Source organism: Platalea leucorodia, assembly GCF_965183815.1.
Source record: "Platalea leucorodia genome assembly, chromosome: 6".
NCBI classification, from domain to species: domain Eukaryota; kingdom Metazoa; phylum Chordata; class Aves; order Pelecaniformes; family Threskiornithidae; genus Platalea; species Platalea leucorodia.
The window spans coordinates 7906537-7978625 of NC_138828.1; the positions used below are offsets into that span (position 1 = coordinate 7906537).

A 72089-nucleotide genomic window follows, 5' to 3' on the forward strand; every position below is an offset into this window, starting at 1 on the left:
GGGAAGGGAAGGCAGCGTGTTCCCCATCTGAAGTCTGTTACTCGGAATTATTTCTAGTATTTGAAAAATGATTTGACTAATATTTAGATAGTATTAGTCATCCATTTCCATCAATTATTGAAAAGGACTCAGCACAAATAATGTTTCATTTTTCAAGCTGCTCTGCTGCTTGAAATAAAAATGGCTGTAGAGAAATGCCGAGATTTTTGAGAGAGATCTAAAAACAATGGAGTCCTCCTGAAAAAAACAATCAATGGAATTTGTTCAGTTCCTTTAGAAACCCAGCCTCCGCCTTCAGAGCTTTCTCAACAGTCTATATTTTTCCCAATCGCTAGCAAAACAAGGGTAAAGGCTTTCCCAAGGGAAATCTGCTTAAGCCTGTTGCAATGTCTGCGAGGAGTATGGGTGCTGGAGGAGAGCGATACAGGGAGGAACTGTGCTGTCAACAACAGGAAGCTGGTGAAAAACGAGCGGTGCCCCTGGGGAGGTGAATGCAGAGCAGATGGCTCTAATTGTGAGTCACACTGTGACAACTGACAAGAGAAATTCTGCACTCTTGACACTTTAAAGATACCAAAAATACCAGAGAGCACATTCCACGGCTTCTTGAAGACTTCCATATCGAGGGAGCTGGGGGGGGAGAGCTCCAACTCCTCCTGTTTCCATCACTAAACAGCCCATAAAATTTGCCGTTGATAAGCTTCCAAGCAGCCAAGCATTCTAATACTTAGATAAGTCACTAATGTTAATAAAACCACTGAAGAAATAAGAAGGAAGAGGTGCAAAGGGGATTCATGTGCAGGGCAGCACCAGTTGCTTTAGATACTGATCCTTTCAATTAAGGGCGGTTCTGGATAAGAAAGGGGAAAGTAACATCCTTGTTTATAAGCACTGATAGATTTTGAAATCTCTCTCCTTTTTTTTTTTTTTTTTTTTTCTTCATCCAGAATGACTGCAAGCATTTTGTTGATGTATTTCAATTATTGCCCGGATACAGGGTTGCAGATTTATATTGTGCTTCTTTAGTGGAGTTACAAAAAGTCAAGACCAGAAACCATTCATAGTTGGTTGCCAATTTTTTATTTTGGGATGAATGCCTGGCTTGGGTAGGTCTGCAGATGTCAACAGAGCTACCCCAGAAATAAGTTTTATTTGCTGCATTTGCTTGCTTGATGCGACTGCTTTAGTACCAGTAGTTTAGGACCGTACTCGGGTAGTTTGTCCCTTGAGCATAGCCTGGTTGTTTCACGTGTACCCTAATAACATAAAACATCTCCTTTACTTGGAACTCTGTGACCATGACTATCCGGCTGAGGCATTATTGTTACTCTTCTGGTACCGTGCAAAAATTTTCCCTGGATATTTGGGAAGGGGAGCAGGGGGGGAATTTCATAGCGTTGGAAATGTTTTTGGGAGTGTCTCATTCTGACTGGATTCAGATATCTGATATTTTGGCATTCTCCACTGCTTTTCAAATTGTTGTTATTTGTGAAAGCTGCTAACAATGGAAAAGTGCATCTAGTCGCTTGGGAAGGCAGCTACGCTGCCCAACTGTTCCTCCTACAGCTGTTAAGCTGCTGCTCAAAGGTGCAATTTGAACGTTGTTACTTGAATAAGGGCTCACGCACCGAGGTGCTGGGTTTGCTCAGGCAGGTCACACAGTTCAGCACTTTTAAGTTCAGTTTAGTATTTCTGACTTGGAGCTTTTTTTTTATTATGATTTTGCTTTATGTTATATCAGTTAGCTGGACTCTGCAATTTTTTCGGTGGGGTAAGTCTGCTATATAGAGATACCTAAGGTGAACTGAAGTTACGTAGGGTACCAGCAGTAGTATAGCCTTAGTGTGGTGCTCTGCTAGGGTTGGCTAATTTGCTCCATTAAGTGTCGCCGTAAATTGCACTACCTGTGGTAGTCACGGCATTTCGCATTGCATCATCTGGAAATCCCGCTAAGTAGCCTTCCCCTGCTGCTGTGTTACACTCCTGAGGTTACGCCCGTGGCTACTGCTTTTGTCCGGTTCTTTTCTGTCACCAGTGCAGCTTGAGATGAGAAGAATTTAAATCCTTGGGCATTTTAGAACAAGAACTTCCCTTGGTAACTGCTGTCCCAGAATGGCATTTGACTTCTTTGCTAGCAGATATTTTATATAAGGTCAGCTGTTATTGCCATTTTTAAGATGTTATTACCTCTGTGAAAAGCCCAGGATTTACCACTAATTGGAAGAAATCTACCAAAATACTTGTGTCGTCATGCTTTAGAATTTGTAAATTGTGTAACTCCCATGTACATTAGGCCACATTTTCTAAAATCGTGAACCTTTTTTGTATCTGACCCACAGGGAGCTATGCAGATACACGCATCCTGTGAGTCTCCTAAGGCACGCGAAGCCCTGCCATCGTTCTGTGGCCTCGCCGCTGCCAGAGAAGCCCACTGTAATGCAAAGCCGACAGCAGGACTCAGGAAGCCCCCTACTTCCACGTTCGGTATGAACTTCAAAGTTTGTCTTTTGTGGTGTTATTTTTTCCTGCTGATGGCAGTGGAGGGGAAGAGGAGCAAGTACCATGCGATCTTTGGTTCTTGAATCCTTGGCAGGGGTTTTGAGACCACAACTCTTCACTCCTTAGAAATGCTTTCGCTTGGAGAAGTTGTACGATGCGGTGGAATTTCTTTCTTCTTTATATCTGTGTTGGCTAAAGAAAGACAGAGGAGCTTGAAAAGGCTCGCCCTCCTCAAGGAACGCTATCTGATTCGTAAGCATTCCTAGAGGTTAAGGCTGGTGACTATCAAGAAAGCAAATACTTCACGCAAGGGTAAGTCCTCTAATTGTGTTTGTGTTGAATAGCTGCCAGATCCCCATGTCAGGATGTCTGCAGTCACGGCTCTGATCTCACCATTCCTTCCTCGGCTGTTGCACAATTGTGTTGCATGTTTGTGGTAGGGGAGAAAGTTGGAGAGCTGGGCTATGAAACCATCTCAGGGAAGGAAGCCATGTTTTATTTTAGTTGCTTGGTTTGGATAAAAGCCTGTAGGAGGTTGAATAACATAAAAAAAAACCCATAATGCGGTCCATTCATGGAAACCAAACCTGGTCTTCTATAGAGATATGTGAAATATGAGGTTTAATAGCCAGCGTGGAAAAGGAAATGTCAATGAAAACGTGTTTGCTGGTGTAGTAGAAATCCTAATATCCATATGTGATAGCTCATTACTTGTTCTACCCGGACTCTCACCTGTAGTTGCAGGGCCTGTTGGGCTTAGGCTTGTAGATGCAATGAGGGAACTTTTGGAAAAGCTGGTTGTGAATCTGCTCCTCCGATGGATCACTTCATCACTTTTGTGGCAGACAAGTGAGACAAAACAGTGACAAATAACAGGCTGTGAAAGAGGGAAGAAACCCAAAGATAGTGCAGGCCATGAGCTTAGCAGCGGAGAGGGAAGGAAAGAGTACCGTAACTCCTTCCAGCCACAGCAGCGGAGTTCTGGGGACCCAGCACATGTAAGGGTTGAAAGCCACTCTGGTTACACAAACATTCGATTCCTGAAAGAAGACAGCAGTTGCCTTAGCCACAGAAATGTTGGTTAAAAGCAATATCCTGATTAGTCTCAGTACCATAAATCTTTCCTAGATGATCATGTTGTGCATTACTCCTGTTCGGTTAGAACAAAGCAAATTTCACAGATGTCTAATTTTACTACTGAAAAATAGTAAGAGGTTGGGTTAATCTATGACCATCGTGTCGTCTCACATAATAAAATCCGGTGAGCTGGTAGCGGTGCTCCGGGAGGACGTCAGCTCCGCTTCCTAAACCAGGAAGCGGAGATTTATCCAGAGCAATACGGAGCTTGTACAAATAATGCTGGGGAAATCAGAAGTTAATCTGAATACCAGCTCACTCAGTCTAATCAGTATGATTAGCTCCCTGCCAACTGCTCCATTACCTGAAACGGGGGTCAACTGATAATCATCAGTCAGTCCTCTCATTAAAAAAAAAAACACCAACAAAAAAAACCCCAAAATAAACCCCCTTCATCTCAGAATCTCAAATTCCATCGTTCCCGATAAGCACTAACCAGTTCCTCATCTCTCATTTGCCGTTCATATCCTGAGCTACATAGATTTGCTGTTAGAGATAAGGATATGAAAAAGTAAAGTGATATTAATATGCATGTTGCAACCTGTTAGCCTCTCTCAGGCTGCCGCGCCTTACGTTGTAAATAGAGGTGGTCAGTGGGCCTGCACGGGGACTGGGGATCTGGCCCCGTGCCGTTTGTTTAACAGCATCAGCCCAGGCGAGCGTGTTCAGGGAAAGCAGCACGAGTCGTCCGAACGGAGAAGCAGATGATTAAAAAAAAAAAAAGAGGGAGAAGGCCCCGCTCTGTGGCTGGGGGCTAGAAAATCTGCCGCTGAAGGTGGGCGAAGGGAAAGGGAGCAGTAACCCCAGGCTTCTGAAAGATGCCACCCAACTGACATCAAGCCGTACAGGTTACATTTGGATTTCATACCGTGCTCACCACTGCTGGATATTTGTCAAAGTCGTAGCCGGGGCAGTATCCTTCTGCCCTGCCCTTTTAGCGTGGGCGAGATTTTGCTGTCCTAGAAAGCAGGTAACACCCATCAATAGTGGCATTAAACCAGCAGTCAGTAAAAGCTGGTTCTTGAATCAGTGTTCTGGTGTTTGAGTCAAACCTTTATCTTCAGGGATTTATGCGGTGTTTTCCTAAATGTTTGGGAAGGTGCGGGAATTGACTTTTTTGCTTTTCTCAGTAACCGAGAGAAAGAAGGGTTGAGTCAGCTGCACTATAATGCGGAATTCTTCTACAGGCTTTTTTTCTTCATGTGTTTTAGATTTACAGATAAACTAATCAAAACTAATCAAAAGCAAAACAGAACACAACCAATATAAAATCCCCAAACATGCTTTTAAAGGTCACTGACACGACTATATTTAGTTTTAATATCTTCTTAATTTCATTGTGTAGTAAATAAGCGGAGATTATTTCCTCAAACAAACCAAGGTTTTCGTAGCTTGTTTTCTTGACTTCAGATTTAGCTAAAAATATTATGAACTGTAATCATCTGAGAACAAGATGTCTTTTTTACACTCAAATTGTGATTCACTATCACCTTACCTGTTGAGGAAAAAAATAAAGCCTATTTGAATGAGCCACAGGTAAATTAAACTTAATTCAACTCTATGATTGAGGGTAGAGGTCTTCTGGAGAAGAGCTGCCTGTAGCAGCTTATATACGCTTATATATATGGAAAGTCTACACCCAAATTAGAAGTAATTCAAAATTATTTCAGTGAAACATTTTCCTTTTAGGAAACAATATTGTCATTTTTGTCAAAGTGAAAGATAAGGAGAAACCTATAAAATTGATTAATTTATATCATTATTTGTGGAAAACAGATTTATGGTTTCATGTTATGTTTCTTGTGAGTTATCACTCATTTTTTCTTTCCAAGCCCACACTCACCTTCCACTATTTACTTCCAATTTCAAAAGGGGAAGTAATGGGATAAGGGTTTTTTGATTTTTTTTTTTTTCATTTGAAATGCTTAGACAGTAATGGAATAAAATAGTCTATGCATCCTTAAAAAGTCAGACACTTGCTATTGAAGGGGAAATAATGCCTCCTCCCCCCCCAAAAGAAAAGAAGAGAAAGAAAAAGAGAAGAGGTGCCGTTAATGGGCCAGACTAAAGTACCATGGGAGATGTTGAAAGCCGCAGATGAATTTAGCTGCACCACTTCCGAGGAATAGAAATGAGTGGTGTTTATTTTGGTCTGCTGAAGTTTGAAATTATCCTCGTCAGTACAGGCCGTGGGAGGCAGTCCGCTTGAAATAGCTGTAGACGTTTGAGATTAAGATGTCACCACCACCTAACGTGACAGGGGTAAATGCCACGCACGCGCTCCGTCTCCACAGACAAACGGCACACCGGAGAACGCGACCGAGCATTGCCAGCGGGAAGAGGGAACAGCCTTGCCTTACACCCCCACTTTTTATTTCGTTACTTTTATTTCAAAGTTGTCTTTGAGGAGTTTATAAAAATGTAACACGGTGTCTTGATGTACGAAATCATTACGTTATTAATTAAAAGTCTTTTAATCACCCATACCCCTACTCCAAATATATGCGTGCATTGATACGCATGCATTGGTTCTATTAAAAACGACTTTCAGGAAGCTTTGGAATTACACAAAAATTAGACAGTATTGTACAACTAAAAACCCATCTAGCTTATTAATGGGTGACTCTTGCTTGTCTCTGGGCCTAATTCACACATTGTGCTGATCAAAACACACCCCAAATCAGTTTAGTTGCATGATACCTATAATCTCATTCTAAAACCTTAGTTCTTTGTAAGGTCACTGTGGAAAGACAGTGAAAACTCTTTATTGAAGTGATTGTGGCTTATTCTAATCTACATCATAAGGGAGCTTTTTCCCCTCATACATTCTACCCTTAGTAGAGCATCATCTTCCTTTATATTCAATATTTAAAATTGTTTTGGGAAAGTGCCTGCGTAGTCAGAAATGCAAACTGCTTCTCTTGTTCTTATTTTTATTTTCCATGAAGTACCTCTCATGTATTCTTCCTGGGCAGTGACCCACTGCGTGTAAATTCAAAGCAATAACCGCGATATTTCTTTTGTTCCGATGACTCACTTTAGTTAGGAACAAACTCTGTGGTGTTAGTTGTTACTTCTAAGATATGCTGCATTCCAACATAATAATGGATTTTAGTTTGAAATTACAGAAAACCAGAATGATCGAAAATAACCCATAGGTGATTGAATGAGCTACACGTAGAGTCATCCTCAGGTCTGGATTCATCTGTCTGTCTTTTCTACAGCTCAGTTTGGGGGGTTTTCTTCTTCTTCTTTTTTTTTTTTAAGACAGTGCTTAATGCTTGAACAAATCCCTTTTTCTTCCCCTCGGTAATGTGGTTAACTGTCTGGAATGTGAGCCACTGGAAATTCTTCCCCACAGAAGAATCTCCATTAAGCTTTCAAGCAGAGTTACTTCATCCCCACAGCTGCATGGATAGAAGACTTTCTAGTGCCTAAATACTTACTGTATATGTCATCCTTAAATGTAATTATTTTTTTTTCCCAGCCAGAGCTTTAGGAGCAGGTGCTAGCCTTTTGCTTCCTTTCTGCTTCCTCTGTGGGGAACGGGCTGGAAAGAGCCAACTAATTAGAAAATTCTACAGGGAAATTAATTCCGCAAACAGCTGAGGAATGGCATTTCAGTATAATGCTCACTTTGTCTGTCAGCAGAGCCCTGGTAGGCTTGGCAAGTGGCAGCGCTCCCAGATGTTACGCATGTTGTGATGAGACCAGAACTGCATCATACGTTGCCCGTTTACTGAAAGACGTGGTGCTCTGGAAGGGTAAGTACACTAAACCTAACCTCTAGGACACGCTATGCTGCTGTCACAAGGCAACAGCATGGTATTTTTACGTATGCTTGAAGTGTAGCAATGAACCAAATCGTTTTTAGCGAGCTTAGTTCCAAATGTTGCCTTTGCTTTCATGTAGGGCCGAGACACGGGGGAGGAGGCTGAAGAGAGGCACGCTAAACTACTCAGTGTGAAAGGGCTGGCTTGGCAAAGTTAGGCTTGCGTATTGTACGCATCTAAAATACGTGGTCTGTAACGTGTCTGAGCAAAACGCTTCTTTAAACAGTTGGCCGGTGACGTGCACAGGAGAACAGGCGGATCTGCATCCACAGGCTTCCCTGTTCGGAGACGCTGGTGACGGAAAGCTGCAAAGAACCAGCCGGTTCATGCTGTAGGTGCCTTTTTCTCCCTCGGTGGGTCTTGTGTTCTCAGCTCTTCTCTCTGCTCTTTATCTCTGCCATGAGTATCTGAATGCTTTTCCTTCCCGTGTCTCCTATGAGCTCATTTGTCACATCTAAGAATATAAATAGTACATTCATGTAACTCCCATGGAGATAGGTCACTTTTCTGAGGCTGAAGATTTTCCAATGCGGTTGCCTTTCTCTCATATTTGCTCTACTCTAACAGGACTCCTGGCTTTCCCCCCCCCCCCCCCATTTCCCTTGCCCTGTACTCCCCAAATTCAGTAATATTTTATATTCTCTCTCTGTCAAAAGCCTCATCACCCCTCCTGTTCTGGCCAGTCCGCTCTCTCCAGCGTAATTACATTACTTAACACACGGCACAGTGGTGGACTCAAGGACCGCTTTTAATGGTGAGCAACCTACGTCCTGGTACCAGCCCAGCGTTACCGCGGACAGCGCGCCTGCCACTGCAGAGATACTTGGTTATGAACGTTTTTAATAAAAAAAAAAAAAAAAAAAAAAAGTCTTTGCTCTGCTCACGCTGAAGCGTGATCACCTTCCAGCACTAAACTAACTCAAGGGCTTTGACTTCGAGAGAGTAGTTTCCACAGATGAGGCTCCCGCTTGCAGATGAAAATAACAGCTTTCCATTCGGCCTTCAAGAAAAATCAAGCCACTTTGTATACTTTCTAAATTTACTTCACCCGATAGCAATTAGTTTTCCTAATGAGATGCAATTGCTTCTGAAACCACTGAAATTAAATCACAGCTAAATATGAACACCTTCCTCTTATCTAATTAATAATTAAAAAATAAACTCTTCCCATGTTTTGATTAATTCTGTAGTTGCATACATTGCCAAACTGGAAAGGCTCAAAGGCGTCCATCTCCAGAAGAGCGGTGCGTGGGCTCTCGAATGTAGGCAGCTTGAGCTTCGAGCTTCAAGTCTCTGAGCGGGAGAGGCCCCAGCGTCCCCATACAGGAGATCTGTTCTGCAGTTGCGTTTTCTGAATTAATTGACTTTTTAATTTTGAAGCCCTAAGCGCAGCACTACTTGGCAGTTTACCAAAGCGCATTGTGATAGAGCTGATGCATCTATTACCGAAATCGGTCAAGTGGCCCGTGTTTAACACAACGGCCTCTTTGCATTTAAAACAAGAATACAATGAAATTATTAAATATTATTAACACATATTCTTCCCAGAATGACATCTTTTATTATGGAGTGCTTACTAATTACAGGAACACTCTCAGCGGAGAGTTTTAAAGTGCTTGTCAGATGGGAAATAAAATGGAAAAAGTGCGCTATTTATTGCAGGTAAGTGTCCAGCTAGATTGCCTTTATGCACGACCTAGATAAAAGTTCTTAGCAATTTAATTTTCTATTTATTGTCATCCAGATGTTCAAAACACTGACCCAGCTGGCATGGACATTTAATTTTTTTTCAACTTACGATAATGGATTAAATCATAAAAAAGAGCCACATTACATCCGTGGAGATTCACTAGGATATGTGCACTAAATGGGATTTTATATGGGATCTTTTTCTTTTTCCAAAGTTCAACGAGTCAAGATTGTATCTGTACGTGCTCAGGAGCCAGAAAGCGTAAGTGAGGGAGAAATGCATCTGTCTGGGGAAGCTGTTGCACGCTTGCACGGTTTGCTTGGTGGTATAGCTGATGGATCTTCAGGGGCCCTCCTGTAGAGGACGGCAGTCGGGGTGGCACGGATCAGGATGCTCTCGTGCGAGGCGACGGCCATCAGGTCGGCCACGCCGAAGCGGGAGGCAGACACGTCCTCGCTTTGGGGGCACGGGGGGGCGCGGGGATGGGCGGAGGAGAGGGAGGTCAGGGGAACTGGGCACCGAACGTCAAAAAACCTTACAATTAATGAAAATGTTTCGCTATGTTCTAAATACAACGCGCGTTTCCTTTGGGGCGAAGCTTTGGTTTGTCTGTTCAAGAGAACTGCATTTCCCTTTTGGTTGCAAGAGACCGGCCCTTTTAAAAAACTAAATTCCGTTTCAAAACGGTACTGCTGGTTTAAGAAACCAAAACTTTCATTTATGTATTTATTTCCACTTCAAAGCAAAGCAGCTCGCCTACCCCCGTTTCGGGAACAAAGCTACTCACTGAACTTGGTCTGACTTTGCAAAGGGTTCACCGTGTCCCAGACTCCATTTTTCAATTAATTTTCCAATCATCAAGAAATTTCATTCATCTCTCATTAGAAGGTTTTGTTTTGTGAGATTTTTTTTTTGTATGCGTTTGCCACAGATATTGCAAGAGTTAATAAATAAAACCAATTTGATTTATGACTTGTTTTGCAAGGACAAGTTTATGAATCGCAATGCTGTATATGTTTTTAATTAAATCCTTTCTTTCCTCCAAGGATGTCACTATCCAAAACAATCGGAGAACTTTGTTTGGAAAGTTTGCTCACACCTTGTATTATTATGGGTACTCTTGAGACAAACTTGCACCTGGGGTAGGTATTTATAATAACGATTTCCAGAGTTCAGAATGGAAACTTTTAAACTTTCATGCTGTGCCTACGTTTTAATACACGCCTGGCTTAGTACCGCATTGCAGTATTAACATAAATTCTGTATTTTGCGTAATAGACACATCTCTGCAAAATGTAAGCCTTTTCTTGATACGTTTTTGCAACAGCTGCAGATAACATTCCCTGTTGAATTTCTAGATTGTTCAGTAAGGTCAACATTCACAAATCTTTTTATCTACTGCACTTTAAAAATTTTCCTCTAGCTGCTCTAAAAATGTGTTATTCATTTCTCTGAGGTCCCATCCATTTGTTACTTGTAGGCATGGCCTAGAGAGGAAGGAAGGATAAGGAGACCGTGGGAGTGAATCAGTATTTTATTGTCGGGACACCCTGGTGCGATTCCGGAGAGCCAGTTTGACTACAGCCTTCTGACCGCAGTGCTGTCCATCGCGGTGGCTGGAAAAGGCAAGGCCGCATCTTTGCTGCTTGTCTGCGAGGAAACGGGTAGGTATTTATGCCAGCTTTATTCTCTGACCAAAGGCTGTGACAATTTGAAGCTGCGCCAGCTTTCCCACAGACCAGGCACGTGGGGGGCAGACCCGTGTACAGGCAAGACGTGCTAACCTTCTTCTCATGGCGTCTCTCCTCTTCTTCCTCGTGCAGAAGCAACGCCTGCCGCAGACATCGCGTCCTGGCAGCACAGGGACGGGTGGCTCTAGGCCTCCGAAATTTTATGGGCCTGCTGATCTGAGCTACTGAGGAGACTTCTGCAAACGCACCTTCAGATGAGACACGCACAAATCGCACCCCTTCAGAACCTCACCCCTCTGTTTAAAACGGCGTGAAAGGACCCGTGTCAGCGGCACAAGGAAACTACGTGGAAGTCGAAGAGCAAGGCCACCCTCTTCCGAGCCAGGTAAGCGGAGCTTAGCAAACGCCTCACCCTCAGCTCACGGGACGTGTCTGGTCAATGCGCATTTGTTAGCCTTCAGAGCTCGCTCTGGATACAAGATCTGGTACTCGTAGCTATTAGAGATACATCTCTGAATGTCAACACAAGCAGATACCTTAATTATCAGTTAGACACCATTTAAGTTATGCAAATGTTCTTTATCTAAACAGAAGACAGAAAAGCAAGAGCGTTTTACAGAAGGTTTTTTTTTACCTTGCTTTCAAATTTTTCTCAATTTTAATTGGTCATCTAATCATTCCATCGTATTTATCAACAATATCCAGAAAGACAAGAACTTAATTGTGCCCAGGATTAATCTAAGGACGGTATTTAAACACCCGCACGCACATCATGGCCAGAAAACCGTTCCACTGAACTCATCCGAGGGCCTGCTGTTAGGACGGCCAAGGGAGCCAGGTCAGGGCCCTCATGGCTCAAAGAAATAAAGTCATGGCATGTGGGTAAAAACCAGACATTTCCAGAAGGGCCCAGGATTTTTATTACTCTTGACTCCCACAGAAGCAAAGTTGGGCCGGTACTGACTGGTGCTGAAATCCCACCCTTAGTAGCACCCTTAAATGTCAGCCTGCCCACCTGCCTTCCAAATGTTGGACAAACCCCTGAGACCTCTGCCCCTCAGCCCCACTGAGACCAGAAGAGAAGAGGTTAGTTGGTCGTTTTTTGTTTGGGTCTTCTTTTTTCGGTAGGCCATCTAGAAAAAAAAAAAAAAAAGAGTGGAAATGAGATGAACATAAAATGATTTTTGACACATTTGGCAAATGGTAAGTGTTTTCAGAAGTTTGCTCACAAGAACTATTGTGTAAGCATGCACTTGCTCAGTTTGAGTAAGAGGGTTTCTTGCCAGAAGGGGGGGGGAGATCACCAGTTGGCAATATTCATCCTTTCCACTCATATTTTCTTTGCCTATGACTCCCAAAGTGTTTGGTGGAAATGGCAATGTTGCTTGTATTCTTACAAGTAAAGCACAGGAGATTAAAGTGAAGATATGAAAACATGACTGGTTGAAAAGTTACGTTCCTGGAAAAGAGAGACACAGACGAGCTGACAGAGAAACCTGATGCTCAGAAGTACGCTAAGAACCTTTAGTTGCTCCGCATTTATGAAAATCAAAACACTTATTTAGGAGCCTAAGTTACGCACTAAGCGACTGCACCAAACATTCGCAACGTGCTAGGAAAAGAGCAGGAATAAGAACACAAAATATTCATAGTTATTTGTCCTAGCTACTAGACCATATATTATATCCCTTGTCTTTAATTTTGGAAAAAAAACTCGTATAGCCTGAATTTATCCCCCCCCCCCCAAAAACAGAAACATAATCTGAGCAGCGACTTTTATGCTGGATTGTTTTTTAACTGGGTTGTTGCCGTGGAATTAGAAAAAGCTGCAAGTCTCACAGGTTGCTTTACGTAGTCCATGTTTCAGTGACTGACCAAGTACTTACCACTCTGTTCCATTCATCAGATTATGCCACCCAGAGTCACGCAGGACCTGTCCGAAGCTGCCATGTCCTTTCATTGCTACAAACTCTGGTTTGGAATGGAATGAAGTCAAATACAGGAAGGGAATTACTACGGAAACGGTAAGAATTTCAGACCTCCGCTATCATCAGATGCAACAAAACATCTCCTCCTTTTATTGGAAGGCATGTCATTACCGATCGGGCAAAAATTGCCAAGGAATAGTCCAAGAAGGTATTTGTCTTCTGAAAGCTAGTTCTGCCAGGCATAAGCAGAGTATCACACTGTGGTATCTTTTCTTACATGAAGAGAAGTAAAAAGGGTAAAATTTTGGAGCTGTCTGTTTCAAGGGACCCTACTTAATGCCTTTACGGTCTCAAAAGCTTCTTTATTGAAAGAAAGATAAACTCCAAAGAACGTTGGTAAACTAGTTTTTTCATTTAAGTGGATAAGATTATGATGGATACACCTGATTACATTATCAGAATCTAGGCATTTTAAGATAAACTCAAGTTCCAGAAAAATTCAAGCTATTCACAAGTCAAAATAATTTTCAAACACATGATGTGAAAGACAAATAGATTACACATGTGATGCTCATGCAAAGCATTTGCCAAGTTAGCTGCAGACATGGAAGTGTGGCACTGACTGCATGTGTTTAACCTTCACACGGTAACAGTGCTGCTTTCAGCTGGAAATGATGAAGTCATGCATAAAACATCTGCATATCTAAAACATTCATAAACTAGACTGTAATGAAGCCATTTTCAAAATTTTATTGTCATTTTTATTCTAAGTTAAGGTGATACATTGTACACAAGAATATCAAAATAACGGTATTCTTCTGCTAGCGTGACAGAACAAACTCACGCAAGTAAAAATATAGAATATTTACTGCACAAAAAGAAGAAAATGTGTTGGGCATGGATAATAGTTATTCAGAAAATGTTAGCATGGGGAAAACTAAGAAATGTTAAGCATCGGCTATTCTTGACTGCGATTTCAGTGGAAGCCACCTTTTTTCTGAATACTGCTGCTTGTTATTTGTACCTGCATATTCATACCTTAACATTACCTCAAAGAATGCGAAGTCAAAACTAATTAACTACTATTTAACCAGTTAATATTTGAAGGGAGCAGCTTTGCATGGTAGAAGTACAGGGCTAAATCTGCAAAGAATACAATGCTGGCTCGCGCAACACCTGACTTGAAGGCATCCTGCCAGCTGGCAGGAATTTTTGCTCCCAGATTAGGCGCATCTCTTCCTTAATGAATGGAGGGGAGGAGCGAAGTCAGCTCAGAGCAATGTCACTGGAGAGCAGCAAGCCGAACTCTTCCAGAGAAGAACAGCACGGTGCCAGCTGTATCCCTTCGGGTAAGGCACTGAGCTCTACTTGGGTTTCTCTACTCTGAATCTGGTCTTTGAATTAAACACCTCCAAACTGGCCAAAGGAAATCCCATCCCAGTATTTAAAGCATTCACCTGAGTGGGGACCAGTTTTCAAAAATCTCTTCTGCTTTAGCTTGAAAACTTATTTCTCTGCCTTCCAGGTTCTTTTTGCTGACTTTTTTTACTGAAGATATATTGCATACTTTGAGGGATGGGGAGGAGAATGCAGCTGATCAATGAACTGGATTGATAGTTAGATATTAGATAGAGGAGAGAGTGGTATTCATGTTCCTGGTGCAACAAACCTTTACTTTATTTGTGCAGAGAAGTGCTCCAGCAGCAGGCTGGTACCTGATAAACTGCCAGGATTACTGAGGGACAGCTGCGTCAATCAAGTAAATCAGCGCCATCAGTACTGAAACAGAGTCAGAGAGAGAGAGACCGACTATCAAGCCAGAGACCTATGAATATCAGCTTTCTTCATGTATGCCACAAAGAAACCATCTCAGAATACAGGACGAAAATAACAGTAAGTACTTCTGCCTTTTCAGAACTTTTTTTGTTAAATTCAGAAACATCATGGAAGATGCCATTGTCTGATGAGAAAAACTTTATTAAGAGGAATAAAAGGAAAAAGGTAAAACCAGCAAAATCCTTTACTCTGCGTACTTAAGAGAAGCATAGAGAAAGCCGCATGGGCAAAATGGCAGAGAGATCAGATTGTTGTGTCTCCCTCTGCAGTGAGCTGAGCTGTAACCGCCTGGCCGAGGGAGGACGCACACCACCTGAGGAGGCAGCGCTCTCCTGCTAGTTCATGACAGCGTAAGTAGTTTAATGTTTGTGGGAACGGAGGGGAACGGAGGCGCACCCTGGTTACGACCGGCTATGGATGTCTGTGGAACACTGCCCTGGAAGAATCTGCAATGACATTTCCAGCAGGAAACCCAAATGGTAAGCAGATCTATTTTCTTCCAGACCCAAACTACTGGACTCTGCAGTTTTAGGTTCAGATTGGCAGAAAATCTTCACTTTATCCAGTTTTAACATTTTTAAGACAAGTGTCACAAACCAATGACTTTTCAGCCCTGCTGACAAAGGCTGGAAGCCACTGGGAAGGTGGTGCAGATCTGTGTGTCCCTGAAGGCACGCAGACTGCTCATTAAATCTGCGTGGCCATCTTACTTATGCGTTGAACTTAAAAAATCAGACCACCACAAAAAAGAAACCCAAAAGCAAGTAGCACGCCTGCTCAGGGGGTGTTTTAAGGGAGTTATTTCAACTTCATCTTTCTCCCACATACCCTCTATGGGAGGAAATATTTATGGAGGAAACAAGCTGACAAAGATCACAAAGATCCTGCCGCACAGATTTCCTGTGTTATTCTATAGAGGAAGAGGCAAAAGTTTTTCCTCAAATTCCTTTCCTCATGTAAATAGGGGGAAGAGTATTGTCTTTTGTTAACATTTTGTTTTGCTCATTTGCCGGTATCTTCAAAACATGGTCTATGAATATGCAATTTATTAATCGTGACTTTGTTGTGTTCTGTAACAAAAATGATCCTTTGGGACCATAATTGTAATATGTGCTGAAACGTATCGTTTGCTCAGTGGCCTTATCTGTAATTCAGAGAGTCTTTGTGTGCTTTGGAAGACCATTTGGCAAACTCTGTGCAAGGAAGTAATTGAGTTATCTGGCTGCATTAAGGATGAAATCAATTTAAGGTGAATTAGGACGTCTAGAAAAGTGATATGAAAAAAAACAAGCTAAGAAGTTCTTGGCTTTGGAAGAAGTAATTAGCCAGTACTGCAAGAGCCTTGGTGAACGTGCAATCGGATATCCTTTAGTGGATCTAGAGGAGCAAAGTATTGTCCCCAGCTTTCCATTCCTACCTCGCAGCTGGTTGTTACTTTCTCAACAGCTTAGATGTGGTACGTACCCCTAGCAAGTGCTTCTAGACCGTTTCAGTGACAAAACAGATTAATTTAAATCTCTGTCTTAGATTACTCAGGGGGCAAAGAGCAGATCACTTTCAAATGGCATGAGGCTTCATTTCAGTTTTGAGTCCCCGTCTCCTCCTCTTGTAGCTCCACGGCCACAAAGATGTCGTAGAGGGGATGCTGCAACTCAAGTACCCAAGTGAAGGCAAAGCTCCAGCTGAGACTGACTTCAGTTCCAGAAGGCTGAGGTTCATAGCAGGAACTCAGAGACTGGTTATTGAGAATACACCGCTAAGTCTCTGCTACGTGAAGATACAGTTCACAAACATTTATTTCAAGTCATTTGCAATATAGTGATAAATCTGTGCCATTTTATTTCCAGCTCAACAGGACACTGGACATTGCTAAACTGTTTAATGTACATAACGCCATACTCTCTGATAAAAATGATCCATTAGTGAGCTGAGTGACAAAAAAAAGCATGTCTAAAAAAATCCTTAAGGATAGGCCAAGATCGTTTGCATTTATTTTAATGATATCCAAATGGTGTTCTAATGGAAGATGTGAATAATTATGATGAGCAATAAAACTCTAGAAAGAGTTAAACGTACTGGCAGGCTTTATTCTGCTCCAGTGTTCCATTTGACAGACTTCCATAACCTCTTCCCTTCAATAAATGTCAACTACTTTATTTTTTTAATTTCTTAAGTGTCCTAGCTGTGAAGAGAGACAGAGCATGAAAATTGTCAGGGATATATCACATTTTGCATTCATGTGCTCATGGTTTTTTGTTAGGGTGAGTGAAAGGCCGGAGAAGACACTGCAGGAAGACTTCAAGCAACAATAAATATGGAAGTTCTTTCCAACTCCGTGTTTTGAAATGCTTTAAAAGCTTTAATCAAAAGGCCTCGCTATGATCCACTCTGGTAGAGTAAGTAAGTATTTTATTTTTGATGGTACTTTCTCTGAAAACCACCAGTGGGGATGTGGGGCGATCTGATAACAACAGAGATTTAAAAAATGCTGTAAACTTACCTAACGGCAGAAGATGATGACAGTTTTCGAGGATCACTGACCAGTCAAGAACTGCTGCAGCCAGATGAAAAACCTTCATTGCTTTTACTCCGAAGCTCAATTAATTAAAGAAAGAGGCTGCGTGATGCAGTAGTATCTGACACAAGAGACCGGCCTCAAAGGCCTCTGAAGTCCTTTCCTCTCAGAAGTCCTTTAGAAGGCAGAAGAGCACGTTAAAACAAGATCTTTGTGGCAGCTTGCAGAGTGTTTGGTACAGGACAAGCAGAAAAAGGCAAATGAAGAGCTTGCTTTTCTGGGGGTACTTACACTGTTATTGACGCAGAACCTCTAGATGCAGATTTGGTCTTGGAAAACTGTTTATTCTGGAACGTAGGAAAGATGGAGGTGGCCCTGAATAATCCCCTGCCCTGCACATCTTGGAAGAAATTAAGAAAATCATAACGTGCCATTTTGCACAAGCGCGACCTGGGGCGCGTACAGGTAATGAACAGCAAACGGAGCTCATTCTAGTGGGTGAAACCGAGTTAAAGACAAAGCTGTCCCTGAGCGTCTTCCTCCTAAGACCAAGACCGCCAGAAATAAGCGAAGCTAGTAAACTTAATCCTCGACCCAGCCTTAACAGTATTTCCAAAGGCTGTTTCAGAAAATATAGACACATTAAAGAACAGCCAGAAACCTCATCTGCTCAGCAATCACAGGTTTCTCAGCTGTGTGTTGAAGACATAGCAACCTAAATTACCCTTGAAATGACTCTATTTCAAGTCATACGCTTTTCTGAGCTGTATTTTTTAGAAGGCTTCATACTAGTAGTACAAGAACTTATTCCAGACAAGGACTTAACTTGGGTTTATGTTAGCATATAATTTGTAAAAGTCTGTAATAAACATGCCTCACCGAGATTGGCAGACATTATAGGAAGGAAAACAGCACTACTAACTCTGGGCTACTTGCTTTGATTCAGACCTCATTGTGCTATGTTTGTTATGTGAGCTTCAGAACTGCAGAGAAGTGATGAATCGTTGTGTAACTAAGACCAGAATTTCCAAAGCAGCCTCGTCTTTTTAGAAACTCTCTTTTGATTAAGGATTTTGACTTCCAATATAAATATTCACCAGAGGCCTGATGCTTAGATCGGGAAGCATACTAAGAGGCTTTCATTCAGATAGGAAGAAATATGCAATGCATAATTCAAAAGCTTAGGCCTGAGCTGGCGTCCTGCTACACACCCACTGAAGTCGATGAAATTTTAGGGTGTACAGGAAGTGCCAAATGAAGTCTTACAAACAAACACTTAGCAAGTATTTATATAAATAAACAGAAAAGAAAAATACCAGTATGCATGCTGGTGGCCAGTCTGAAATTACTACTCTTCTCAGGCCAGTTTTTATATCCCTTAATCTAATAGGGCCATCGTTATTTTTCCAATGCTTTTCAACTCGTGGTAAGAGAGAGTTTCCCCTCTGTTAGTCACACAAACTAAAAGCAGGTCTGTAATCTCAGTTTAGCTGCATTTGGAAACTAGTCTTGTTTGTAAATGATGAAGGGAAACCAGGCAGGAACCTATTTACCAAGTCTCTCTGTAGCAGCAGTCAGTTTTTCCAAGGTCGCTCTTCTCCCCACGCTGGGCAGCTTCTCTGCAATGGATAAAGTTTTTGAATCCTTCAGAGTACCAGTTTGTCGTTGGTACAATTCAGGAACTTAAAAATTAAAGCATGCGTCAATGTCTTTGAAAGTATGTTTTAGAAACTACCGTGATATTGCACTTTTGTGTGTGTGTGTATTCTGGTTTATTTTTTAAAACATGTAGATGTTTTGGTCAAAATTGCTCGTGACATTGTTTAAGACACTAAGCAAGTTCAGAATGGGAGAATCCATTGCTCTCAAGAGCCAACGCTTTAAATAATTTAAAGGTATGTTTCTTGTTCTTCCAAAATGAAACTGCCCAGGAAGCTACTGTTCCAAGGTGATGGACAAACCTGAATTAAGTGGAAAAAAGTTGTTGTTCTAAAGTAAATAAATATTTAGTTATAATAAATGGTGGCATTTTAGTAATTAGTGAGGAGGCTTGTGTTTATACGTTTTTTCATAATATAGTACTTAAGTAACGAAAACAAAACATTGATTATTCAACATGCAAAAGCCAATTGTAGAGGTGTAACAGATGGAGAGTGCCAGAGCCAGAAGAGAGTGAGTGTTTTTTAAAAGCTATGTGATCACACAATTAAATTAAGTAATTAAATATGAGAATTCACAAACCTTCAGGTGAGTTAGGTTCTGTTCTTGCTGACACTGGAGAAATAATGAAATTTCTGTTTCCCTACATGCACACGCTGTTTGGAAAACCATTTATTAATGCTGAAATTAATAGCAGCATGACCATGCGTTCAGCAAGCCCAAAACTGTAACATGACTTGAACGCTCAGTTACACCTAACAAAGTGACCACGGGGGCAAACAGAACAGAGCGCAAGTTCCTCCAAATCGCTGAAAAATTACAAGTATTACCTTGTTAACTTTTGTCTCATAGGCACGACCAAACCAGTAACACAGAAGAATGGCAGGAAGGAGAGTGGGAAGAAGAGGGAATGACTGACCTTTTCATGATTGTAGTGCTTAACGAAGCTGGAAATAGTTCCATCTTTTCCAAGTCATAGTCTCACAAGACTGTACTCTCTCCTTAAAAGGAACAAAGTCATTTAAAAAGCCTTTAGGAACAGCACCAAGGACTGCGTGAGTATACATATAAGTATACATATATGTGTGTCTATATATGCCAACCAAACTGCTGTTTCTTTGAGGTGTCTCTTGTAGCCCACAGGTCTCACAGCAGTAATTAAGCCAAGCGCATGAATTCCACCCTTGGCCCCGTGTTTCTTACGCTGATCTTGACAATCTCTTTGGGGAATGACAGCGAGGGGACTGGATGGCTCGAAATATTATTGCTGGGCTGCCGAAGGCCTGGCTGTAGCCAGATTCCTGAGGGAACTGACCACGCACTCTCTATTAATCTTCAGTTAATTCATCTTGTGGCTGAATCCCACAGCTAATGTTGAAGAGTTCAGCCCTCCATTTAGCCAGTTTGGTCAAAGGCAGGCTGGTGGCAACTGAAAGCTTTAAAGACAAGAAGGGTGAACTTGTCTCTTCCCTAGAACTATTCCCTCTACGCCAGCAATGAAGTGCAAAAAGGGGCACATTTATGTTAGCACCACCCAGGCTGGCAATAAACAACTTCTGTCCTCAGAAATACCAAATCGAGTTCATACGAATTTTCCCACTCTTTCAAAACCGCTTTCCCACCAGGCAGAAGAGATCACAAAACTAAACAGCATTTCCTCCTCCTCACATCTCTGCAGTCTGTAAGCACTGTGCCTGTGACAAAGTTCCCAGGAGGTTTCCTTAACCATAATGGCTCCTCTCTGCAAGCAGCTGCTTCCTTTTTGCACAAGAGTTCTTGGAGACTTGCTTCACTTATCAAAACTAACCCACTGAAAAGCCGATAAATAACTAAGTTCTATCGGGAAGATGAAATCCCACTGCAGATGGACAGATTTGCTTAACCTATAAAATAATTCTGGAATAACTATTGTTTTGGCAAAATTCTAAAATGTAACAAAGTTTGATTGTTCTTGGCTTCTCCTAATTTGCTTGCTTTGGGGTTATAGCTGACCCTCCATACGCAGATGTTAGTCCCATTGCTGTTAACAAGAGTTAAATATACACGCCTATCTAAGAGAGGCTTGACCATTTACTCTCAGGGTTCCAAGGTCAGCTGAAGTCTGGACCTTTTACTTTCTCTGTGCTCCACTAATTGAGAACAAAGCTTATGCAAGACTTCCTTGGGGAACATGGGGTCTGAGGTTTTTACAGTCCACAAGGCTAGAATTCAAATATGAACCACAGCTGTTTGGATGGGAGTCTTGGACCTCTCTGTTTTGAACTACAGTGACCTGCTCAGCCCTACCAACACGTGAAACTCTGAAATCCCAGCACAGCTAATGACCGAGATGTGAGAACCGCCAGGGCAAAGTGACAAATCTACAGCGCTCTGGGCTTTGCAGGTGGCAGGGCTGTTCTTTCTCTTCCTCTCCACCCCCCCCCCCCATTTCTAAACACGTAATTTTATGCATGCACATGTATACATACGCGCAGAGTTGAAGCCATGTTCACCAGCCAGCCAGCTGACCCAATGTTCTTGCTGCAAATGGTGAAGTTCCTCCCTTCTCCCAAGTACAGGGATTTTCATGAGTCCCTGGTAAGAGGTAAAATAAGAAGGGAAACAGAGCGCGGGATAAACTCGTCATTCAATGCAAGTATTGATAGACCTCCAGTGCCCAAACACTTTTAAATACATTCTATATACCTGTGGTAGCGCATGTAGTTTGAAGTACGTAATACATATAAAAATGCCACTTAAATCTTCCCTTTGATTTAAGTGCAATTACACAAATATTTAGAATATCAGCAATGAGTAATTTGGCAGGACTGAGACATGATAGTTCATCTGTTTAAACGGACCGGCAGGCCACATTCCAGTGGCCACTGTGGCTTGCACCGGGTGACAATCTCAGTGGAGACTGCTTGGCTGATTGTGGTTTTCTTGAAGTCAATGATATTTTGTCTTATACCCCCTTTAAAATTAGAATCCAATTCCATTATCTTCTTTGCAAAAATTGTATGTATTCTCTGTATTAATGCCTGATCGCAGCACGACAAAGCGTATCTTGATCTGCTTGGAGCGTCTGACCTTTCATGTTGATTTTGCTGTTGCAAAGCACATCGAATACTATGGGAGGGCTGTGGAAAAAACACCATTCTTTATCTAGTGATATAATGAATATCTTTGTGCATCCAAGGTAACAAGAATTCCAGCATTCATGCTGACTATAAAATACAGCAAGCAAAGACTAAGTAAATTCTGTTTGTATTAATACGGAAATAATTCTGACTGCAGCTTTGGCTTTGTATGACATGGAAACTGGTGATTGTTTATGCTTTGCTACTTTTTTTGGTCTGCGTTAAAATCCCACATGAGAAACAAATTTTTCTCTAGGAACAAAACGTTACTTTTTTGGGACTGAGTTCTAATTAGTTGGGTAGTACGTCTGTTTCTTTTCAGTTGGGAAAACGCAGTGCATATAAAATCCAGATGGATAGCACATGATGCTGGAACCTGCCCCGGCCAATCAGCCACGTCACTTGATTAAAAGAAACCTGTAAGAATTTAAGTAAAAAACCAAACCCAACAAGATAGCAAGAGCAGCAAACTGACTGCCATACAGGATTTCATCATAGCTCTGAGACGGCTTTTCTTTTGCTCCCCGCACCTTACTGACAGTTAACCTGCAGTTGTATTTAAATTAAATTTGTGTAGAATTTGTGATTAAGACCCTAAATACCAATGGTGGAAGCGGGATGGGGAGGAAATTCATCATCAGAGTACATCAGGCCACAAGGACCACAGCTTTGGGGCAACGGGCTCTTTGAAGGAACTCGGCTGAGAGAAATGCGACAGAAATCCACCCCGGCACAAGCCGTAATTTCGCAGACTAATTCTTTTTGTGTGGATTTTGTCTGTGACTGAACAGCTTTTCAGAGAGCAAGTAAGCACATAGTATGGCAATTACTCACAGCCTCACTAGGTGCAAAAGCTCCTGAGTATCCTGGGGTTTCACCAGATTCGAGAGTGACGTTTTCGGAGAGGTCTAAGGCGCGCTATGAAGAAGTCTGAAGGAGAGGCAGGCAGGCCTTGCGGAGGGATGGAGCGGCATCTGGAATCCCTATGGACAACTGCTGGAACGTTTATTCTTCTTTGTTTATTATTTTGAGTGTGTGCTCTCTCCCTCTTCCTCTCTTTTGTCTTCCTTTGTTATTTGTGTAATAAAATTCCTCTAGGCATATGAAGTCAGTCATCTGGAATTGTGCAACTCCTTCTGCCAGGAAGCTGGAAAAGCCCCTCTCCTCTGCAGAGAGAAAAATACAGACTCATGTCAACCATTGAGAAATTGCAGAAATACAGCATTTGTCTTTGGGTTACGTTTATACAGCAAAGAGCTGTGGCAAAGAATTGTGCTTCTTACTGTTAAAAATTCTGCTTTTATCCTGTCCAAGGTGTTATGTTTATTAAAAACTTGAGAAATAATTTGTACATTTTAAAATAAAGCATGCAAAATACATTAAAAAGGCTCAAGGTCAAAGTTGTTTTTTCTGCCAGAGGGTGCAGGGAAGGAAAAGGAAATGAGTAAGGAGAGAGGAGCATCTTTACAGCTACATAGCTAGTGAGATTTTCTATTTATTCTTTGGGGAAAAAGCAAAGTAGCTGCCTAGCTGCTGGTTGGATAGGTGCCGGTACTATTTTTATTGGCAGGCAACTCTGAGTGGCTGAAAGGTGGTCATTAACACCCCGACACAAAGTGCTGACAGGGCGATTATAAGATTAACACCCTATGTTATATTAACAGTGTCAAAACCTCCCCTTACCCGTCAGTGAGAAATAATGGCACGAAGGAAAACATTATAGACATACTGAGATTTTAACATTAAAATGTCACACAGCTACTAACTTTATCCAATTGGTTTAAATATCTAGATGACCTACTAAAGTCCAATAAAATACAAGAACATATTTTAACATACAGTTTCACCGAATAAAAAAACGCCCACAAAAGCTAAGCCACCAGGCTCACTTCCTCTCTGGCTGATGGCTGGTAGACCCGCTCTGCCTGGGAGTGGGTCTTTTACAACTGACGCCGCTAGACTTTTGGTTTGGATCCTGGAAACTCAGGGGCTTCCCCTAGGACTTGATTAATTTGACAAGCAGAACTTTTCTGGAGAATCTTATTGCTGATATGCAAGGCAAAACCTGACTGGGCTCTTCCTACAAGTTCCCTGGTTATCCCAGACAGCACTAGAACCGGGTTTTATCACTGCAAGCCTCGGGACCCTAAGGACCCATCCGCATTTCAAAGTGTTTCTGCTCCCTGTTCAGGGCAACAGGAAGGGCAAACCCTCTAGCACAGCTTCAGCTAAGCCAGTTTACACTGCCCAGTCTTCTGCCAGTCTGATTAAATAAAATAAACTAGGGCAGAAAGTTCTTCCTGTAGCACTAGCCCTACACCTTCACTGGTAGAAAATGACCTCATTGTGTTCCTGAACTGTATGATCATTTTAATTTTTAAGAACTAAAATGGCATTATGTTTTACTACCTGGATAGAGGAAGGGGGAAAAAAAAGGAAGAAAAAAAATTAATTATAAAAGAGATCCAACTTCAAACACAGCCATCCCAGTTGCTGCCTGCTAGAGGAGCGCCCCTGCATCCACTTTGGCCTGGCATAAGCAGCGCCGGTACGGCCACTCTGGGTCCGAGTTCCTTACCTTCAGGTCTCCAAGGTGCCTACCTTCATAGTGCCCAAGTTCTGCCAGCTCATGCATTCTTTCTATATAGTTTTATTATATTTTATATTGCATACGATGATTCTATATGCTATATATTTTTGTCTGTAAGATACGGATAGAATGTACAATACATATTCTTTACATATACCTCAGTTTCTAAACAAGATCAAGATAGAGGCGAAGCACCCGAACCGCCAGGAAGTGTTTATGTGTCGCACAAGAAAAGTTCAGCAGTTTTAAGTAAGATTTTTGGGGGTGTTCAATGCCAACATACCATGATAGCTTAAAGTTTACTGAAACCCCTTAACAAAGCATACGTAATTAACCTAGGACTTGTTACAAATCACTGAAGCGCCATCTGAGAAGTTCAAATATCTGGGAAGCAGATCCAACAGAAACACTGAATAACTAAACAAGGCTAAGGGATGGATTTATGACTGCTGTTTGGTTTGGGGGCTGTTGGAAGACAATGCAAAATATTCACCAACACTTCCAGAGCTTCTGTCAAATGAACACCGTGCCTGCAGAAAATGGAGTATTTATTATAGCAACTGATGAAACTTGCCAAAGGTAGGGAGTTTCCAATAAATAGGATTCTAGGTTTAGGAACAACCTGTTTGTTAAAGTATTTGTATGTGTAATTTTATTACAGCATCTGCTTTGGCTGAGCCCAAGGTCTCCAGGGCAATTCTGAACTTTCAAGTCATCTATAGAATCGAGTGTTTTCATCTATGTATCTTTCTTACTTCAAAAATGAAAAATATGACATAATTCAGAGAAAATTATGTTTAATCATGTTTTACTAATGATATTCATGCGGCTTTCCATGCTGACAAGAGTCTCAGAATATTTTCTGAAATGTCAGAAATGCCTTTAGAGATTTTTGGCATTTCACAGCATTTGAGTGATTTTTTTCAAAACAAGGAACAGTCCAGAAACACTATCAGTGGTCTAATTTATAATAAGATCAGGTGGCCACTGAAAAAAAAAAACCACTCAAGTAATGAGATCTTGCATACGCTACAGTTTTTTTTGGAATTTAAATAGTATATAAAGGCTTTATTTACCAAATGAATGGCATTGTATTGCTCTCCATTTAGCTGTAAAATGCGTAACCACACTGTTTTAGCTGTTCAGCAAAGCTATTATTTCCCTCTGCTCTATTTTACTTTTATTAACAGCCCTAATTTACTTTGTGGGAACCCTGTGGCCCGTTTCCCTATCTCTGGTAGTAAGCAAAACTCCTGTTTCATAGGAAAGGGAAGACTGTGCAGCTCTTCTGTCCAAAGGGCCTCTCTGTCTGCTGGGTGAGACAGAGATGAGCGCTTCCAGCGTTGCCTCTGCTGGGAAGTGTTAAGAGGGGCTTGGCAGAGCTAAAATCAGTGACCAATAGAGGCCACAGATTCGCTGGCCCTGAGCGCTGAATGGGAGCAGAGCAGCAGGCTCTATCTGCTAATCCCTACCCCTTTCTTTCTGCACATCTCCTGTGTGACAAGGAGCGATCACGGGTCACGTTCTGCCCCAGCCCCAGCCCTTCCTTCACAGTTGCAAATCAAGACACACGTCGGCAAAGCCGGGGTGCCAGTCAACAAAAAAAAGCCACAACACAATGAAAGCCACCAAATAGTTAATAAACTATGAAATCATGTGTAGACAGGAAAGTGGGAGGAGAACTACCTAGGACCTTATTTACAAAGGAGTAAAGACATAAAAGATGACCTTCTGTGACCACTAAAGGGATAACTTCATCAGGATGTATTTGTGCCAGAACATGAACAGACTCTTGCATATCAATCACACTGAAGTGCTGGAAACTTTACTGTAGTCATTTGCAAGGAGTTTTGAATGAACAACGCGGGTTGGTGGTTTTTTTTCTTTTTTATGTCTTTTTTCTTTTTCTTTTTCTTTTTTTTGAGTGCAGTGTTTCTCTCTGACAGGCAGGTTGTGAACACTGCTAACTGAACAGTGGAATCCTTAAAACTTAGGCTCCCTAGTTTGGATCTGATGCCTTTACACACCGGGAAGAAAATTAATATACACTCATCAGCTAAAGTTCAAGCTCCTGCAACCACCGTGCAGCCCAGTCAAAAAAAAAAAAAAAAAGGTAATTTTAAAATAGCTAGTGTAACTGTGCATTGTTTTAACATTATGCGACAAGCAGTAAACCACCTTAGTGCTTTTTTAAAAAAAAAAAAAAAGCCATATATTGTATCTTTGCCTCAGACAAATTGCTGAACAACTTACACCCCACCTACTTTAAAAACAAAATTCCTCCTTCTCCAGAAGCAGCATGTCTCTATTGTCAGGTGCACAGAAATCACATCTTCTGCAATCCCCCCATTATTCTTGTTACGAGGTGTACTTTATCAGCTATAACGTGCATATTGTCCATGTTCTCCAAAGGGCAGAATATTGAAGGACCCAGTAGACTTTCATTTCCAGCAGGCTGGAACATGAAATGGGGCGATATGCGTGATGTGGGCAACTGACACAGAGTTTCATATGTGCTGGTTTTCCCAGAAAGGCAGCACGTGAGTGATCAGCAATAGTCCTAGGAAGAAATGGGGGGTAAATAGTGCTGTAGGTGCGGGAAAAGAAGTAGAAACCAGGTACTCTGCGTGGCTAGTATCCATGCATTAGTCTGGATGGAGGGTATACTTTATCGGCTACTTCCCTATTGTCCAATGAAAATATTTAATTAATTAATTCTGATTTATTTAATTTCAGAAAGCTAGTAAAAATGTGAAACTTTGTCCTAGAAATGCTGGCCTGTGCTGTGCAAGGTCACCTATGTGCATTAAGAAAGCAGAGGGAAGAAGTGGAACAGAGCCCACAGCTAAGCCACATTTTAACACCAAAACGTGTTGTCCACCTACATGTCGTCTTATCTGCATTGCTTTGCCCTCCTTAACGTATGGCTAGGGAAAGATGGATTTTTAAGACATTTATAGCATGGTATACAGAAAAACACTCCACTTTTTCATCTCTTTCAAAAACACTTAGCGCACCAAGAGTGGAGACTCTTTTTTTTTATGTAATTGCTCTAGGTGGATCAATTTTATTTTTTTCCTCTATACTTTCCAGGCTACGTTAAGCACATAAACAGAATGCTCCTGCTGTCCTTTTTACACTAAAAAACCCCCTTACATATATCAGTAACATCATGGTGAATTGCAATAACAATAAGAAAGCAAAAGGATTCCTGCTTAGACTACTGGAGTTTGGAGATGAGTCAAAACCGGACAAAGTACTGAATGGTGACTACTGTCAGCAGCTGGCTTTTGCCAAAAGCATATAACCCTCCGCAGATCCAGAGCAGGAAGTTTACATCATCAGAAACATCCCACAAGCATTGACGGATGAAATTCAAGCACTGCCCACAGGACTACTCCGTGGCACAGCACTCCTGACCCCCACCACATCAACACAAACCAGCTACACAGATACATGCCCCGAAGGCTTTCCCATCCCCTCTCTGCAAGTTGAAGGCTAGGTTGTACAGCATGCAAAATACTGCCATACTTGAGAAAAGGAACAAAAGTAAAGTGTCTGGTAGCTCTTTTGGCTTCGTTGCTATTGTTGCTATTTGTTTATTATCATTTGTCAAGATTTATGGCTGTTTAGAACAAAACAAGCAGTGGTTTTGAAAGGTTGCTTAATGAAAGGAACAAGTTTCAACTTTATTCCCTTCTTTCAATGCAATCAGAGGTTATGTTTATTTAGAAAGCTAACATTTATACAGATTATGCACTCTCAGTGGTTCCATGCCAAAAAATACATGACTAAAATGGGTCTTTCCATCACTCTTTCAGTTTTGACCTATGATTGTTTTTACAGGAACTGGATCTTTTAAGCAATAGCCTCTGGTAGAGTAAGGGGAAAGCACGGCACCTTGTGCAGTAATTTGCAAACGGTGTCTCCAGCAAAAGGATACGCAAAATGCATTTGAATCACTCAACTGCCCAGACTACCCCAAATTCTATTTGATTAGGATAATTGCCAGTCAGAGTGGGAAGGGTCATCGAGCAAAGCTGGATGATAGGGGGGAAGGTCACCAGTTTAAGGAAGTCGAATTTTTACGCAATGTGAGACTTTTAACTGATAAAACCATCCAACAAACTTTTCAAAGTATTAAAACAGGAAAAAAAGAATTATTAGAGATTGCAAAATGAGCTGGAAAAGTCAGTGAATAATTGAGTTGTAAATTTGCTTTTGTTGTATGTGCTCCTCATTATTCTGCTCTTGAAAATGTTTGAAATATTGCTCTTTCGTAAGTGAGCGGGGGCGTAAGGAAGAAATGTTTGTCTCATGTTTGTATGCAAGTGCGTATTTAAAAATATTTTTAAAAATTCACTCTCAGAAAAAATGGAAAATTATTATGCTCAGAAGGATCTACCTGGCCACTGTCTTTCTAGTAACAGATTATCTTTAGGTGTAAATATCCAGCCTGATAAATGCCCTGTTTATCAGTCAGTGAGTAGAAATGATACAGACTCAGGTGACTAGAGAGTGCTTGAAAACTCTGTTTTTTCTCGGTCGAGTATCTTTCCTAAGAGACAATGGTTTTCCTATGGAACCATTCTACAAATTAAGACTGTATGAAAAAAGAAACATGTTTCAGCTTTCCAATATTTTTCCAGCTGAAAAACAGTGACAAAGCTTAAGGATGTGATTTTTTTTTTTTTCCCCCTCCCCTCCACATTCTCACACTTTCTAAATGTTTTCCAACTGGCAAAACAGTCAGTGTTACTTGGTGTTCTTTCCTGCCTTTAGAAAGAAAGCCAGTTTAAAGCACAGGAAAGGCCTGTTTGAAAACAGTGCTAGTATTTCTCCGTTTTGAACTATTTGGGGATAAAAGAGTAGAATCGAATTATTTTTCTTTTCATAACTATGAAATGAAAAATTCACCAGTTCAGACAACATTCTCCTCTGAAACATCTTCCTGAACTTACCAAAAGCGTATTTTTAACTCACCTTTATACAGCACTCTCTATTTGAGCCAAGTCTATCTTGGAGAGTCACACTCTCCCAACAGATTTTTCGGTATTTTCCTTTAAATAGAGATCTGTAGGTTCATTTGCATCAACAAAGTGTTCATTAAAAAGGATTAAGCATGGTTAAGTTCCACAGCCCCACAAAAGAAAGCAAGCCTAAACACCATGCACCTTGTCTCCATTGACAGTGACAACCCAAGCATCCTAATTTCGGGGCTTTTTGCCTCCCATACATCAGGAAACCTAAAACTTTCATAATATGGCACAAATTACCGCTTCAGCAGGTGAGTAAATAATCACCGCTGACTTCTTCCCTGCACATTTACCTCAGCATTGCGTGTTGGTGGCATAAAATGTGCTGCAATTGAGGGGCAGGAGCACAGGGGTTGGCCTCGGCTCTGGGGGTGCCAAGTCCAGTGATGCCGGGGGGGCACCAGCCAGCTTTTCCTCCTGGTCAGCCATTCCTGTCTTTCCCCTGTTCCTTCTCAAAGCAAGATTTAAGCACCTAACTCACTTTGTCTCATCCCTTTATGAATGGGACCCATGGCTTCTTTCGGTGCCTGCAGGCACGTAATGCCCTTGGCATGGGGTTTGGGACTGCTGGTGGAGGTAGATGTGCCTCAACCCTGCTCGGGGAAGGCTTGCAGTGTGGGGAAGCTCCCCCAGACCAAAACAAGTGGGAGAAAAACTTGACCTGGAAAGACAGCGGGGATTCGTTTCACCTCCCGAGCTTGCATTTTCACTGGGGAGGAGGTAGTTGGACTCATTTCTATGAACAGTTTCTCCCCGTTTCAAAGACAGAGGTAAAAGATGCTAAGTGAGAGCAGGATCCAGAGGCAGGTGAACCTGCTCTGCGTCTTCACAGAACATGCACAATTCCCTCAAAGCGAGAAAAATATTGTGACACGTTTATTTGCTGAGCTTAGCCCTCTCTGGTCTTTCATGTAATTGCTGCAATTAACTGGCATACTGCTATAAATGAAGATTTCTCTTCAAACAAAGGAGAGGAGCGTTTTGACTTTCAACATATTTCTGATCACCTACAATCGTACAAAGTTTACTGAAGTGGTTGTAGGGTTTAGCAGCCTTTCATCCTGTAATTACATGTTGTGTCTCAAGAATTATATTAAAGCTGCAGATGGAAGCTTCTCAGAAGACTTAGTAAATAACTGAAATGTGTAAGACTCTCTTTATTCAGAAAATCTGCCTGCAAAGCTCATAAGGAAAGGCTTTCCTGCAAGATTTTCTACACTTCCTACTTGAAGACAGGCTGGAAATCTGAGGAGAGCCTTTCTGTTCCAGCTGAAGTGGGTAGGTGCCAGGGTTTTAGGAGGCTGAGGGAGAGGCGAGGGGAGGAAAATTTTCTTCAGAAAGTCAGGTTCATCTTGAGTTTTCGGAAGAAGTTAGGATTCGCTTTTGTTTTGTCTGAACAAATTTCTTCACTTTTATTTTGTCTGAACCATCTGGCTGAAATACAGCATGAGCTTGGCTTGCCTGAGAAGTTACACTGAATTAATAGGTCTATTCACAAAGCAAAATTGAAGCCTGTTGTAAATCTCCGCAAGAGCTAATCTGCTCCGTGCACCTCTTGCCAGGCACGCAGGAACCTCTCCTGCCCTGCACAGAAGACCAGCTCAGCCCACGTTATTTGAGATGTGCTCACACTGGGCCTAACCCAAGTCCAAAGCTGAGCTGTACTTTCAGGATTATCTTTGGTCCAGGAACATCAGTCAATATGAAGTTATTTCCATGTGAGGTGCTGCATATCTTCCAAAAGAACAGACTTCATTTCTCCCTGCTTGTGTTGTTTAAGACAACTGCAGCTCCATTTTTAAGTTATTGAGATAGCCTTCATAACCGATAACTACTTAACAGGCTTGGAAACTATGATCTGAAATTGGCTAGTTCTTGAATGGGAAATGATCTGAAAATCTTAAGCAGAAATTATGGCATGAAAGGCCAAGCACCTGGCAAATCCTTTACTATGTTTTCATCTCTGAAGAGGAATGCACACGCGTATAGAGAGGTGGGCAAAATGTGCTTGGGTACATGTGATACAGAGTAAGACTCCACCAGAGGAGTAGGTGTGCAGCTACATGTGCAATTTGAGTAACTAAATAAGTAGACATACGAGCAGGTAACGTTCCACGCACAAGTAAAACGATCAGGTTGAATCACGGGTAACGGTCAAAGATATTTCAAGTGCAAAATTTAAGAAGCTAAGAAAGACAATGGGAACAAAATTGCAGACAATTTCTAAAACAGCCGTTTTTTCCCAACCAAGCTTCGGAGCTGACTTTTCAAGAGCAAGAAACCTAGGTCAAGACTATGCAATGCAGACAAGCTCAGAACCGCAACGCTGTTCCACAGAGAAAGGCGCCGTGATTGCACAGGGTAAGTGTGAACACTCAGGACATCTCCCAGAAGCTCCAACCCATACTGCTTTTGGATTTTGAGACCAGGAAACCAGAGGGACCAACCAAACTCGCTCAGAGGTATGCAATGGTTCCAATGCCAGCCCTACAAACGAAATACACACCTGCCCCCACCCCAGAAAGCGGCATCAGTAAGACAGCAGGAAAAACATCATTTTTAAGAAAAAAGGTACAAGCCGTCAGATTTTAGTTTGGCTTCGATGTGACTACGGTGTAAACGACACACAAAATGAATTCTACCAGCATTTCGTTGTCACCCTTCTCCAAAACAGTGATGGGTGCTGCATTTTTCAGGTGCCTGACTTGAAATAAGGCAGATTTTTTTGTTTTCAATCCCCTAAATGCTTTCTCTCTCGAAATCAGTCCCTGGATAAGGTGTCTCATGTCTGATGGCCACGGCCAAGGCTCTTTCAGTAGAGCAGCTCTGTCCTATACTGTGCTACGAAGAATAAACACTGTATGAGCCTAAGTGCCAAAGAGAAAAAAAATCCCTCCCTTTCATTTTTTTCTTTCCTTGCAAGGCCAAACATGCTGTCTTTGGACAGATTTCAATCCTGCTTTAATTCATTAAAAAAGTGAAACAAAATCACCATTTACATCCTTGACAGCTGGCAGGTTTTATGTGTTCTTACTGCTCCTGCCAAGTCAAAAAAAAGTTTTCATTCAACTCTGTCATGGATCTTTGGAGTACTGGAAGTGTGAGAGATGTCAAAATGTACTCATAACAATGACATACAGTACCTGAAGGCAGGAACGTATTATGCTAATGTACTAGTGTAAAGGAAGTTACAATTCTCCTTTTTACTAAAAAAAAAAAAAAACACCAAACAAAACCAAAACACCACGACAACATCAGAAAACATACCAGTCCCGAAAGAGGGAGCATTTTGCTTTGTACAAAGCCATCTGACACGTTCCAAGAGCCTTCTGTTCATCAGACTGCATTCCAGGACATACTGGGGGGCGGGGGGGCATGCAAAGAGCTAGTGTTTATTAGCATTTCTTGATTCCTATTGCTTCTGTGAGATGAGCATGGTCATGCGATTCAGGTGCTGGGAAGGCCTGCCAAAGCGCTAGGGGCAGATCCTGCCGCTGCTGCAGACCCAGTGACAAGGAGGAAGGCACTCTTTCCCACTGGGTATCAGGGCCCTGGGCAGGAATAGTTCACGCTCCTACATCATTATATTTGCAATATGCCGCACAACAGGGCACTGAACGGCAACATCATAGTGATTGTAAGGCAGTGATAAACAGTGCCTTGCAACTTCTTCAGTAGAAATAAGGAACAGAAATGGACTCCAACTTACATTTTTTCTGCGGCTCTCCCATGGCCCTAGTAAGGCAATAACAGAAAGAAAACCCCTTCCAAATAAAAAGCAAACACTCAGGTAGCAGAGCCGAGGCATGATGCAAACCCCCATTTTATGCCACAATGCATGTAGGCCACAGCCCAGATCACACTGCACAGAATCTATAACTTGCAGGCATACAATCCAGCCCTACGCATCCAAGCTGTATACAGTCAATGTATTTCTTTGCCAGAAAGGGGTTGAACAGAAAAGCTTGGCAGCTGTTTGAACTCTGTGGCATTAGGTAAAGTTATCTAGATTACAGTTCAACAAAATCTCAGTTGCCACTTGAATTTTGATGGGGACAAAGATAAATTAGAAATTGGACCTCCTGAGATTGCATTTCCTTCTCTCACTGGCCACCCCAAGGAAATGCAAATATAAGTTAAATCCACCTAAGCACAAGCATAAGAGGCGAAACTTTCCACTTCCACCCTGCACAGCTGTTTACATTAGAGAGAAACAAGGGCGGGGGGGGGGGAGAGAGAGAAGAACCCCATGATATAATTACAACCCATGAGCACACCACTGCTATCATTTCCAGAGGCATTTGGGAGGGAGCTGTTGCAGCTTTCAGAACTGAAGCCTCACTCACGAAGGACAGATGCCAGATCATTATTCTTGGCTTTAAGATAGAAAATAGCTTATGGGCATAAGGTGCTATTTACTGCCTACAGTACATTTCAAAGAACAGCTATCTTGTCAATCATATACTCTTTGTATTCCTTGACTAGGTCATTTTAATTTTGCCGTGGTTAGTTATTTTAAAATCAGTGTTATTCTATGATCAGCTACCCCTTATCTATGGTGGTGAGAATAGCTTGGGGTTGTGACTTAAAGACCACAAATATGACTAGTCTTGGCTCTGAAACTTTGAGACCCATAGGCAGAGTCTTTTCTTACAAAATGCAATCATTATGGCATGCATATAGCCCTAAGCTATTTCACTTACTAAGCCAACAACTGCTTAAAATGGCAAACTGCTCTTGGAAAAATCAACTTGCTGCTTTTTGCCTGTACAAGATCCCTTTTGATACACATAAATTTTTAGAAAATCTAAGCCTAAGGCAATTGTCTACCTCTGAGATACAGTTACAACAGGATAATAAGTAGACTCTCAGTTACATTTCTGTGCTCATCTTTACCCACGGTATTGTGGATGCAACAGGCAGAAATGATTCGTTCTCCTCAAGAGTTACTTTAAAAAAAAAAAAAACAAACACCACACGAGTGGAAATGTGGCTTTGTGTGCATATCTGGTGTGAGGGACATCAAAAATACACTAGCCTGAAGGAGCAGGAATTGTGCCATGTGTTTTATCAGAACTGGTTGTGGGAAGTTTGGAAATGCAAATGTTGAAGATGTAGACACATCAACCCTCATCACCTTTTGGTCATTTGTTTTTAGGAAAGAGCACAGCACCCTGGCTCTCAGTTCACTGTGCTCCTTGTGAAGTCCTCACACAAGTGCCTGCGAGCATGTTGTGAAACTGAGGGGATGAAAAGCAGCCGCAGAAGGAATGGGCTAAGCTGGAAAAGCAAGGATCACTGAAATTTATTTCTCCTTTTCCTTCCTTTGCACTTGTGAAAGTCATATGTAGCAATAGGAGAATAACCTGGCTACGAATATGGAACTCCTCGTTGAAAGGAAATGTGAAGTACCATTACAAATAACTCACATTAATTCTTAATAAAATTAGGCCTATGCCAAGCCAAGGCTCACAGAAGACCTTATGACTACACCATTGCAACTGAGCAGACACCATCTACTCTTTGGGTAAGGAGTCTAGAGAGTTGCTCCTCTCTGTCAACAGAGTTGTGAAAGTGTATTTTCAAAGAAGGAAAATTAGAGGTGGAAAAATATGGTGGCACTGCGTTCTAATGTTGTTCCAGGATGTTGGTTTTGGGGCTCTGATCTAACAGAGAGGTTTGCAACCTCCCCATTTCTTTTTGTGTATTAAAAGAAGAAAAAAAAAAGGCATCTTTGGAATCATAATATATATTTCAATCTCTTATAAGAAAGTGAGTCTTGAAGTAAAACATTTCTTCAGATTTATTTTGATTACTTTAGATTAACTGACAGGTTGCAGATTTCTGTAGACCCATCAGGTTATGATCGTGAAGTCCAATATGGTACATACAAACGAATACCCAAAGAGTCTTCATGTAGAGGCAAAGCTCTGAAAGCTGATCAACCAACACGAGGTCCACACATCGCCTCTCCAGTGGCTCTGGTTGCAAAAGCACATGATTTCTGAGAAACAACAGTGATAATAGCCATGCCTTTCCTACACTGAAATTGGCTTTCAGGTCCCCTTCCTCAGCAGGTTGCAGTGCATGTCACACCAAAGGCTGGCTGTCCTCCACGCGGGAAGGAGCGCCTTTCACCAGGCTCTGATGTGTGGCTGGACACGTGGAAAGTGCTGGCAGCGGTGGGGGCTCTGGAAGCCTTCAAGACAAAAGGCACTTTCTGAAAGTAATATTACTTTTATTACCGAGATGATGTGAAACTGTTTATTTTATTAGGTATCTTTTCAAATCATTTAATTATCATATTAGTTGTTTTCATAGCTTATATTCAAAGGGCACAATTGTGTGACTGAATGAAAGATTGCCTCCTGCCAATTTCACTGTACAAACAGCCTGGAGCTCTCGCTGCCTTAAATATATATCCAGAAGTGGGCCGAATGTGTGTGGGAAGTGGAGAGAGACTTTGGAAACAAAAGGAGCTCTTACCCAAGTTCTCTTTTTAAGACTTTTGCTCACACATCGGCATTTTCTAAAATAGATAATGATCCTTTGAAGACTAAAAAAAAAAAGTAGTTCTGTACTCTCCTCAATGCAGATCAAATGATATCACAGTTGTTTACAATCAATAAAATTTCGCTTTGGCCATATCAAGGTAAATATCAAAAAAAATCACAAAATTCTGTGATTGCACATCTGGGAAAGTTCTCCTTTTCCACATGAACTATAATACAACCCTGGAATACTGGGACTGCCAAAAAGCATATCTCTACACCATACAAATGGTGCAGTTGCAAAAATTATTAACCTATGAAACTTAAAGCTGGCCGAGTTATAGAAAAATTATATAGATCTATAGAGAAATTGGTAAACAGACTTATCAAGCATTATTTTTTTTTTTCCTATTCTAAAGTTATCCTCCCTTTGGATCAGGCAGTTAAAAATGTAATGGCACAAGAATTCCAAAATATTTCTGGAAAGGAAAAATGCAACTTTTAGAAGACGCAATCCACTGTAGAACACCTCCACACGTCAAAATTACGTTCTCCCTTTTCCTCCTTCCAAAGAAGAAACCCCATTGTTCCATCAGAGTAAGCCTTTTGATCACAATTCAATTCCATTTGTCAAAACTGCATTTTCCAGGTGAAATATTCTTCTTGCAAGAGGTTTGGTCGATCTTCTCCCTTTTTCCTCATCTGCTGGTATATCACACTGGCAGGAAAAGCATCTCCAGAGCACTGGAAAAACCTGTGACCATGTACTCTAGGCCTTATTCAGAAAGCCCCGGAGGGTGTCAGACTGGTGAGCTCCAGCTCCGTATTTCTAGCCAGATGTTCCACAGAGGGACATGGGGTGTCACCACAACAGCTGGTGACCATGAAGTGCCTGCATGGAAGCTGCTGTGCCTTTCCCAGCAACCGCAGCTGCAAGAGCATTGCTGTTTGCTGATGTACTGAACTGTTCCTCATCCAGCTGTGCTCCACTGGACACTTATTAATGAAATGAAGGAGGACAGCTGATAGCACAGTGACACGTTGGCCAGCCGACAACTGAAAGTTGTCTCTACACACACCCTTGACTGGACTCGGGTGTCCTTCCTTTGACCCTCAGCTCCTTCCTCTGACTTTGAGTAAGGAATGTAAGCACTCCCAGCTATTGCAATATATCTTTTTCCTATTTTTTTTTTTTCAACATAGAAGATATTCCTCCTTCATTGCTCATACTCATATTTGTCTACCTTCTAAAGAAGTGAACACATCTTGGGGGTGGTTGGTGAGTCTGAGCTCATCTATTGGGAAGGGTTCATGGAATACTCCGTACTGCTGAGGTAGCCTGTGATAGCAACCTCCTCACAGTTTGCTGGAGGATTTTCTTTCCAATATCTGAATAAAACACACCTGCTGAAAAGCCTGATCCTGTAACAGGACTGCCCACAAACTGGTCTAATATGGCTAGGAGGACACATTCTCAGAGCTCATCCTCTTGTACAGTACAAAAGAAAAGGGAGAAAAAAAACCTTACTGAGCACTGAATTTCCCAGAAGAATATAGCTGAGCTTATCTGCAACTGAGTCACGGTTGGTTGTGTACCTTTGTTTGCCTCAGATTCACCCTTCCCAGTCCATCTACAAGGATTATACTTCACACAGTTGTTTAGATGGTCATTATCAAATATGACACAATTTGGGAACATGGGATGCTTATTATTCCAGGATGATTTCTTAAGTACATCACTAGCTTGTTTTTACATTCCATTAGATGTACTGGAATGGTTGGTGGGCACCTGAAGTTGATGCTGAGATGGCTCCTGTGCTTGGCTGAAGCCACCCAGGGAGGCACGTGGGCAAGGGGAGCAGTCCAGCAAGGGGTCAGAACAGGTCTCCATCTACCCAAGCCAAAAGGGTTTGGGAGCACTGCTGAAAGAAAAGCTTTTAGTAATTACAATAATCAATGGTATACTCTTTGCAATTCAATTTGTTGCTCTCATGCTTTCCTGAGGTGCCCGCTGCCAGCAGCGGACAAGTCAAGAATGGCTGCAGAAGACAATCAAGGGGGGACCACAAAGTGCCACATACTATTATCAATACACAGCAGCAAAGTGCTCCTCTATGTGTCTGCATGGGAAGAGTCCCAAATGCAAAGCCAGAAACCTCTGTGACAGATGAAGAAAACAGCCCTAAATAATTGGAAAGCAGAGAGAAAACCAGATTTTCTCCCTCTATAGGGTATTATACAGCATGTTTCTGTCTGAACAACAAAAATTGTCAAGAGGAAAACTGAAGAGATTGAAGACAAAATCAAAATACTGACAATTCTAAACTGAGTGTGAGGAGTTTCGACAACGTGACTACCACGCACCATCATACAAACAGGCAAAGTGTCAGATGAAATTACCCTGTGAGAAACAGAATCTTAATTAGGTTTTAAAATGATGGTTCATTACATACCATTTTTTTTAATGACATTACTCTGAGCGCCTCCCCATCCTAAAGACTGCTGCCTCTAAAAACCTAAAGCTAAGAATGGGAATATCAGTGGTGGCTAAAAGGGAAGGATTTTTCTCTTCGTCAGTTCCCCACCATGGAAAATGTCAACTAATGAACACAAAGAGCAAGGCAACAGCTTTCAAAAATGCAAAGTCAAGCTTACCTGTGGCCCACCTCTACAGCAATCTTGTTTACCCATCAACACCTCAGGAACAATTTCTTTTCATTCACATTCCTCAACAGCAGCCTTTCTTATATGGTGTACCACATCCTAACATTAATTAGCACTTCACTGGCAGGTTAAGTATCATTTTTCAAAAGGACTGCAATTAAAATAAAACAAATCCCTTTTTAGTTCAAGCAGCATTGCTTCTTTGCCTCTCTTCAAAGTGATGGTGTCAAATTGTTACTTTCCTCTTGCAGCTTGCTGTAAACCAACAACAATGGAAATATTTTCCAATGCATGACAGTTTTCACTTCCCTACTGCCTTTCACCTGAATATTTTAAAACACTTGGCAAAAGCAAAGGGTGGGGAAGGATACTGATTTTCTTAGATTTTTCTTCAGTTTATATGGGGAGTTGCGAGCAAAGATGTGGCAAGTAACTTGCCTCAGGTTACAGAATGACTCATTGGCAGAGTCAGTAGTAAAGCCCGGTCTTCTGGACTCTCTGATTAGTCTCTTCACAAGATAATCCAACAAATGCGATGATTTCACTTCAATTTGAAATTTGGCAATGTGTCTTTCTTGGGGAAAAAAGTGTTCTGTTTGTGTCGGGGAAACATCCTGGTTTATTCATTGTGTTGATACAGTAAATTGCCAGCCTGTCCAGCCTTTGAGATCGATGCCAGTGATGGGGTGAATGCAGAGCTTATGAATGACTCTCATACTGCCATCAGCTTGAAACCTGTCTAGCAAATTCACAAACGTGAAACTGTAATACTACAGCAGTATTAGTATGCAACAGCTGGGAAACCATAGAGGTCTTAATGGCAATGAACAGAACATAATCAGTCAAAATACTCTGTATTTCTTTGGTGGTTTGCAACATGATCTCTCTGTGGAGAAAATCCTTGATGGATAGGGCTTAAAGATTTATTTCCCTATTTTTGGAAACAAATTCAGTGCAAAAAAAATTGTTAAACTTTAAGTTTTGTCTATAAAACCAGCTTAGTTTTGCCATTAAAATACCATGGCTGAAAGGTGGCCACAAAACAAAAATATTGAGTGGTGCTGGTAATCCAGCTCCCTCAGGGGCAGCCTGAGATCCTCATGGTGCCATGGTCTCTAGGCAGGATTTTCTGGCTGGATTGGCTTTTCTGTGGATGCCAAGGGCTTCCCCTCACCAGGGCTCAGGAAGGAGCACGGAGGTCTGAGACAGCCGCCCCCAGCACTCCCACAAAGCCCCATGACAGACTTGCTGGTGCTTTTTGATTTTGCTGGGTGGGCCTTTCAGTTGATGTTATACTCAGAGGTGGAATAGAAAGCAAGCTTAGAAAAATACAGTATTACCTCCAAAACACAAATTTCTCTTTTGGGCAAAATGGTTTATCTCAAAAAAAAAAAGGGGGGGGGGGGGGGAGAGAAGAAAAAAGAAGCCCTCTCCTCCCCCTCAAGTGCTCTATAGGGCCAGCTCCTTCTTCCTGGGGGAGATAACAAGGCAGTGCCTTCAATGACTTGTCCTCACAAGCCAGTTAAAGGCCTTAAAAGAGACTTCCAAAATCACCCTAAATAACCTCAGAAAGGAAAAGCTAATTTGTTACATTCAGTTCAGCCCTGTTTTGGGTGAAATGTGGCAAAGCCACATGGCAAGAGGCACTGCAGAGCCCACCCTGTGGCAGCACCTTTGCAACACCTCCCAACACCAGCAATACCTGTGCTTTGTAATGAACTTTTAGGGCCTCCATGTGAAAACAGGTGCCACTGACGAGCACCACTCCCTCCCTATTAAATACACCTGTACTGTGAGAAACTGAGTCCTAGTGTCTTTTTAGCACCTGGGAAGAACGGTGATATTACATGTCTATTGAAGATTACATTGGTCTCTCAGGCAGACCTTGTGTTGCCAATCTTGGAAACTGTCCTGACTTTTTGGGACCCAGACTCACATGGCACAGCTGGGATTTAATCAACCTTTGTCACACAAATGTCTCAGCTGCATTTCTAGACAAAAAAAAAAATTGGATCTGGGAGAGCCATCACAAAGGGACTAAGAGCTATACTGGAGGTATCTCCCCTGCAGGCATTATTCCTCTGAATAGGCCAGAGTTTAGGGCAGGTCAAAAGAAAGCTGCTGATCTGGAAATAATGGTGCATGCCGGAAAGACCCTGCGGTCCTGCCCGGCCCCCCAGCTGCGTGCCCCCTCCAGCCAGCACCACAAAAGGAAACACAAACAAAGATTAGCTGCAAAATTATTATTATAGCTCCCTGGAAGTATTATTATTATTGTGCTCAGGTCATTAAAGACAGCAGTTTTGTGTCAGAGGCACAAAGCAGCAGTTTCAGAGATGCTCTTGGGAAGGGTAGGTCCATGCTGCCTCAAACTGCTCACTGTTGTGCTGTTTTCCAAACAGTCTTGCTGAAACATAACCTCTGATAATGCATTCTAACAGTGTTTGCCATCAAATGTCAAAAATAAGTCACATTTGCAAAAAATCTAAAAATGACACCGTCTTACATGGCATGTTTAGATGCTGGACAGCCCAGTGAAGATCACCCCAGCTGAGTTTCAGTATATATTCCCTTCTAAACAGAAATTATAACAAAATCCTCCCTTTACTTTGTTTCATTATGTGTACCAGAATAGTGGAGCAAGCTTTTCAACAGGCAGATTTTTTTCTAATGGCTATAAATATTCCTTATAAACCTGCTACTAATGCCTTAGTAATGCCTCACTAGAGCCTTCCAGCCAAATGGCAGATATAGTCACCAGGTGTAATTCTAACTTTAGCAGAAGTCATTTCACATGTATATTGCATTTTAAAAACAACTAGGAAGGTCCAGTGAGAACCTATTTGGTTAAAACTTCCCTGAAACGAGGGTCAAAATGCTAGACCCAGCTGCACAGGGCTAAGGGAAGGGACCTTACCATCCTCCCCCATCAGCTGGCTGCTCCAAAGCTCACACAAAGTGCAGAAGGATCAGGAATGGAAAAACACTGGGCACTGTTTTGGTTTGACGCATCTCTGTCTTAAACTTTAGGGTTTTGGCCATGTACCTGGTGGATATAAAATGTCACATAGAGGAAATCAGCAGAGGCAAATGAAGTAACTCATGGCCGGCCCAGAAGCCCCAAAGTGAGGGCCCCCTGGACTGTAGGCACTGGGAATGGTCCTATTCGCCCCTCGTCCCACTCCCTGAGTTTCTGCTCACAAATTTACTACAGGCAAAGCACTCAAAATCCTCCCATCTTGGAGTCTCTGTTCACACAAACACAAATCTTAAGACCTCTAAATACATTTCAAGTCTGCTTGCACTGATACACCTGTACTATACTGTGTGACCTAACCCGTCAGCCATAGATAACTGAGATCAGAAATGGAAAACCTCCATATAATCTGGTGTCATTAAAAATACCAGTAAAATGGCACAATAGTCACTTTACTTGTGACAAGCTGACACTTATAAAGCTCCCAAGGCCTGTGGAAATGGATCAAGAAATAGACATATATACTTAACAGGTGAAAAAAGTATCCCATAGTATTGCCACAAAGGTACACTAACCAAAACAAAGGACCAACTCAAACAACTTTATGGCACGAAACAACCAAAACCACACAACAGAAACCAACGGGAAACAGGGGTAAACTGAAATCAACCAACACTCCGATAACATTTAGCACGTAAGAGGTTGGAGGCCTCAGCCGGGCAGGGCACTGCTCCGGCACAGCAGTACACACGGCAACGACGAGCCGAAGTGCGCACACAGACACACGCACCCGCGAAGGGGGACGCTCCCTCCCACCCGCGGGTACCCGCAGGGTGCAGCCGCTCACCCGGGGCCGTGTGAGGGCTCACTCGCGGGTGAAGATCCAGGAGAAAATCACTCACCGAAGGAGGCGAGGGCACTCAATCCCGGCAGGCTTCCTCAGGCGCCGTCCCAGCCCGAGCGGAGAGGCTTTGCGCGCGCCCAACGGCTGCTCGGAGAAAATGGCTGCCAGCGGGCCTCCGGCCGCGCCCTATTTATGCCCTGGGCGGGACCTGCGCGGTGGCCATCGCCGGCCACGATCTAGAAGCTTCTCCGCGCCCAGGCTCCTCATTGGCTGCGGGCCGCGCCCGGCGACCGAGAGGCCCCGCCCCTCCTGCTCCCCCGGCCCGGGGCTGCGCGTGCCGGGGGGGCGGGCACGAGAGAGCGCCAACGGCGCGAAAATGAGGCGCGAAAAGCCGGTGACCGCCATCTTAACGGCGGCGGTGTTCACGGGCGGGGAGCAGCGTGCCTGCCACGGGTACCTCCGCCCGGGAGACTTAATCCATAAACTCCTGTCGGCGTGAATAGAGCCACCTTCCTCCTCGCACAAGGAGTGGTTGTTAAATAGAAGGGATATTGCAAACCGTCCCTCGCCCGGGCCTGGATTCTGCACGCTTTGTGTGCTGTCACAGTGTGCTGCGTGCAGGTTGGTTGCCAGACTCAGCAAAATAAATCCGGCTATGAGGCTGACTGCTGGTTTTCATGTATCCTAAAACAGCACAACCAGGAAAGTTGAGGCAAAGGTGTCTAATGCTTGTCAGGAAAGCTTGGCACGTATCTACCCGCAATTACAAGGGCACAGTACTTCAGTGTATGACCAGAGCATGGCCGGAAAAGTTACCATGAAAAAAAATTGCATATTAATCTATAAATATTGTTTCCAAGGATATTCATAATCATGGTTGCTTTCCCAATGGATAAAAATAAACTTTAATGAGTCTTTTTGCTCCTGTTGGCATTTTAAAGCCATCGTAGCTTTGGAAAAGTGACTGAAGAGTCTGTTCATGAGGTGCATTACCTACAAAACTAATCTATCTCTTTCAAATGCAAAATCCTCATTACTGTCAATGCGAGCATTACAACATGTGCTGCCTCCTCAGATCCCAGGAGGAGCCTGCCAGGATGGCTATATAAAAAAAGATTTTTGCTAGTAAAGTCACATGTAGTGATTATAGGTACACAAGCTTGGGGCATTCACTGCTTTTCTATACACCTTCAACCTGCAAAGGAAAAACAGGCTTTAACCACCCTGAAAAGGTTCCTGCAGGCTGAACGTGAGGGTACGCAGGAGGGCAGTCATGGCCATAGTGAAGGATCTGTATTTCCCTGGCAAATGTGCTTCCTGCAGTGCTGCTCGCCTTTTGAATTTATTTGAGAAATTACGCACTAGAACGGCGTGTCCCTGTTTGCTTTTCGCGCTGACAATTGCCAGAGCTCAGGTTACAAGTACATCAAGTCCCCTACAAGAAAGCCAAAAAGTAAAAATGTGCTGCTTCCAAGTGAACGTGGACTTTCCAAAAAACCTTGTACTACTCCTAGCCTGCGCCGTGTTTCCTCTGGTGTGATATTCTCCCCTCCACAGAAGGCTGGGTTCGCTCCATGGGTGAAAGAGGGGATGATGTGTACGTGCTCAGGTAGTCCTCTCCATCACGGAGGGTTTCAATGGACTCAGTGGGTAAGATACATCTTTTTTGGTGCCAAACCTGGCTAAAGCCATTCCCAGCGGCTACTGGATTCCTACTCTTGTTTCCTTTCGAAGCAACCTAAGGCACATCAGCCTCAAGAAGAATAAAAAACCCTAGCCTTATTTCTGTATTTGATGTATGTTTAGCTTACCATTACACTGGGAAAGATATTAATTCACTTACATCAAATTAGCTTGCTGAACATTAATATTAAGCAAGCCCAGTACTTCCTGTCAAACCTAACCTGTTAATAAGGATACAATTATATATACCCCCATCTATACCATTTCAAGTTAATTAGAGCACAAGCCTTAACAGCCGGTGACACTCCGTGCACTGCAGCCGTCTCACCAAATCCAATGCTCCTCTGAAACACCTGGTTTAATTTAAAGTCGTGGAGCCATGTGATAGCCGGCAGATGAAAGGAGAATGTAAAAGATGGTCCTACAACAGTTATATTTTTCTGAATGTTTCCACCTCTTGACATTAACTGTAATTTCTTTGATTACTGCAACTCAGATAGCTCTTCCCCCACCCCAGGGTTGGGGTTTTTTTTCCCTTTATGATGCCGAGAGAGCTTTACTCACTGTCACCGTTTCCTTTATACCACCACTTAGTCAGCCAGCTCCCCCTGGTTGCGTGGGGTTTTCATGTGAGCGTGAGAAAGCAGGCATGAAGAAACCTAGGAAAATATGAATGCAAAACCACAAAAAAAAGGCAGGCATCACCAAGGCCAGGTGCAGGCTCTGAAACTGGATGTAACTTAGTTCCAAGTCATCTTAGCATAAACTTGTGGTTAATATTGTCACTGTTGTGTTGGCAGGCTCATTATGCTCTGAACTCTGGGCATTTTTTTTTTTAAGGTACATCCTAAGAGATTCAAGTTCCACCTCCCAAAGATATTCCGAAGAAAACATCTAGCTGTGAAATTTCATCGGAAACCAGAGTGCTGCTTATTAATACATAGAATATATTTTAAATCTGATCTTAAGTTCTCTAAGCAGAATCAAAGGAACTGCATTATTCACTGTTGGTGCACAGTTACCCTCACTGCGTCCTCATCAAGCTGCAGAAAAAGCAGATGATTTTCAGGTGTTAGCCTTTCCTTCTCCCTTTCTGTGATGCTTTTTCTCATCAGAGCTCGCTGCCCACCCCTCTCCTCTGGCTGACCTTCCTCACAGGGTACGCGCTATTTCCTACCAGCCCTTTTCTCTCCCACCCTTAATCTTCCTATCACCCGAAGCCACCCTGCCCGAAGCCACCGGGACGAGGACCGCGTCAGCCGCGGCCCCCTCCCCTGCTAGCTGAGCTCTGGGACGGGCTTCGGTGCCCTTTTTGAACTCGCAGGGGGGAATTGTGCCCAGCCACCCAGAGCAGTTGCCAGCAGCGATCCGCAGCCCTTTCGTGCCCCTTCCCTCCCTTTTTGCTCCGGCTGCTGGAGCCGCTCTCCCTCCTTTTGTCCCCCCCACCCCAGGCATTCAGGGCCACAGCTGTTTGATCAGGTCACGGTCCCATTCTCCCACAGGCCCGCCCCTGCAGAGCCAGCGGTAACTAGCACGATAAACTGCTGGTGGAGAGATCAGATTTTCCTTTTCATTTCTTTTCCACCAACAAGGAACTCTCCCATGTTCATCTGGGGGTACAGTGGCTGTCAAAGCTGCGTGGTGGCTGCTGGATGGCTGGCAAGGCACACGCCAGCTAAAATCAATATATCTCATACTCCTTTTCCATTTATTTCCCCCTCCCATTTACCCTTGCAGGCATGCAGAAGGAAGAGCAGGCGAGCAATGCCGCGGAGTGCTGGTCACATTACTGCTCCTTCGATCACATTGTGAATTATAAAAGCAGATCACTTTGATTTGGTGCGAGGTACCAGAAAAGTTTTGGATGGTCGCTGCTGTATGATCTCATGCAGACGAACCACCTGTTAGTGGGCTGTAGCAGCCATAAATTGGTCCTGGGGATGCTTGGATAAAGAACTGTCTTCTCTGTTGTCCCAGGGGAGCTGATTTATCTGTATAAAATATCTATTTCGTCTGCAGCAATCGCCATTAAAATATTAGCTTAGTAATATTTTCCATTAGTAATTCCTGAGCTTTCCATGCTCCCGTGTGTGTGCAGATGTATGTACCTACATATGTACACACTGCAGTCTGTTGGAAGAAATGCAAGCGTATATAACACTGAAACATAAAGCAACTGTTAAGGCTCAGTGGAGATCATAAAAGGTAGGAAATGGTAGAATGAATTCTTATTAAAAAAAAAACAAAACAGCAACCAGCATCAGGAATAGATAGCACGGAAGTTTTAAAGTCAGTTGTATACTTGTTTAGGATTCCAGTTCAATTCCTTTTTTTTTTTTTTTTTATGGATAACATAAATTTTGAAATCTCCTAGCTTCCCGAGTTTTGGTTTTGATACAACTTTAACAAACTTCTTAACACATTCTATAGGACATCAACATTTTTATTTCTTAACTGCAAAAATGGACTTTGCCATAGTCTTTTCTGCTTTAATTCTTTATGGATCATTTTCAGAAAAGAAATACTGATGATTTAACTGTTTTATTTTTTTCCCCTCCCCTTCTCCCTTTTTCTTGTTTTTGCCACCACCTGTAACAGAAGATCTAGTAGGCTTGTACCAACTCTTTCCTTTTCCTCACTCTGTACTTTCTCTTCATTTCTTCAGGTTTTGAAAAGCCATAGGGTGGCGAGAAATGGAATTTTTCAAAAGTTAGCGAGCTGCCGAATGGCCCAAGGAAAAAGCAGAACCCCACTCTGCCCAGCATTTTTCAATTCATAGCGATACAGAGCAAACAGAATTGAAGACAGGTAGTAATGATAATGCTGCTGCTGCTAAAGTAATTCCCTTTTGAATATTGCCAAATAAAAATAACTGCAGTGATTCAGAGTGTTTCTCAGGAACACATTCCCCTTCTTTTGTCAAATACAATGATACGTGCATGAAGAATTAAAATGTGGCTTTTGCAAAACCAGTGTGTTTCACTGGACACCTTAAGCAATCTCCATGATAACAGTGCCTTTACAAAACCACAGGCCAAGAGCCATGCCAGCCAGAAATGGGAACCCAAAGCACCTCGCAGCTTTCAGAAAGGTCTGGTGCTCTCGGAGCATATCTATGCCATGGAAAAAATACACCCGACCCTTTTCTGCCCACACCAACTCTGTGCCGGCTCTGCGGATGACCTGGTGGTTTTTACAACATGGCAGAATGGGGAAAGGGTGTGTATACGTGTGACAGGGAGAGAAAGGGAGCAAGAGGACCGGGCTTTCTGGACTGCTGAAGCATCTCCGTTTTAGTGTTCAAAATCAGGAGCCTTTTATTGCACTTCACCTCAAATCTAGCAGAAAACCTCTTCCTCAGACACGGGTCTTGTGCCAGTTTCGAGATAGATATTCCATTTTATGTTGGTTTTGGATGTGAAGCCAATATTGGCCTAATCATGGAAACTGAGTTGCAGCTTTAAATTTGGAGAGGCAACCGGTTCTCCTGAATGCTTTTAAACACTTCCAGCCCTTTGGATGAAAAATGCTCATGCCTGTTTTACCATTAGTCACTTTGAGTAAGACCGCTGGCTCCAAAGGGCCAGCTAAACCCTACTAGATACACAGCTTCTTCTTGAACATCCTTTGCATTACATTACGTATCTAAAGAGAAGGTATTTATAGAAATGAACCATGTGCCAAGTGGCATTTTCTTTCATTCCAAACAAAGATGCGAGGTTTACATGCGTAAAATGCATCGCTCCGTGTGCCATGCTTTCCCCAGTGCATTTTCAGGCAAAATAACATGCTGGATGCCAAGACTACAAGTTGTTCAACAGAAAATCCAGCTATCATTAACGCAGGTATCCATCCTCCAGTGGAAACGGTCTCCGTCAACAGCAGACGGTCGTGGCTTTTAATATAATTCAGTGGCAGATAATACAAAGCAGTACTTTCACAACTGGAGCATGGATGAAAAATGACACGGTCCAGGAAGATGACAAGTAACAGGCCTGCAGGGTGAAGTTCTGACTGGCTTTAACTGAAAAGCTTGTTTTCTCTCGAGCACACATGTTTGCCAACTTCAAATGGCACTTACTATTTTTGGTAAAGTTGTTGCAAGCCCTCACACATGCTTCATCCAGCACCAGTTCAATAGTATATGATAATCATTTGGTATTAAATGCTGGCAACAGAGCCAGAAGGTTTCCTTCATGCATCCTCCTACCACTGCCAAGGCAATCAAATTAATTCTGTTAACAGCCTGCCAAGTCAACTAGCCCACTAAACTATCCCGTCTTAAAAATGAAATCGAGACATTCATATCAAACCATGCCGTTTCCCCACTGAGCGTGACGGCTGGAGCCCCGCCAGCGGGAATGACTGCTATCATCATACGATGCCATGCGATGGCTCTAATGAGCTGACATTTCCTGTTGCTAAATTGCCACGTCTGAAAGCCAAACCAAATAGTGTTCAACCTCTTTAGAAACCAGGCGATGGTTTCTGACTTTTCCTTCTGCCTTCTGTTTCCTCGCTTTCAACGTTTCTCCATCCAAACCTGCCTAGATAAAGAGGTCTGAAGTCAAAAGCTGCTCCCGCACCACATGGAATATATTAGGCTGCTCTGCAAAACGAAGCTGTCTCATGTTGCTTCCCCAGCCTTCGTGGTCTGCTCTGCAAACTCAACCATTCCCGTGTTAATCGAAAGGGGGGGCTGCCGTGAGCGAGGATGGTGGGCACAGGCTGCCCACACTGGCCTGGCTGTACCGTCCTGCCTTGGGTCCGCCCCTGAGCTGGGTTGCCTTCCATATAGTTCACTCTCCTCCGGCTGCCTATTTCAGCAACAACCACCAACAGCGGCAGAAGGGAGATTTCAAACACCCTTTCTAGGATCTCCAGGGAATCAGGGCAGAGCATTCGAGTTGCTGTCGCTATTACACCTTTTGAGTCTCTCGTGATCACCACTTGGCACAGTGAAATGTTAATGCTTCTCTTCAGAATAATTGCCTTAAGTTTTTCATCTTAAGTTTTTCACCTAAAGGAAAACTCTTTGCGGGGGTCAAATCACCAATGTGTGTTGAAGCCAGCAGTGCTCACTGAGGTAGACACTACTTCTGAAGCAGGGACACAACAGGTACACCCAAGGAATATCCATGGGAAGAAAAATTACAGGCTCAGGCCTCCCATGGCAATAGAGAGCTAAAAACCCAGCCAGTAATCCTCCGCGATTCTTAACACACTCTCCTCAGCACAGTTAGTGAGCTATTGGACAAACACAGTTGAACAAGCAAGAAAGAGATGTTTTGCTAGAAAAAGGATGGAAAACAGGAAGAATGGCAGAAAGATTTTTTTTTCACCCGTATAGAGAAGGCCACTAGGTACAAGGCAGTGTAATTTTTCTAGGTTGTTATTTGCTAGGCTAGGATAGAGTTGGAGAGGGGATTTTATCTACCTGCCCCAGGCTGCTCAATTAAGACTACGAACTAAATAGGGGCCTGTTTAGCTGGCAGCATAGTTTTCTTCATAGCCTTTATTTTTGCTCTCCAAATGGTATATGAATTTCATATACCTCAAGCTGTACTTGCAGACTTTTCCCTAATCCACTGCACTGGTAGTCTTGGCTATCCTCCATCAACCCAACTATTAAGTCTCAAAAGTCTGTTATACATTTTATAGACTTGGGGAAAGCTCATTTTGCTAGCGTGCAGGCTACTTGCAAGGGGCTGACGCTCATCTGTTCAGTTTGGTTTGCTCTCTTTGGTAGTGACACATTTCATGTTAGCAGCGCTAATAAATAACTAAAAATTATTCCACCTATTTCTTTGGATTAGGTTGAATTCCAGGAATGAAAACTATCTACTAGAGGAAAGTGTTTCCTCTGGCAGCAATGTGCCTTATACAGCAGTGACGCTGAAAAAACCAACACTACTGGTAGGAACTGAGCCTGTCTTTAGAATTTCCAATTTTCTGTGCCATGAACTGAAGCAAGTCTCCTCTTTAGGGATGCACTAGGTGAGAAGACAAGACCGTCAAAACCATGAACACTAGGAATGAGAACTCTTCAGATTTTGGTAGTTTAATAGGTTTTCAACACAGGTCTTTTTCCCAGAAGGAAAATAAGATGGTAATGCCCCAAAGATATCTCAAATAGACTTTTACCCAAGACACATCCCATAAGATAACCTATTGCTTCCCTGACAATTCTGGGATACAGAAGTCAGTATATTGTGGTTCAATATAATTGCTATGTACAGCATGTATTCCTTATAATTTTGAAAGCATCCACTTCATCCCTTCCCACATTAATATGGCAAGGATTTCCAAGGATACAAGTATACAAAGTAAATGCAATGAGCTGTGTAGCTTAAATAGAACTATATATTGCATCAGATGATCAGAAGGTCAATAATATTCATCTACGACCATCTCCCCTTCAGGCTTTTCTTTAAAAAGCTTTGCGTGGGGAAAAAAAAAAAAAAAAAAGCAGCATAAATATAACAGTGTGCCAGGTACGCAATGCAAATAGGAATTGGGTAAATCATGGCATGTTGAATTAGAACTGCCCCAAATCTCAACAGGGGACTGAAAATCAGTTCAAGGCGAGTGTGCTCAGCTTAGCCAGTCCTGAGAAAAGGTTTGGATCCTGTCAGAATAAATGTGTATGTGAAATCCCTAACACTCTGATTTTTAATAGTTTGGAAATATAGCAAGGATACAGCATTACATATGGTGTTAACTTGATGGTTAGCATTTCTGCCTCAAAACTCAAGTAGGAAAGGGCTGCAACCTTATGTGAAGAATTAGTAAGGACTAATTGAACCTGTCAAATTATTTTGTTCATGTTTAGTTCAAGCTCCAGATGAAAGGTGGCTAGAGTGCCACTGTGAGCGCTTGAACTGAGCCATCTGAAAGCGGTATGGGCCACAGATGGTACTTAGTGTTTTGGAAAATGCAGTCACTCTCTTAGATGCCAATATATGAGCTCATACATGTGGAGCTTGAACTAAACAAAAGATGTGTAAGAGTATTAGATTCATAAGTCTGAGATACACAAACAAGCAAATAAAACCTGCAAACCTCCCCCCGCTGCCATACCAAGGGCAAATCTCATCCCAGTCAGGAATAAGGTGGACTTTTCCATACACTGGAGCTTTTTCTGGAGTTCTTCAAGTGCACATATAGGAGTGATATACAGTTTAAAGACCTTCTTAGGAGTGTGTATGTGTGTCTCATATTCTACCTAATTAGTAGATCATAAAATCTTGTCATTCCAGCTTAGAAAGAAACTATCACATTCCCATCACAGCAAAAGCTCAAGGTTTTTTTTCCATATGAGATGTTAGTATCAGAAATTTTCTATCTCTGAAGAGACCGTGCTGTTTAATTTCTAACAATCTGGCGTACGTAGCGCTAGCATATGGTTAATTTTGCTGTTATAACCATAACAATTGGGTTTTGATGTGATAAGTGGCAAAGGACATTTAGCAATTAGCTTCAGTGTAGAAATCGGTTTTGGTTTAAGGGCAATATCACTTGAAATCTAAAAGGCAATATTTAAAATATAGGGGGAATTATTTGCAATTATTATGTTAATACAGACGTGTTTTTCAGCACGCGTGCTATGATATATGTTACTTTCTGTTGGCGCTTTGTTTTCTGATATAACAGCTGCGTTCATATGAATTGCATGTAATTACAAGAGGTGATCTTTCAAATTACTGTTTCTCGGAGAAGTCCCAGAGAAGAAAAGGGGACCTTGTGTTAAATAAATGCCCACAGGATCAGCTCTCCTCTCTTTCAACTAAGAGGAAAATGCAGGAAGAAAAATTCAAGTGATTTTCCATTCCTATTTGCATGATATTTGCTTTCGTTAACAGGCGCACGTGCCTCTGCTGACCTGTGGCTGGAAGGGCGAGCACGTTGAAAAGAAGAAGAAAGGAAGGTTACATCCTGAGATGATGACGTACGTTAATTGATTAAGAGAATGTTATGTCATTTCTGAATAGGCTTAGTGTCAAACTCATGCTTCCCTCAAACTCTGGCAGCATGAACAGCATGCTGTTGATAATATAACTCGAGGTCTCACTAACTTTGACAGCTCTGCAAGGGTGTTTTGGAAGGATTTAGTGGTTTTGAATACCTTATTTCACTAACCCATAAAGAAACACTTTCCTTCAACACAAGCACGAGTACTTATTTTCTATACTTAATAAGGCCAACGTAAAGAAAACCCAACTGCATATTTTTAAATATTTTGTCTTTACACAAGCCCGGGTTATGCAGAGCACAAAGCCATATACATACTTTCACAGAGAAGGTAATAATATCTGACAAAACCTCAAGAACTGCCCAGCTCGCATGTCAAATTTTTCAAGCAGGGGTACAAAATCAAACAGAAGTGTTACTAAGGCTAGGAACCTCCCCATCCGATATGAAGCTGCATCTTTTCCTCATCTCTAGGGGTAGAGAAGCAATGGAAGGTCAACAACTTCTGTGCATTTCCTACAGTACTGCAGCATAATATTGACAACTATTTTTTCTTTGAAGCGTGTGTGGAAGATCTATGCCTATAAACGGTCCTGCAACCATGTGCAGGGCCTATCTATTTATCCTAGAGATTTCCTAACTTATGGGGTGAGAGTGTGGGAAAAATCGAGAGAACAAGCTGTAGGAGTGAAGGAATTCAGACTTTTCCCAATACTCTTGGTAAGCTTTTAGATGCCTGAGTTCTGTGGTGAACTTCTGGTAATGTACTGAAGTCTCTTTCTAGCCATTACAAAAAATCCCATGCAGCCAGTGCTGAAAAGTTAGGTTTAATTTATCTTCTATTATTATTATTATTATTATTATTACTACTACTACTACTACTACTACTACACGTAGAAGAGTTTCAAAATCCCTCAAGGTTTCACGTAACCTTTCTCGTATGACATGAGAAACACTAGCAGGCTAAAGACTACTATGAAACATGCTACTGCAGAATGGAATTAGTACCTAACATCTCTGGCTCATCTACATGAACAATTTAGGGGAAGAAATAGTAAGAAGCAGAAATAATTAAAAATAACCATCATCTTTTACCTCCTTGTGAGTCCCTGTTTTGTTAGTCACCGAGTTTTCTCACTGTTATTTTTTCATCTTGTTTATATTAAGGGCCACGGTGATGTCCTGTCATCGTCACAGTACTGTGCGTATGGGCCCCAACAACTCATAGATCAGTGTACATAGGAAATTAGTTAAAAATACAGTCTTTTACTACTAGCTTTGGATTTCTTCAAAATTGACCCTCATCTCCATAAGAGCCTTTAAATACTTTCTGCTTGGCAGCCAAGGCCTTTTTTTCAGTGGGTCGGCGGAGATGGTTTTGTCCCCCTTTCACCAGGGCTACGAGTGGTTTCAGATGTTATCTTCTTCATATCCTGCCCCACGCCGTCCCAAGTAGATCTGGGATCCATTTGGAGCCCTGCACTTAGTCACCACGTTAGTCATAGACGACGAAAACATTCTGTTCCTGTTCGCCGGCCAAACACTCAATCTCTGCCCTGGAGGATACGCAATAAATACAACACTATCGTGTGCCGAGAAAGCCCGGCTCGGCTGGGTAATGCAGGAAGCGCATCGTGTGATTAATAAATACACGTTAAATGCTTTCTAATGGTAAACTTCTGAAGCTGCAGAATCTATATGACCTCCCCCTGTTTTTCAAGCATGACCTTCAGGGGTGTTAGAAGAGAGAACAGAGACGCGCTGAACTGGCACCGAGGAGCGGTGCATGTCTCATTCCTCAGTCGGCTGTGTCGACACTCATTTATACTAGGCAAATGCGGTGAAAGGAAAAAAAAATTGATTCCAAATGCCATCATAAAACGTACTCTATTTTAATCACCGTGTTTTACAGAAAAAGACTGTAAGCAGACACAGCCAAAATGCAGTCTCCATAGCTTTGACCAAGCACAAACACTGAGTGTACTTCTCATTTCCAGGATTTTCTGTAGCCTTTGACAAATATCTTTACTCATTGTTTGAAAATAAAGGACAAGCATTGTGGTAAGACCTGTGAAAAGCAATCCAATTAAATGCCATCCGTATAAACCTGAGAAAAATCTGAAAAGCAAACAATCCCTCCATCAGAGAATTGTTACAACACCTTACTGTTATAGTTATTGTAATACTATAATATCTTCCTTAGCAACAGCCTATGGTTTGTTTAAGCTACATAAATTTTGAAGAGGTTGACATTGTGATGATTCAGTGGATAATGTAGTCGGGTTCTTGTTAAACTGCAAGTAAAATTTAATCCCATTTCATTTCATAAATGACACCTGATTAAACTTGTCCAGTGTCTCATATGTCAGAGGACAGCCACCCTGATACAAGAGCTGAACTGACAGAGAAAAATGACTGGAGAGGACCGAAATAACAACCATAATAATTCATTCTTCTATTTTGGTTCGAAAAGGAGGTGACTATTCCTGTCTTGCCCAGACTTGAAGAAAGTGACTTTCCCAAGGTCACCCAACGGTACACGGACTGGAGTCCAAATTGCCAGGATCCTGCTCAATACTCTCCCCGTTAGGTTACAGAGGAGATCCTTCATTTCAACACTGTCATTTATTTCCAGCAATGAATGCACACTGTACCTTCTCACTTTAATGCAGTGTGTTTTCTGTTTGCATGTTTTAACTCTGGAGCACCTCGTGCCTCTCCCATCATCACCTACGCATTAGGGAACAGGTAGCTTGGTGCGTACCATTTTTCACTTTCTCTCTCTTTCACCCGTATTTCACAACACTGTTGGAATTAGCAGTTTCTAAGCATTCACAAAACAGTTTATTTCACTACTGGAGTTACTCCAATAACAGTAGCAACCCTATTGCTATGTTCTCAGTGGTGCCCCACAAGTCTGGAGTGTGGTACATTCGTATTATACTGTGACTTTTGCAGCCGGTCACTGGGCTTGTGTCTGCCTTGAAACCTGCTCTAACTCAGCCACAGGTCCATTCCTCTAAGTTTCTAGGGTCATTCAGCCATTAAAACATTAAGGTTGGGGTTTTCTACAAAGCCTAGCTAGGAAGGTCTCTTTGGCTTTCGGTGACCATTCCCATTACAGTGATCTTTGTGATTTCCTAACAGCAACCGACCTGAGTCAGTGTAGAAAATAAAAGGAATAGACTGCTTTGGAAGGCTGCGAAAGCAAGGGCAGACAAGTCTTTGCTGTAGCATCAGTAACGCCGTATGCTGCTCCCCCGCTTTACCATCTGGAGTGGCAGTAAAGAGAGCGGAGGGGTTGCCATGGTGGCTGCAATAACAACCCATTGCTTTTCTGTGTCCGGGACTCATCTGGTCTGTTTTGCATTTGAACGAAGCCTTTGCTGGAAGGAGTTATGGCTCTGTGAATGTTATTGTGTTCTTAGTCATACATTTATTAGCTACAAAATATTTTCACTGAGCACTTCATCGAACCATTATAAAGTACTTTAACACTTTTATATGCTTTAGCCAGTCCTAATCTTTGCCTTGGTGACTGTGCCTCCCACTATCCCTTTCCCTCTCCCAAATAAAAGAAAATGATGATTTAATCTAGGAGACAAATGCTGAGGGCACCAGCAGATGTGTTTTTCCTTTTCCACACTCTGACTCCGGGTCTTCTCCAAATCCCCAAATGAAGTCAACGCAAGTGACTTCATGGCTTCGAAAGGGGTTTGGATCAGGCTGTGTTCATGATCCCGGGGAAGTCGCTTTGCCCCCTCTGCTCAGCACACACTTTTGTGAAACAGGGATGGCAACAGGAACCTGTCTTCGAACTGTTTGCCTGGGAGCTGCCATATAACTAACTGCATGTTATCCTGATGATGGATAAGGAAACAGTTAATGGTCCAGCCATTATTAGTACAGGTTGAAAAGAAGTAATTTTTGTTTATATTTCGTTGTTGTTTAAAGTATTCAGAACTAAAAAGGGAAATATCTGATGATTAATTATGTGTTTATATTGACTTTCTGCCAATCCACTTTTTCCTAACATGAAGAAATACTTCCTCAGCACAGAAACATGGTGTTAAGAGGAAGGTGTCAGAGGACAGAATAGAAGTCAAAAGCCTCTCTTGCACCAGGGCTCTGTTTTGCAATTTTCAGGACTCGAGCACGAGAAGGGAGCCATTTCTCAGGCCCCATTACAGCTGCTCCAGACGTGGCACTGGTGGTGGTTGTATGTGGGGCTGGGTGTGTTGCAAGACCCCATGGGGGCTCCTCACCGGTCCCAGAGAGGGGACGAAGCCGTGCTGGCCCCATCGGGGGCTGGCGGGGGCCGGGACAAGGAGCCTCACGGCTGGCTGCCCCGCTCAGAGGTGCTTTGCTGCTGGGGGATTCCTGGTCCCTCCCCACCCTGCTTCTCCGCGTGTCCCTGCCTGCTCGCTGCGCTCGCCGAGTCCTCCGGCTTCATTGATTTATTTGTTTCTTCACGCAGAGCTCTCCGAGATCAACGCCGAGCCACGGGCAAGCTCCGGGAGAGGCGGCAGAAGAGGAAAGCAGCAAGCTCTTAAAAGTGAGGCTATCCAGCCGTCGCAGAAGGCGGCTGTGCCAAAACGTGAAATGATTGCCTAACCCCGCTTTTGCAAGGTTTTACGGCTCCGTTCACACTTCCATCTGTCTCCCTCCCCTCTTCCCCCGCCCTTTGCCTCTCTCTTTTTCTGTCGGATGCTTCAAGGAAAAGAAAATGTATGGAAGTGGTTCCAAGAGCTGTTTTCTCTGCCTTGGTGCTAGTCGGTGCATGCTCCTGGCTGGCTCAGCCCTCCCTTCTCCCTGCCCGGCTCCAAAACTCCTTCACCTCACACAAAAGATAGATCATGTTACCATTCACTAGCTGCCTCCTGGGCCCCAGCCCCCAGAGCTGCTGAGTGCATCCTCAAAAGTGCCAGGTACATGCAGCTCCCTGCCCCTTGTGCCTCCTTTCCAGGATAAAATTCCCTTTCCAGGTTCCCACCCTGGGAAAAGTGTGAATTTCAAGTCTTTTCTGAGACAAAAAAGTAAACGATGCTAACTTTCTGCGTAGGGACGAGTGGTAGGAAAAACAGGTTGTCTTCCTTTCTGGTCTAATCAGGAGATTGCTTCATAAATTTAAGCTAATAATTCAGAGCAGCGATACGTGCTGAGTTTTGAGGACAGGCTGCCCGAGCGGCACCATGCTTGTCCTGCATCCCCAGGGTCAGCTTCAGGCGTGCTCCAGCAGGGAAGGCGGGACCCCCGCTCCCTCCAGCCTCTTGCCCTGCCTCATCATGCCGCAAAAGCAGCTCGCCTGTCGTGGACAGCAAAATTAATTTTGCCAGGACTTCTGAACTTGCTCTGGTCATCCAAGCCCAAGCAGCAACTGCAAAAGGCAGTTCCCTTGCCCTTCCTCTGCCCAAATCCTCCTGTCCCGCTCCTCATTCTCCTGCATCTTCGCCTCCCTCATTTTCCCCCTGTATCTCACTCCAGGGCTTTTGGACCTCAGTACTGCTCTATCTCTGTCAGTGATAAGGCTGCAAAGTGCAAAACTTGAAAACCCCGATTCAGTCTCTAATCTTGGGTCCGTGCTCCTCTTCTTCTAAACCCCGATGGCCATTTTTGTCTAGAGTTGGATCCTGATCTCAACGGCAATTTGAAGAATTCAGAGTTATTCACTGCCTCCCTTCTGCTGGCTCAAACCCAGATCAAATCTGGATTTCAGGGGCTGAACTTACACTTGCACATTTCTGTATTCGGCCACTGGTCATGGCATAGAGACCACGCTGTGGCCGGCGGTGAGAACGGGATTTGCACACGCAAATGCAGTGGTACAGGTGCCTACTGAATATCGTAACACGTTTATAACAAAATCACAGTTGTTATTGAGAGTACTTAAATAAAAACTATTTCCTTTATGCAGTGTTAAATATTTGTAATGATTGATTTTTATAGAGAAAGAGAGTTCCCCAAATGGCCTAGTCTGAATTGATAGTTAGCATCCTGTAAAATATTTCAAGTAACAAATTCATAAAACACACTCAAAGAATGTGTTTATTTGACTAACGTTGGTATAAAAAAATGAGCTCAGAAACTAAGATCTTGTATGACACAAGTCAGCCGAGAGTGATTTTCTGGAGGTGAAGGAGAAACTTAAAAATGGAGGGGCAACGCTGACAGGCCCTGAGTCCGGTGACACTCGTGGTGCCGTTACAAAGACCGCCAGGCTGGGAGCCGCAGCAGCGGTATAAAAACAAGTCCATTTTTAAGGTTTGTTTCTTGGCCTTCCCTCGGCAAGGATGTCTCACCTGCAATATAGCCAGTGACTCATCCCTCAATTATTGCTGCTGTCATTCTGGTCCAAATTGCTCGGAGGAAGGGAAGTACTGATGGAGACACTTTGGGAGATTAAAATAACCGTGTCTGCAATGCTTTATAACAGCTTTGCTATAAGGAACCCGCTTTCTCCATGATTACTTTGTTATGAATTCACTTGTGCAACACGTTCTTGGAACGGCACGGTTTGTTTCTGGAAGCAGGAATTAGTGACAGGAGATTCATTATAGACAGGGAATATTTTCCTTAAAGAAAAAATATTGACTTGTCAGGTCAAGTCAGGCTTTTATATTACTGTTTGTAAAACAAGGTGTTTACATACCTGTAAACCTGCCATATATATATATTATTTTTTTTTCCTGATGAAAGTCACCTTTAGAAAAGCAGGTGGAAACAGTTCTTTGGCACCGGAGGCAGAGCCTGGGCAGAAAAGGCCGAGCTGCCGTGCTTCCCTGCCCCTTCCTCGCTTTGCAAGGTGCCAGCCCCGGGGCGAGGCGCAGTCTCAGTAGCAAACCCTGCAAGCAAGAGGGATGCGCAACGCGCACCCCGCCACGGTCGGCAGCACCCCGGGCTCTGCCCGCGCTGCAACGCTGCCTGCAGGGAGGGCGCCGGCCCCTGCCTGCAGCCAGCCTCCTGCAAATCACTCCAGCTGTCCCCAGCTCCATGGGAGAAGCCCGAGTCTTTGTCGTAATGCTAATAATTAAGATACTCTAGATGATAAATAAAAGTGCTAAGAACTCACCATGCTGCGTATTCCTCCTCTGTAGGCAGCTAGTCAACTGTTTTATCTAGATTATCATCTCTGAAGGAAAGTATTTATAATTTGGCAATCGTGGTTGAAGTGTTTAGACAATTCAGTCAATGGAAAACCCTCAGGAAAAAAGAAAACTAAAACAAAAACATGAAGACAGAGGGATGTAAAGGGAGTACAAATCCCATTTGATAAACTGTGTCTTTAAACAAAACCCGGCCTGTTTTGCCCATGGTGAATTCATAAGGACTGTTACTTCTTTGGCTTCAGGGTGTTTTGCCTCCCAAAGGTGAAGGAAAGCAGGCTTCCTAGATAAACAATATAAATTAATATAGAAATTAGGTGCTCAAATCAGAAACAGGAAAACTGGAAACCACACAGGATCTCTGTACTTCTGCTTTCCTTATTCCGGGGCTGGTAGAGTTGGCACTGGACATTTTTATTCTGGAGTGAACACTCATGTCCCCTAATTTACCCTGCCATTTGCCCACCCCCAGGAAAACAAAATTTGTGTTCAGATAAACACAGACCCACTCCCAAGCCTACGCAGACTATTTAATGAAGAGTTTCCGAGTGGAAACCGCACATCATTTCCCCAAATTAAGGGCCGCTTGATAGGAACCCTCCATCCTGCTCTGGGATAAACAGAAATCAGGAGGCGAGGGGCCCGCTCACCTCCTGAACTCCCATCCCCATGCAAGCATCAGCCATGAGGTTGTGCAAACACGGACCTGTGCCTCTGCTGGGAAAAATAAAACCGGCCGGGTTTGCTGCTGGCCTGGCTCCGGCGAGGGTGGAGCTGGCTTTGCAGGCGCAGGGCTGGAAATGCCTGTCTCCTCCGCGGCAAAAAACCTGGAGGGCGGCCAGGCTCCACTGGTCTGACTGCTGCGGGGAGGAAGGAGCTGTAAGCCAGCAATTAGTAATCCTGCTACTAACAGGAAGGATTGCTGGGAAGTATAAATAGGGTCGCTGTTTATACGCGAGTTAGCGTAGGAAGTCGTGTTGATGATGGTTGGGCTTTTTTCAGAAAGCTGCCTTGCGTAGGAAAGGACGCGGTTTGTGAGAATCGCGGCACCAGGGTGAGGAAGAGCTTCATGCACGGAGGTTCGGGGCTGGTTTTAGGGATTTACCTCACTGATATTATGCACATATAATCATGCATTAATGAGCTCCATAGCATACGACGTAATGTATAATCCTTTGGTATATACTGAGCTTTATGCTTAACATTGTGGTGTGCAGGGGGAGAGTCTTGGACTTCCAGAGCGATTGTTTTTTATTTTTCCTTCTTGTTTTAGCAGCATTCAAATGTTATCACGTACACAGATCGCCCACAAAGATCCCTGCAGTTTTTCAAGGGATAGGAGCTTTTCCAAGCGGTACGAAAAATAAACTCATGAATGATCCACAAAGTAGTTGTCATAAGCACAGAATTAAGAAAGAGAGTATATGCTTTAGAAAGGGGATAAGTTTGTTTGTGCAAACTGTACAGCAAGGAAATACAACTCTAGAATAACCGTCAGTATCACTTAACGATCCAGAGGCCTGAGACGAAGAGAAAATAAGAAAGTTGAAAGAAAGAAAAGAGTAAGTAACTGGACTTCTAATTTTCACCGACTGCACAAGTCTCCGTTGTCATCGGTCACCTTCTGCTTCTCTTTTACTCGTGCAGTTCCTCCAAAAATGGAAGGGCCGCGCTGCTAGGGCAGAAGGATATGGGCACGGTGACCCTGTCTTTAGGAGGTGGACAAAAGCTGGGGGGTAACTGCGAATAAAGCCGTAGATAAGCTTTTTTGGTATGCGTAAGAAGATAAACTCTAAAATACAAAAAGTAGAAATGGGGAATTTTCCTTAACTTTCCTACCTATCTGCCTATCTATCACCAGGGAAGAGAATGGATTTCACAGGGGCCGAGTTGGAAAAGGAGCCATCAGAGCGCAATCATGAATTTCCCCAAGTTCTTACAAATTATGACTGCTAATTTATTAATAATACTAAAAATGAACTACATTAGGCTAGAGGACAAAGACAAAGCATACCTCTTGGAACATCATCTCATACATTTCATTGCAAATGTAAATTTGAAATCAGTCTCTTAAATATACCAGCCGTGTCCCCACTGGGACTCACAACCATGTGGAGTTTGGCTGGTCCACCTAACCGCCGAATTAAAGGGAAAACCAGACGTGTGGTGGGGTGCAGGAATTATTAGCGATGACATGTATCACATTTGGAGCAACGGGGCAGAATGACAACATAACACAAAGAGGAAATTATCTCTGACATGCCCCTCACTTTCTTTAATGGCATATCACTTCTGGTCCAGATGATGTAAGGACCTGAAGTGCTATTTGACAGTAGCTGGAGGAGACGACCTTAAAAATTTGCCAGTTTGTCTTAGTTAAATAGATACAGTTTCTTCAGTGCTCCCCACACTTCCTCGTGCTTACTTTAGAGAGTGCTCCTAATCTGAGGCAGCGATATTTAGCTCTCAAGCAATTGGCAGGTTTTAAAGGATCATTGTATGTTTTCAGGCTCAAGTGATAAATCTGGATGTGAGTTCCTGGCACGGCCAACAGGAACGTGGATGTGTGCTGCAGAAGACAGGTTTACAGCATTAAAACCTGGGAGAAATAATTATGTGAGCCACTTTGGATGAAATCATAATTAAGCCTTATTGGGGTTTGAAAGTTTGGATTTACAATATATTCCACTCACCGTTTTTCATTTTTGTGAACTTCTGGCAGTTTCTGCTTCCAGCTGGGACAAGAAGCAAAGTGGCTATAAGAACTATGAAGAAACCTGTGGGAAACCCGTATGCTTTCAGGAGGGCATGCTGGCAGTCTCAGGAGAAACTTTCTTCTTTTGAAACACAGAGCTCCGTCATATTTCTCAGGCTGAAGAACATGAAGTAAAAATCAAGGACCTGAGATACTTCGGGGGTTCATTTGAAGGGAAACCCTTTTCCATGTAAGGGAAAGAAAACACCTGAGGTTTCCCCAAGGAGAACAGGGCACAGCAGAAAATACAAAACACCCATCCTGGGCAAGGATCAGATTAAAATGGACCACATTCCCTGGAAAAGAAAGTGTAATGCACTGGTCTGGGCCTTTGGTAACGATCACATGCACTAGTATCGTGTTCTGCAGCTTCTATACACGGTGCAAGCAGGAACAGTGAGTTGGATGCAACAGAAAGGACTGCACTGACAGCGTTGCTTATAAATTTGTGAGCAGTTCAAACAGGATTGAAAATTGTTAATTTGCTGTATTAAATATTTTGCAATATTATTCTTTGGATCATTAGAGTATGCTACTATCAGTACCAAAAATTGGCATTTTAAAGGCCCAAGATTTCATTCCAGGTAACACGGTCCGAAAAGTGCTGCAAGAACCGAACCATGGACTCTTGCAGAGACGTACGTAGAAGTCTTGCAAAGACGTACGTAGAGGCCCAGGAAAGAGACCATGAAAAAATGCGTTCCACTGTCAGACATACACGTTCAGCTCTTGTCCACGCTTTGTGAAACATCTGAGCCTGTTTGTGTGCTCGCCACAGCCACGAAACGACTTCGCAGACTCCCACGTCAGAATTTCATATCTGCATCCCACCTAGACCTCTGGCCTCAGTGCCTATAGGAAAGCCGATTCTGCTCGCTGTCACCTTCTTGCTTTTTCATGTAGCTAAGAAGGTAGAAACTCCGAGGATAGGCTTGCAACAGTGTGACAATGCACTTGTTTGGAATTTTGGCCAACATGTTCATAAATAACGTAAATATCAAAGAATGCAAAATATCGTACAGTGGCAACACCCATTACCTCCAGCACTGGCAAGGATTATATTATATAAACATTTATGTAATACAAAAATTCCATTAATTTAGATAATAAAGATTAATACGCTAATCTAAAACCACACGCCCCTGAAGAGAGCTTGAATGTTTTTTTCCATTAGGTCCTTGGAAAAAAAAAAACAAACCCAAACAACTTCTGGTTTCAAATGCCTTGAATAGAGATTTGCTTTTTGGGTCATTTTAAGTATAGAGGTTGGATTGCAGCTGCCTTCATGCCTCTTGTGTAGAATTCATAAAATGAGCCTATTATCTCCAGAGGTTATTGGGACAAACTAAAAAGAGTAGACTTTCTGGTAAGGGAAACAGCAAAGAAGTGGTGGAGGCGGAGGCCCTGAGTCAGGGGGGTGCCTAAGCACCTCCCCGATTGTGGACCTCTGAGCTTGGAGAGCGCTTTCTGCTTTATTGGGACCACTCGCATCCTCCAAGCTAAAGAGGTGCTAACTTTCCTCTTTGCTCCCCACATAGAAAACGTGTAGGGGATGTACCTGGCCTGTCTATTCAGGCAAGAAAGGGGACAATCAGGGAGGAAAAAAAACCACGTTGTTCAGTGAAACTACTGGATAATAACATGGCATATACTCTCCTAAGATTAAGAGTGCAACAGATGTTTCAGAAGAATAAGATACCTTCTCCCGGAGTTATACTCACTGTGCTAAAATTACAAGGACTTCCCAATGTTCACTTTTTGATGGCAGCATCTGGGCTCAGGAGGAATCCCCGTCCGCACCCCCTAAAGGCAGTGGCTGGTCCACCCAGGTTGTTTTGCTCCCACAGACGGTGACAATCCCGTTATATTTAAGGAGATGACAGTGCATCTGACATAAAACATCCTAGAGCTCGCTCACGGGAGAGCACCCTGTCAATTCAGCTGCCAAATTTCTCATTTCCAGCCATGAGACAGGTCGCATGCAAATCAAGGAACTGAAAAAGAGGTGCAGGAGGATACAAGTAGCTTGGTGGATGGATACCAGGGACTCAGTCTTCAAAATGAGGGCTGTCCCGAGCTTCTTTCTCACCCACAATACATGCACAGTTCATCTACAACATTTCCCAGCTGCTTGCCAGGTTGCAAACTTTAAGTACACGTGCAATGACATGCTGTGGACTTCTCCTGGGCTTGGGACTAGGCACATATCTCACTGCCTTCCAGAATCAAGATTTAAAAGCAGATTTTACGACCTAAAAACCATGCAATACAGAACGGGTGTGGAATTAGGCTTCCACTTCAAGTGTCTCAGTAATCGAAGCAATGTCCAAACCCTCCGTCTGGTTTGGGTTATCTGGAAGTAGTCCAGCATGCTAGATTATCCAGATAGATATTGAGTTATATATGTTAATCGGGAATTTAAGCAATACGATTTACAAATGGTAAGCACACACTCCTCTGGTTTCCCAGCTAAATCCCAGGAATGCATTGCTTGGAATTTCACAGAGCAATCATAAAACCCCCAGCACGCTCCTTGTATTCCTTCTTAGAGAAATACAGACCGAAGATCATTATAACTCCCCTTTAAAAACTGAGTTTACTACTTTGGTCTGATTCTGTAGAAAACAACATCATGCCACATTGCAAAACCATACTTTCATCGCAGCCTTTGCACTTCATTAGTCTTTCTCATTCTTGCACACCCTACAAATAGCAGAACACAAGTGAAGACTGAAAACAACCAGCGGAGTGATGGACTGACAAAGCCAGATTAATACTGATTTTCCTAATAAAATCCCAAACCACTCAGTTTCAGGCTGAGTTTAATCCTAAACCTTACAGCTTCACATGGTCACGGCAGCGATGGCTGCTTTCTCTTAGAAGCAACCCCCCCGGCCACTGCTGGAGACACAGTACCTAAATTAGATTGTCTCTCAGCTGGGTATTGCCTGGCACCAGAGGGGAGTGGAAATAGCCTCCCTGCAGGATAACAAAACGCATGCTGTAAACTTTTGTTGAAACTATACACCTTTCCTTATTCTTCTATTATCAAAACCAAGCGTATAGGAATTTTATTTAGGAGTGTATCAGTTATCTTTGCTTGTAACATTAGCAACTGCTATTAAAGATAATAGGTAGGAAGCAAGCAGTAATAGGGAGAAGGTGATAGCTCTGACTGACATCTTTACTGCCATGGGACGATGGAGCAGTTTATGAAGCTTTTCTAGCGGTGGCCCAAAAAACAATCAAGATTGGCTCCGTGATGTCTTGCCAAGAATGCTGTAATCTTCCTCCACAACCTCTTCAGCAGGAGCCAGTGACATAAGGGCTTCACAGGAGGTCACACTATAGCATCAGCAGATGTGCATAGGCATATAAGGCATACGATGTGCGTAGGCATAAGTCTTCCCTGAAACCTGGGTTCTCTCTCTGAGGGCGAAGGAGCATTTGGGGTAGGTTTGATGTGGGGGCAAAAGGGTCTGTTTCTTTTTGAGGGGATCAGTACCAGCATGCTACCCTCAGTGAGGAACAATTCTGGTGTCTCCAGAACCATTCTGGAGTATCTGCCTTGTTAAAATTACTGCACTTGTCTGAGGCTGGAGTTAATTTTCATTCAAGGGCGCAGGGACAGGCCCTGCTTTTCTGGTGGTTCTTGCTCTCTCTTCACGGCCATGTTGTTTGTGTTGTCTGCAACTTTCAAGCGATAAAAGAAGTATAATAATTTGTCTCCCAGCCAAGCTGTCAGCTCAGCTGGTCCAGCAGATCAGCAGCCTCAGAAATTTTCTAAAACAACTTCCAAGCCATACGTACAAGATACAGGGCACTTTAGAAAGCAAAACCAGATCATTTCTCAGTCTAAAGCCACCCGTGAAGTGTCAGTCTACAGGAATCAATTCACACATGTTTTAATCAACTTGTAAGTTACACTGGATATATGGGAATAGTTAAATTTATAGAGCTTGGAGTCTGGCCCATTAAACTCTGTCTATACTGTTTTAACACTTCTGGAAGCCTGTGTTCAAATTTGCCTCGGGTCATGATTGAAATGAATACTCCTAGTTCCAGAGAAATACCCAGCGCAGATCCGTCAACATGTACTGAAAACAGAACCAGAGCTTCCCCGTGCCATCCGCGGGGCTGCTGAGGGACCGGGGAGCGCAGGGCAGCGGGGCCGCGCAGGGACGTCCACCCGCCGAGCCCGCGGCTCCGCTTTGCAGGAGAACCAACCTCGCCAAACATGCACGAGCAGAAACGTGCCCTGCTATCAGCGGCTGAGATGCGACCCAGCTGTTTGCTGAAGCGATCTCGGTTACTGACTGCTGATTTGGACATTTTCGAAGCATCTGCAGGTTTGCTCTTATCGACAGGGTAGGGTTTTCTGCTGCATTTTCTCTTGGAGCAGATTTGGCTGATAGCATCAGCATTTGCACAGCAGCATTAACAGCCCTGCCTATGCAGGTACCGCAGAAACCAGAGACAGGGGTTTTGCCAGTCAGGACAGGAATGTTTATTTAAATGTAAGGAGAGAACCAGATCTGCAGCTGCTCTATCTGCCACGAGTCAAGAGGGGTACCCAAGGCGAAAACTGACTGACTTTGAAAAAACGCATTGTGCCCTGTGAAACGGAGAAAAAGAAAAATAAAAAAAAGCCAAAACCCTTGGGAAAATATGCACTCCCCGTACTGAAAACTCATTTTTGGTTTCCAGAAAAGGCGGCTACAGCGTGCATGCCTCAGGTTGCCCAATGAGAGGCAGGCTTACGTGCTGAATATCGACATGCGAATTTGTGAAGGTAATTACTTCAATTATCTTGTTACCTTGGCAACCACATAACACACACTCAGGCCTTGATGAGTCACCTCGACCCACCGACCGAGGCTCCCCAGAGGATGCCTGCTCCCGTGCAGGGCAGGAGATGTCTCCCAGAGCCCCACAGCTCCCCAGGAGCTCCAGGGAGGACGGGGGCACCCGAGGGGCTCCAGCGGCGCCTGCCAGCCTCGTTTCCCTCGTCTCACAAGCCCAGCAGCAGTGTTTGGCTCCGGGTGGTGAAAACACTGGTTTGCTGGCTTGGACACGCACTTTTTCAAATAGCAGCTGGCGTTTGGGGATGCCCATCCAGCCTAAGAAGTGCACGGGCTTCTTTTCCCAACAACTAAGAAAGGCCGCAGTTTACGGTGTTTAATATACTACTGGCAACAGAGTTGTGAGGGTTTTCGGGCAGAGCAAGCATCACTGTAACCAAAAAAGCCTAACGTCAATTAGCACAAAGTAAAGCAAATATAAAAACCATAATTTCAACTTCTTAGGTGCACAGACTATGTATAAAATTGCCATTACTGAGCCAAACTCTGGCCCGGATGCCAGCGGTGTGAATCTAGGGTAATATCACTGAGTGACTGCAGCTTTTTTGTGTGCGCTCAAGAACACCGGCCGACGGGTAAACATTTGTACAAAGACTGTTTTCAAAACGCTGCGCTGCATAGCCTGCGTAACTTATTTTATGTATATTAACAAAACTATGTAGAACATATAACTTTCATATCTCACTTGATATTACATACATCTATACATACACCTATGTATCTAGGCATAAAATACTCTGAATAGATAGGTTGATTTTGATTGTCTTATCTTAGTAACATAGCAACTGCAAATATCCAGAAAAGCAAGAAAAATAAAGTTCCTGGGAAAGTTTGTATTAAGATGACAAGTAAGAAAAATATTTAATGTATTCGGTGAAGGAATTGAGTAATAGGAAACATAATAGAATGTATAAAACAAGGCTCGTGATAACGAAATGATAATGAACCTAGGGCTCTTATTCATCACTTTGTGCAGTTCGATGAGAAGACGACCTGAAAATAAAAGGAAAACGCACACACATACATTTTTGGTGCATAATCCCTTGCCACATGCAAAACATCAGACCACGATGTTTTAGAAACACCGTATATTTACTACGCTTGCTAAATCAGAAGTTTGCACAGGAAACCGACTCCCATGCACAAAGTGACCATGTGGGAAAGGCCAGAAAGGAGTCTCGCCTCAGGCCAAGTAAATCCCTCTCCAGCTACTTTTTTATGAAATATGAATTGAAAACTCAACAAAACCCACTTTTGTTGTAATGAGGGAAAAGCAACTGAGAAAAAGAGAAGAGCTTTTATTCCAAAGTTCTGGAGCTTGTGAATATTTTGTTTCTGAAAATTTGGTCTTTTTTGTTTTACCACTGTGCCCGTCCCATCATAGGTACGATCATGCCTAAAAACTGATATTTCTTCCACTGGCGGTGGGTGAAAGGCTATTTTGGAGACAAAAGACACCAAAACATTTGTATTGGATACTCAGAGGTGGCAAATTCAGCCTGATGAACAAACACTACATCTAGATCACATCTGACTATAATACGTACACGTGTTCCTTCCTTTCTCTTCGTTTTACCCTTGCTTGCCTAGCTTTCTTTTAAGTTGGAGGGAAAAAAATCAGAAAAATCAGCAAATAACTTTGCAAGTAAACTAGAATAATTTTGACCACCATCTTATTAATAGCACTAGCCTAAATTAAGCAAGATGGAAGAAACGCAGCTAGGGTTGCTGCATATATTTCCCATGAAGCCGGTAGCAGAGAAGGAGAGCTAGGAGCATGCCCAGGTGTTGAACAGATAGAAATCTTGAAAACCACCTACATCATGGCAGCAGCTATAGGGTACAAAAGTAACAACATTTCCCCATATAATCACAACAAATTATTTTTAATCACAAACAGATGGGATTCATAATCAGTTTTCTAAAGTCAGTCTAATGAGAGCCCTAGCAACCCCCAGCTGAAGAATTACTTTAGAGGGCAAGGGAATACCTATAGGTCAATTTACATACCTTGGCAGCGACGTGCAAGCCAACGGGGATATCCAGAAGGAAATAAGGTCACAAATTGGCAGGGCGGCAGCTACATTTACCAGTTTAAACAAGATTCGGTTGTTGAAAATCTACGTCTTAAAGGCCAAATCAGCAACTTGTAGACCAAACTATGAATCTTCAACTCAAATGTTATTTCCATCTGAACATATGGATATGAAACCTGGACGTCCCCCAGAGGCACACAAGCAGGCAACTTAAAGCTTTTGAAAGAAAATGCCTCAGAAATGCTCAATGGAATGAAAATATGAAATGGAATGGATTTGTAACGAATGTCAGGAGCTATCAAGGAGCTCGACAGCTCTGTACCTCTGACAAATGAAGTGGGTGCATTTGGGACACACGTCAAGAATGAAGGCAAACATCCGCCCCATTAGAGATGCCACAGAGTAACTGGAGAAATGGATGCGCGGGGCCGACTGCAGGACTCCATCAAACGCGCTGGGAGGAGGCACGAGAGCAGCACGAGGAGGGACGTGCACGCCAGCACTGCCTGCAGCAGCTGCAGCTCGGTGACACAGGGTAGGCTCTGGCAGACTCTTGTACGGCCGATCAGTTGATCAACCTAAGTATCCACCCAGCTATCTCTTGACATGACAAGATATGATATGACATATACATGTCATATTGGTCCTAATTAATATAGGGCTCCTCTACTATTTGCATGTTGTTACAGGAATAAATTTCAAGCTTTACAGGTACTGTATAAATGAACAAAATTTTTCTAGACCTTCCCTCCCCACCCCCCGCCCAAGGACATTTTAGTTAGACTGTGTTATGCTTTTTGGGGATGTTACTTGAGTCTACAGGTTCCTAAAAATATTAACACTGTATAGAACTGATATTGGAAATCCTGAATTTATAATTGACTACAGCTTGAAGGGAAAGATAATTATAATTTAGGAGCAGATTTTTCTTAATAATGGAAATATATTGTTAAAATCTTACATTTATAAGAAAACTTTTGCCTTGTAACCTTTAGATACCAAAACCATGGATAGATTGATGTCAGTGAAACCAGCTCTTTCATTTAAAAAACGCACGAAGAACAAGTGAATTCATGCTCACAAACACCTCCAGCAGCTGAGGTTGGGGAGTCACTCAGGCAATTTCAATGGGAGTTTCCAGGGCGCTGCAAACCCTGGCAATGCACCTTTCCCAAAGGAACCGAAGCCAGCGCTGCTGCTGCTGCATGGGGCTCCAGGAGCAGCTTTGCCCCGAGCTGCCTGCGCTGCCTGTGCAGCCCCCTGCCTGCTCTTCGTGCACATGCGCACATCCAGCCTTGCTAGATTCGGGGCGTCTACAACACGGGCAACTCTACTGCCTACCGAATGGGATGGGTAGGATCTTGTTAGATTTAAGCTCTCGCTGTCGATCACAGCCAGTGAAAAAGGCTGCTTTCCAGGTGGCACAAACAAGCTCTGTTTGGGAATCCTTTCCTAGCACCGTTTCTTGTGATTGGGCAAAAATATTTCATGTGTTTTCTGATCTTGATGCGAGGGTATTTCAGATGCTGTAAGCAATCCACCGTATTGGACTAGATGCACAAACAGCAGGAGGTGGCTCATATTCAAAGGAGAACAAGAGAGAAAATAATGAATTACTGGAACAGTGCTGGCCACTTCAGTAAGAACACCAGTCATCTAATGAAAATATTGACATTTATGGGAATCCACAGACAGAGTTAGACATAGTTGTGGTCTCCGCTACTGTATCACTTTTCATAATGTTTTATTTGTTTACCTTCCAAAACAAACTACTGTAACTAATATGTTTATAATAATTAAGGAAGAGACAGCCAAGTTCAAGAAAAGAATGGCCTCCGAAATTCACGCTTCTCCCAGCTGGAATATTTAATTGGGCTGGGGACTTCTTTTCTCTCCCTAATCAGATAGGAAAGCTGGGAGAAATGAACGGGGGGCCCTAATTATCGCTGGTATAGCTTCACGAAAAACAATGTGCTTACACAAGGGATTCATTTAATGCATTGTCCTTTGCTAATCATACAATTAGCAGCTAAATAACCAGAACTAGTATATTTGTATAGATGTATATGTGTGTTTGTGTATATATATATGTGTGCGTGTGTATATTCATACATAAGAATGTCATATACATGCCATCCTGGTCACTTCTGAAGCTGGAGGTTGTGCATGGTGCCCTGAATCAGTCTGACAACAAGCATCTCGGGGACAATCTCTCTTCAGGCCTGAAAGCAGCTTTTGTGGTCTGTCATTGCGCTGGAGCTGAGAGTGCACAGACCGTGCCGGGGAGGAGCAGGGAGACGGCTCTCTCAGTGAAAGGTCTGTGACTATATTTTGCAATGAAAAACTGTCCCAAACCTGAAGGGTTTCACTCCAGGAGGAACGCAGTTGCACCGAGCGTTATGAAGACATGACCGTGTTTGTGGTTTTGCAAGACTGACTCAGGCTCGTCGCTGCGGCTGGGAAGTCTGTCCCATGCACCCATTGACTCTGATCCCTTAATCTCACTGAGAAAAACATATTCTTTGCACGTTCTCTTAATTACCCAACAGGGAAGGCCTTGCTCAGCATGTAGCAGAAATCAGGTTATTATACTGCCTTCAGTCTTCTCGTTCTGGGAGCAAAACAGAGCTACCCTTCTCGATCTGCTGGTGGTGAAGGCTTCCTCAGGTTCGTCTATATGATGCTCATAAATCTGGCTGCCACCGCAAGGATAAGCATCTATCGGCCTCTCATCAAAGGCTCTCACAGCTTCCCATCTGCCCAGCCGCGCTCTTCTGTGGCGGGGCTGGAGAGGTGATTTCTTAAAGGTAATCATGATGTGGATCTGCTGGTTATGAAGTAATGTTTATTCCTTCTGGATCAAAAAATTGTCAGGAGAACCTGTTTTAAAGCCAAGGCACACACATCTCTTCTTCCAAAAAAGCTGTATGCCCTTTCAGTAGTTCGCAATCTCTTTTTTGGCGCTCTGTTAATCGTGTGTGTCAGGTTGTTCCTTAAAAGTATGGATTTTGTTTCCAAACAAGTGACCAAGTAAATTAATAAAACCAGTCAAACCCAAAACAAACAGTGAAGATTTCCTTAACTGAAGATTGAAGGTCTAAAATGAGCCTGACACTCACCTTAAACACTTTGTATTGCTAAAAGAGATTAACTGACATGCAAAACCAGCA

General features: G+C 42.9%; 1 long non-coding RNA gene across 2 annotated transcripts; it reads left to right on the forward strand.

Annotated features, from left to right (window-relative positions):
* Positions 1-9205: 9205 nt before the first annotated feature.
* On the forward strand, positions 9206-23267 carry LOC309592230. 2 transcript variants are annotated; one of them, XR_014228538.1, is made up of 10 exons: positions 9206-9420; positions 10206-10301; positions 10640-10823; positions 10983-11235; positions 12757-12874; positions 13978-14127; positions 14467-14671; positions 14884-15093; positions 16875-17014; positions 19641-23267. It is a non-coding gene; the product is annotated as an uncharacterized lncRNA (long non-coding RNA). The 2 variants fall into 2 exon arrangements; XR_014228537.1 differs by having other exon boundaries at positions 14884-17014.
* Positions 23268-72089: the final 48822 nt, after the last annotated feature.